The 67,758-nt window shown below is 38.6% G+C and overlaps 2 protein-coding genes across 12 annotated transcripts in view; both read left to right on the top strand.

The window, feature by feature from the left end:
• The window catches only part of fcho2 (FCH and mu domain containing endocytic adaptor 2), a 47,233-nt gene extending 27,450 nt beyond the window's left edge, over positions 1 to 19,783 (top strand). For 2 of the 11 annotated variants that reach the window (XM_055019254.1, XM_055019261.1), the window contains 19 exons: positions 383 to 442; positions 646 to 819; positions 3,210 to 3,234; positions 3,827 to 3,871; positions 4,625 to 4,664; positions 4,872 to 4,951; positions 6,334 to 6,423; positions 7,868 to 8,377; positions 8,797 to 8,912; positions 8,998 to 9,127; positions 9,273 to 9,356; positions 9,678 to 9,737; positions 10,268 to 10,379; positions 12,164 to 12,319; positions 13,124 to 13,256; positions 14,914 to 15,113; positions 16,140 to 16,204; positions 16,801 to 16,965; positions 17,051 to 19,783. In XM_055019254.1, the coding sequence (XP_054875229.1) occupies positions 383 to 442; positions 646 to 819; positions 3,210 to 3,234; positions 3,827 to 3,871; positions 4,625 to 4,664; positions 4,872 to 4,951; positions 6,334 to 6,423; positions 7,868 to 8,377; positions 8,797 to 8,912; positions 8,998 to 9,127; positions 9,273 to 9,356; positions 9,678 to 9,737; positions 10,268 to 10,379; positions 12,164 to 12,319; positions 13,124 to 13,256; positions 14,914 to 15,113; positions 16,140 to 16,204; positions 16,801 to 16,965; positions 17,051 to 17,073 (2,268 nt within the window). In that variant the 3' untranslated portion in view covers positions 17,074 to 19,783. The remainder of the gene's footprint in view (positions 1 to 382; positions 443 to 645; positions 820 to 3,209; positions 3,235 to 3,826; positions 3,872 to 4,624; positions 4,665 to 4,871; positions 4,952 to 6,333; positions 6,424 to 7,867; positions 8,378 to 8,796; positions 8,913 to 8,997; positions 9,128 to 9,272; positions 9,357 to 9,677; positions 9,738 to 10,267; positions 10,380 to 12,163; positions 12,320 to 13,123; positions 13,257 to 14,913; positions 15,114 to 16,139; positions 16,205 to 16,800; positions 16,966 to 17,050) is intronic. The other 9 variants (XM_055019256.1, XM_055019255.1, XM_055019258.1 and 6 more) reach the window with 9 other exon arrangements.
• A 13,292-nt stretch (positions 19,784 to 33,075) lies between these two features.
• tmem174 (transmembrane protein 174) lies at positions 33,076 to 36,736 on the top strand. Its single transcript, XM_023265513.3, has 2 exons — positions 33,076 to 33,814; positions 35,078 to 36,736. Exons 1-2 carry the CDS (start codon positions 33,159 to 33,161, stop codon positions 35,190 to 35,192), a joined length of 771 nt encoding a protein of 256 aa, XP_023121281.2. The 5' UTR covers positions 33,076 to 33,158; the 3' UTR covers positions 35,193 to 36,736.
• The last annotated feature ends 31,022 nt before the right edge of the window (positions 36,737 to 67,758 follow it).

Genomic DNA, 67,758 nt, shown 5'->3' with positions numbered 1-67,758 from the left:
TCAGTTTCCAGTGCTCCTCCTTTATGATGGAATACTGGTATTATATGATTACCCCTGTGTTTTACATTATATTTCAGTGTACATATTTACATTTAAAGTATAATTGCTGTTTGAAAGTTTTCCTGTAGAAATTTAGCACAAGGTGCAAGGCTAATTAAATCAAAGTATATATAAAATAATTTTAATAGTTTCTTGTCTGAAATGTCATAAGAATACAGTCTGAAAATTAAAACAAAAAATATTTTAGCAGAAAATCTGTAAAAATGGTGAAAAAACATATATCTAATTTAGCTGCTGTATACTGGTTTACAAAGGATGTATTTTAACTTTGTGTTAATTTAATGTAGATTTAAATACAATTTTTTCTGCTTGTTTTTTGTAGAATGTTCCTCAAGTTGATGCCGAGGGCTTCTGTATCAGACCAGAAGTAAATGAAAACGATATCCTTTTCATTTGTCTTGATGCTGTTCACACTCCACGGCTCTGTCCAGCTTTTAAGACACCAAGGATTTGTCACTGTTTGCTTTTCCTTTCACACCCATCTGATCTATAGTCCGAGGCCAGGTCTGAATAAAACTGTTCTGTAGATGATCTCTCTCTCTTTCTGCTCTGTGCTTGTTGTCTCCTTAACTTTTCTAATCACATGCCAAAGAGAATTCCTTCTATTCGTCCAGCGACTCAGAAGACGAGGATGAACCCAGGAAGTTCCACGTACAGATCAAGCCTGTTCAGCCAAACAATGGCACGCATCAGAACCGAGCCACCATCGACGAGCTTAAGGCCTCCATTGGAAACATCATCCTGTCTCCTTCGACCTCGGTATGGCTGCATGACATGCTGAAAGCACAGCAAATACAAAAAATACCAAAGACAGACCTGTTGCTGCCTTGTACTGTTGCAGCAGAAGTCTGCTCTGCCTCTGTAACACTAGAGGGCAACAGGAGTATGTCTTACCCCTGTTAGGGTAGGTAGCAACGCCATTTAGACATAGACGTTCGCCATTAGTTGCTCTTTCTTGAAGCTTTTTTTATTTACATTGGGAAGCAATATGCTATGTCTAATTTATTTTTTATGCCACATTGGTTTCTGATGCTTTAAGGTTCCTGTTTGCTCACATTTCGCATGTTTTGTTTTTACTCAGAACTCAGTTTCATGTCAAACAACTCCTGGGTCACTTTTTTTCTTGTTTTTTTTTTTTTTTTTTTTTTTTAAAACCAAAAAAAAAACTTAAGAACTCAGAAACAGTTTCCGAGTTAAGTATGTGATGTTGTTGTACTGCAGACTCACACATGCACTCAGCTGTACTTTCCGGCACTTTAGGGAATGTTTTGCAGCAGCTACACACACACACACACAGACACACACACACACACACACACACACACAGACACACGCACACAGAGCCAGTCTGATCTGTGACCTCAGTCATGGAGCCCTTCATTCAGCTCCTTGTCCCTCACCATCACTCAATCTCTGAATCACTCTCTACTGCTCTATGAAAATAGCCGCTGTCATTAAAATTTAAAACCACTACTGCTTGTGTGCAAACATGCGCCGTGTGTGCACTGAACTGTTGTTGTTGTTAATGTTGTTGTGGAGCGGCTGAGGGGGCATGCTCAGTGTTGCGAAGGGGGTCTAGTGGGTTTCAGCCGCCTCACTCCCCGGCTGCACATTAAACGAATGTCACGCCAGTGCTGGCTCTCTCCTTCAGCCTCTCCCTTCCTCTGCTTTCACCACTGTTCCTCCTCACTATTTGTGTTGTACCTCACTCTTTTTTTTCCCTCATTTCTTTGTTTGCTTTCACTCTTTGGATTTTATTGGAGCCCACTTGCTGTAGACAGGACTCTGTTGTGGTTATTTATGAATACTTTATGGGGTTAGTTGCCTAGATTTTACAAATGTTTTCCTTTTTCCACCCCAGGAATTAATGATAAAGATAAGTTACAAGTTTATAGAGGAAGTTTTTTTTTTTTTTTTAACCCTTTTTAATGTAACAAGATTTAGGGAGATGTTTTCTTTAAGATCTTTGACTTTGTTCATTGCATTTTGGTTTTGGTTGTTGTGGAGACTCAAACCCACAATTACTTTCTCATCCTCAAAGTACAAAAACGAAAAACTGGACTTGATTTGCATTTAAATAACAGCATAGTAATTGAATTACTTTTGCCTTTGTTTTTGTCTGTTCAGATTTACTTTATGCTTCTGTTGCCTAGTTGATAGTTTTAAAATAACGTTAAAACATATGTTGAAGGTGATGACGAACGTTGCATCATCTGGTGTGAATTATTGGGAGATGTTCTTTTTTTCCCCTCAGTGCTCATTTTTCTGTCTTTTTCATTTCTCCTCCTGTTTGGTTCCCCCTCCGCGGTGTTCCCTTTATTGAAACAGCAATGGAAGTCGTGTGTGTGTGTGTGTGTGTGTGTGTGTGTGTGTGGCCAGCAAGAGCCGTAATTGAACCCATTTGCCGCTTAGCGCCTGTGGGACTAAACCCTGGCCTCACAGCTCTACGGTGGTTAAACGCTTTTGCTATGTTCCTTAAACCCATTTTGTTTCTTTTTCTCTCCTCCTCCCTTGACAACTCCCTTCACCTTTTTTTTCTTGTAAGAAATAAGTTCTTTATTGCAACTGATGCTCTTAGTTTCTATTGGTTTGGTGGCCCTTGAGAGTGTATCTTACATATCTTGTGTTGCGCAGCAGGCAGATTTATGTCCAGGAAAAAAAGGCTCAGTGAAGGAAGCTGGTGAAGTGTTAGGGGCACGCTGTCTGTCGTCCCTGACTGATCGTTGTATGGCCTTAGATACACAGTTTTGCGCCGCTGAATTTTTCACCCTAGGTTTAAAGTCTGGTATGTGTGAGTCGAGAGTAGTCCTGTGATTTACCGTCTTTAACACTGAAGTGGAAAATTCCCTCTGCCTCTGGGAATAATTAATAATATAGATTTCAACACTTAAAAGTATTTTTATATGTTTTTGAAATTCTATATATTTTCACATAAGTATAAAAGTATAAATTTGAGCTTCCACGAGTTGTACAATTCCTCAGAGAGGATCAGTGACCCATAAAATAGTGCATTTAAAGTCTCCTGTGTGGAAAATGATCACTTCTGTCTTGTCAGTCTTATGACTTTGGTTAACAAAGTAAACAGAGTTCTGGCAAGTAAGAGTCGTCGAATGCATCTTTGATTAATTAATGTCTGTTTTTGCTTTCAGGGACAGATGCGGAGGAACCAGTCCAGTGAGTATTATTTCTGACCTCTCTGTATCTGTGTGTTGCTGGATCACTGTGAAGAGGGAAGGGGGTCAACTGTACAACTTCTCAACCACGTTTTTCTTGGCTCAGGTTGTTTTTAAAGAGGTTGTCTTTAAAAAGGAAAATCCAGAAAAGTAGCCAAAACTAACATATCCCGAGAAAAAGTAAATATCTGTTCCTTTCTATAAATGTGAGCTTGAGGGATATTTCCCTCCAGTGGTACAAATAAGATTAATTGCTTAATTAGCTGTTTATGTTTTGACATGTCAGAAATTATCTTTTCCCCTCTGCAAACTGGCACAGTTTTAAGTTTTGCTGCGTTTGTATTTTCCCTAAGTGCTCGTGAAAAAGTACCATGCTCCATGAGGTCTTAATGCATGTTTGAAAAACCATAAAAGGACTGACCATTAATCCAAAACTTGTTTTTCTTCTTGGCAAAACCTGCTTTCTTATGCAATGTTTGTATAAAGCTAACTGATAATTATATTCGTTTTAAGCAGCTGAAATGCTGATAGAGTTGAGATCAAATTGCAAAAGGGTGTCGGCATTAAAAGATGTATACTCTACATACACTTAGGGATCAGAGGAGTATCTACATTAAGCTCTAAGGCTAAGGGTTCTGGTAAGTATGTTTTCACTACAATAGGTAGCCTACCACCCTGCCTTTCCCTCCACTTAAAATCTAAAATATCTGCCACAGCCCTCATATCTGTCCCCTTTTTACACAGCTTTTTCAGCCAGCTGACGCCAGCTAACATCACTGACACGCCACTTTCAGTATCTTATTTAGAAGAATTTACTTACATATATGGTTTTAAATTCAGGTCCTCCTAATGTTATCTTCTTACTTTTGGTGCTTCAGTGCTGTTTCAGGTTGCTTGTATGGATCTTTGCAATGGCTAGTAACGCTTTAAACAGGGGTATGAAATAACTAAACAATTCCTTCTCATTGCAAAATTGCTCCATCCCCTGTTTTAAAGTGCTACCACCATATTAAAAACACAGGAGAACCCTGTGTGTTAACCCTTTTGCAGTATTTGGGTAAGATGTTCAGGTTTTAAGCCAGAAATAATACAACAAAAATTTGTATCTAACCTAAATTTACTGCAAATACATTTCTATAACTTCCACTGGCAGATGGTTGTTTTCACTGGTTCAGGCAAAACCTCAGTTTATGTTCCTGGTTTAAGGTGTGACATACTTAAAATGTAACTTTTTCCAAATGTCTTTGAACACTCGAAATTAAAAGCCTTCTGTTGGGTTTTTATTTTTTTATTTCATTAAATTTTTTACTCGCCGTGAATGTGTTTTTGCTGTCATCACTTCATGAAGGTCTGTAGGTCTAAATTGTCTGTTTGTTTTTCTCTCGCTGTAGGTGATGAACTAGCAAAAACCAGAGTGCCAATGTCATATGAGTGAGTAGCACAGTACAACATCCAGACTTTCTTTGTAACTCGTGTCTGCTCAGTGCCAAACAGTTCATGAGTGACATCACTGTCTGTACGCCACAATGAATTTAAAATCGTTTTTCATGTGTTCATGTTTTACTCTGAATCAAATGCTGCTTATTTTTGCTTGTAATGTTATAAAGTTTGACTTTATCCCTATCACAACTCTGGCAGACTGACGAACAATGACCTTCTCTCTCTGGACCCGTTCAGCCCAACAGTCGGATCCTCCTCCTCTGTGACGTCGTCAACAGGTAACCCTTGAAAATCGTCTTGATCCTTGTACAAATGTTTTTCAGGACAAGTTCAGATTTATCTTTATCTTTGCATTGCATCTTACAGTACTGGAATTCCTTTAAATGGAAAACCTTAAGATTTGCATTACCTGTATTTGCAATTGCAACAGCACTTCACTTGTTAAAACAAACTCACATTATTTGGCTAATCAAGGTAGCCAACACTAATTTCAATTAGGCCTAATTTCTTTTTACATATGGCAAGAGTTGTTTCTTATAAATCCAACTTCCTTAAGTAGTCTTCTCAAATACACCCAATGGCTATTTGAGAAATAAACAGGAATGGTATCAAAAATTAGGGTTAGGCTTTAATACAAATCTGAATGATTCTAACTTTAAAGTGCAACAACATTGTAAGTGTTGTGGTTTGTACTCATTTACTGAGTTAAGCCAGTAATCAAGGAATTTTCACACTTTCTTTTACTTCTTCTCATCTCACTGTGCACTAGAATGTAGTCTGCCTTCACTTCTTTTTTTCCCAAGCTTCTCAGTTGGAAACCTCTCCTCTCAGGGTAGTCCCAGATGTAGGAATTGACCCTTGAAGTCAACAGAGCATTCAGCTTTTTCTTTCCCAGTTTGCTTTTTGTTCTTTTAATCATGATCACATTGTTTGCATTGTTCACAGTCTACTATGTAGACTTGTTCATGCATAAATACTATTTGTGTATTTAATTTTTTTGTAGTTCTTTACTACATATGTAATTTTCATGTAAACTCTACAGCTGTACCTCTCAAAGAGGCATCTGTGTGCTGATGTATATAACATTCACAGTGTGTTTCTCATGGCTTTGCATGCACAACACCACTGTTTAAACAGAGTGACATTAGCACTGACCCATTGCCTAGGTTAAGCATAATCCACAGTTAATTGGCACCTAGTTGAGGTCAGCGGGTCAGCTATAAAGCCCATTGGCACGTATGTTGTCAAACAGTGTCTCGTTACTGTCAAAGGTCTTGGCTTAAAAGTCAAAAGAGCATCAAAAAATGCCCTGATTAGGATATGGTGATGGGAATTAAGTCCCCACTTTCAGCCTGTTAAATCTCTCTGTGTACAGTGCAGCAGTATTAGCAGCTCCACAAGCACACATGACACATTAAACAAGTTTAGTCTAAGAGGTATTAACCAGATTACGATGTATTTTATTTATTTTTTGTTGTACATTGCACATTGTATTTATATGTTTATTTTGTGTTTACTAATTTTAATGTATATTTTCATCAGTTTTACACATTTTTGAGTTTGTTTTGTATTCTTTATGTCTTCTTACGATGGCATTTTTTGAGTTTAAATGACTTGATGCATTGTGGGTTTCATTTTTTTTTTTACCTGTTCTTGTCAGACCTTGCCTCTATCTTCTTTTCAATCCCTCCATCTCCATCTTTTCTGATGAATGACTCTGACTCAGACGTCTTTCTGCCAGAGGCATCAGGTAAAATGTGTGTGTCCCTTTCGACAGACAGTAATTTCAATCCAAAGTTTTTTTTTCAAGAATGTGAGAAATTGACCACTGTTTTGCTTGATATATATCTTGATTTATTTTTGTCTTTATGTAAAGAGTGTTTTTTTTAAAATTTCAAATGTAAGTCTTCTACTTAAATTGTCTGGTTGGCACCTTATTGAAAATGTACCAACAGTAATATCGACTAGAACAAAGAATATCAACAAGAAAAACATATGGACCAAAAGTAAAAGTAAACACTGAAAACAAAATTAGAATGAACCTCAATGACAATCATCAGACCATTCATGAAACCAGCTCCATAAGAGGGACTGGTAAGTTGCTGAGCACATTGGGAGTCCGGTGATTTAGGAATTTATTAATAAGATTAACTTCAGCAAGATAAGTAAGTTGATCACGATTTTATAAGATTATGGCAGTGGTTAGATCATCACTTTTTTTGTGACCAACATGTTGCACAACAACTTCACTGTTAAAAGATCATTGAATACATGGACGTCACGAACCATGTTAATTATAATCCTGGATCATTTACCTTTTTTTATAATGTCTGTCATTTTGTCATGTGTTTGTCATGTGTAACAACATGTGCAATAAACACATCACAAAAGACTGCCTGATATGCAGTGAATAAATAAAATCTTTTCATGTACAAGTGCCATGCATTCACACTATTTAGCCAATCAGATGAAGCCCCAGCTGGCCATGAGCTACTCTCAGACTAATTTGTGTCAATTTGGTCACGACTGCAAGGTAGGCTAGTATGATGGCCGAGGAAGAAAAGAAGAATGCGAAAATATCATACGATATCCTAAATCCTTCATATCCTGAAATGTACATTATTTTTCTCTGTTTGGTAGCCTTATCTTTTTCTTTTTTTTTAACCTCTGGCAGTTCACCACTTACCTTTATACCATTTCAAGCCATTCATTGGACTTGAACTACTTGAATTTCAATTAAAAAACTGCAAGAATGGGGGCGTTCTAAAACTTTTGACCGGTAGTGTGTATTTCTCTGCTTGCACTAACTGCTGTCGTAGTAATCAATAAAATTTTTATTTTGGACCACAATGAACTGACTACTTACAGCTAGTATATAGTCTAGTATATTCATTCAAATCTATACTGGAATGGCGTTCTTTAGTAAAATAATATAACTGCTTTTGTGTCTACAATTTGAGCATTTATTTTCATATATAACAATGAGTATAGTTATAAAGATAGCTGCTAATTGAAAAAAATGTACTCTGTCAAATCTTATATTTCAGACTTTTTGAGATGATGTGTTACTGTTAACTGTAGGGATCAATTCTGTTTTTTAATAGATACCTCAAAAATGTAGCTAAGTGTCCTTCTATACTCTGCTTTGCACTTGTTCTGTTTACTGGCTCTGTTAATCACATTGCCTCCTTCAGCTGAGACGGTGCCACAACAGGAACCCTCTCCTCCCTTGGCGGAGAGCCAACAATCCAAAGATGTCTCCTCTTTCTCTTCATCCACGTCCTCTCCCTGGGATTCACCAGAGAACCCTTTCCAAGCACTCAAGCCTGCACCGGCGAGGGCCCAGAGCGCCCCCATCACCCAGCCCACTGAGCCAGTTGACCCCATCAAAAGCCCGGCCACTGCCAGCCCTCCAAAGAGCAGCGACGCCTTCTCCTCCGTGTGCTGGTCACAGAGCCAGTGGATTGCCTTCAGTGATAATTTCGCTCTGCCTCGCCGTCAGGGGCCAGGGCCGTCTGTGAAGGATCTCCAAAGGCCAGTGTCAGGCTCTGCAAGGGCAAGTCGCTTCCTGTCTGATGACTCTGCTGACACCTACTGTAAAGGGGCGAGTAGCAGAGAGGACAGTAACCTCTGTTTCACTGATGTCTTCTCTGGGACTACAGATAGGGCAATGGCTGCAGCTCCATCAAGCAAAACATTTAATGGTAACAATAACACTGATGCTCAAGACATGTCTCGTGCCTGGGGTTTGCAACATTATTTTTGTATTATGTTGTAACTTATGTATGCTTTTATGATTTTGGTGCATTTATTTTTTTATTGAGTTGCCAATTACGTGTATTTGTGAATATTTTCGGTTGGTTTTTCATCATTTTATTTTACGAATGCTTATTTCACTCACTGCCTGGTTTGCAACGTGTTTGACTTTGTTTTCGGAATGTGCTTTACTTGGTTTCTTTCATGACCTTCTGCGTTTAATGTTTTGCTTTTATGGTTATTAAACTGACGCATGAGGGTTTTACATCTAATTGAATGAGGTCTGACACAAGTATACATGCTTGATGGTACCTAATTTCCACACTGTTGAGCTATCACTAACCAGAAAAACCTACATGTTTTTTAGTGCCAGCACCAAACCGACCTACCACCCCTCTGGCAGCCGGAGCCCTGGTGCCCCCACCACGACCCTCCTCCAGGCCCAAACTCCCCACTGGGAAGCTCACGGGAATCAATGAAATTGTAATTAAACTATCCATATATGTACTTTATTTGTGCAACACTGCATCGATTGCTTCTAAAAGTCTATTCTAATATTCTAAATCAGGTACGACCATTCAGCCCACCCAAAACATCCAATGCGAGCCCTCCTCCTACTGCGCCACTCGCCCGGGCAGAGAGCTCCTCCTCCTTGTCCTCGAACGCCTCACTCAGTGCTGGCAACACCCCCACTGTTGGTAGGAACACTTTAAAGAACCTCTTTAAAGAACTATTTTCTTCCTCCTCACCAACCTGTCACATACCTTTGTCTCTGCACCACAACTTGCTGTTCTCTCCACTTTCCTCCCCCTTGCTTCCCTTCCTTCACTCCTCTCCCTACAGGAGCTGAGCACACCTTTACTCTCCCCCTCTCCTCCCCAGAGCCAGAGCTGCTCTCCCTCTCTCCTTTTTTTCTACTAAGCCAAAGTGAGTCTGCCTTTCCCAACTTGTTTCCCCAATAGACACCCCCCCACACCCTGCCACAGTGGCACGTACAGTCATCATCTCTTCATCTCTACTCTGCATACATTTCACTGTTGCCAAGAATGTCATCATTAGGCCCTGTTAGTCATTGTTTATCTCTGTGCAATCATATCAGCCTTGTCAGCTTAGGGCTCACCTGCCATCATCATCACAGGTTTAGGAAGTGGCTTACTACTGTACTCAGCATCATTGCTCCTCACATGTGTGCTCTGTGGGTTTGTGTATCTCCTCCTTTCCTCTTTATGCTGATAATTTGGTGTAAAGAGGATGATGTGTTCATAGCGAAGCTGCCTACCTTTGAGAAGCGGTGTGAAACGCCAGCAGGTACAGTTGAAGTTCATGCTAGAGGACTCTTAGCTGAAACTAACACCAGTCTCTTGAATGGGCTGGATGGATGGACAACTGGCTATATTGCTTTGCAGTGGTTGCTGTTTCCTGTCTTGCGTGTGCTTCATTTCTCACATTTTCAGCCCATTTCTCACAGCAGCAGCACCTAATATGATAAAGATATGTTTGTTAAAGCAGTAAAGAATGACTTGACTGGTATATGTTTACTTTTATTATTTTTAATATGCTCTCTAAAGTTGCTCTGACTGTCTAAAAGTACTTGATTTTAACAAAAGCAGCTGTAACCCAACAACTCAACCGACGGCTCTTACTTCTGTTAAGTGAAAAATAACAGAATATGCTGTTTGCAGTGTATGAGTGGCTGACCTCATGAAATGCAGTTATTATATAATGCATCTTTGCATGATCAAACCTTCCTAATTCTGATGTGAGCTTTGGCCTGTTATCAAAATCTGATCTGCAGCTGAGTCAACAGACCTTTTACTCTGCGCCTTTCTCATTCTCAGGGACGTCTCGCGGTCCCAGCCCTGTGACTCTGGCATCCCAAGATGCTTTGCCCATTGCCGTGGCCTTCACAGAATCGGTTAATGCTTACTTCAAAGGAGCTGATCCCACTAAGTGAGTCTCACATGACCTCCTGCTGCTCAAAGGCCCCGACATGGACATGCACGCATACACATTATTGTCTATATTTGAACTTAAACTACAACACATATGACACTGTGGGTTATACCAATGGGCACTCTGCTCATTTAGCCTATAGTTTTGCATTTTGCAGAGTGTTATCTCCCACTCACTCTTCATGTGTGGAATGTTTTGCATTAGTCTGACACCATTCTTTCAAAGTGGATAACCTACATGGGGCAGATTATAGTCTGGGGCAGAGAAAACATACAGCCTTTTATTGGTTAACTGCTGTTAAATTGCTGCTGTGCAAAAGGCTTATTTTTTCAGGGATTAGCAAATGGAACATTTCATAAGCAATGCAGCGGAGACACGGTGTAAGGTTGAGACCCACTGTGGGCCATTACCACCACAGCCTAGACCAGACCCCTCCTGAGGGTAGACTCTTCTCACCACCGAACTTGTTCAGAAACTGGATCTACGTTGAACTATTGAAGCATACAGATATATATTACAGATTGGCAAAGGTGGAGAGGACCTGAGCACCTAAAGGTAATGGGAATGACTGAACCAGATGTCTGCAACAGCAAAATATGCTCTACATGTTAGATCTTTATGTAAAAAGACAATTAGTGGGCTAAAATAGCCCTATAGTAAGACCCAATTATGTCAAATGTAGTTTTGGTTTTTGAATAATTGTTGTAGAATTTATAGATTTCTCTCTTGTGGTGTATGTCATTATATTGATTAAAACAGATCTTTAGGTTTTGGATTGCAGGTCTTACAAAACAAGCCATTTAAAGATACCTCGATGGCTCTTTGAGGTTGTGATGGACATATTTAATACTGTTGGCCATGATGGCATAATCAAAAAAAGACTGACAGATGAATTTGTGATGGATAATAAACATTAGTTCAAGGTACTCACAGGTCCAGTTAGCGACTGAGGGCTGTCTGTACCATTATACACTTAGAGACTACATTTAACTGACATGAAGATCAGCTGTTTCTGTTTCTTTTGTTTTCTTTACCTCTGGAAAGGATTAAACCTGGCAAATACCAGCTTACATGTAAAAAATAGTTACAACTTTTTCCATTGAAAACAGTTCCTGAAGACTTTTAACCATTTTTGTCTCACAGATGGGCAAAGCTCTGTTTTTTTTCTGCATCTTCTTTAAGGCTTTGTAAGAGTTGGCAAGCAGCTGCTTGTTTCTAGCTTCCTTTGTTTATGACAGCCATGTGTAACACAGCCTATACCACCACCTTTTGATGACACTGCACAGACAAGCCTCGGCCTTTTTTCTTTTGCTATAAGGTAGTAATTGGAAACAAGCCTAATTCACTTTTTAAAATGTTTTTGCAACATTTCAGAAGTTTGCTTCAAAATTGCTACACAGTTTAATGGAAACAGCTAACGTCGCCAAAAGTTTGCGGCTAACAGCATGGCTTGCATATATTCATTGAACGTAGGGTTTTGTTACCTAACCAATGATGCCTTGCTTTCGTTGGGTCAGCTGACCAATCAGAGCAGACTAGGATTTTTAAGCGGGGGGCCTTAATGAGACAGGAGCTAAAATAGAGCATTTTAGATAGATGGTAAGAGGAGGTGCAGCAGCTGTGTACAGTATGAGAAAAATAAAAGGTTTTGAACAATAAAGCCTATAAAACTATTAACGTGGACCTAAACTATACAATTATGAACCTGTAAATGAGAATATTATGGGCTCTTTAAAATATATTAAAATTAATATGGTGAATCTTTTGTCTGCCCTCCACAGGTGCATTGTAAAGATCACAGGAGACATGACGTTGTCGTTCCCGATGGGCATTATCAAGGTGTTCACCACCAACCCCTCTCCAGCCGTCCTCACCTTCAAGCTGAAGAACACCAGCAGGTTGGAGCAGATCCTACCCAACCAACAGCTATTATACAGGTAAGACATTCAGGGAAGTTAGTCACAAAGCACCTAAAATACAACCAGGCTGGTGTGCGTTGCAAATGTACAGATTTAGCAGAGCTGATAACTTGATAACTTGTCAGTCGTGGTTAAGTGAAAGAGGGATTTGGACGCAGTGATACGAGTGAGAATCAAGGAAACGTATTCTGCGTCAGTGAGAGGAAATTCAATTAGTAACCTGACATAAACCTATCATTAAGCTGTCAGGGAAGTATTTTCCACCAGACTTTTTAACAGCCAGGTTCTCAACAGCCCGTGTCTGCTTGAAAAATGCACTAAAATACCAAAGACCAAAACATTCACCTAACAGCTGCTTCATTTAACACTTAGTTCATTTAACACATTATTGTATTTCTCACCTCTTTACTCTCAGTCAAATGTATTTAGTTTGTACTTTACCTCACATGCAGTGCAAGTTTGAGCAAAGCAACAAATTTGTTGGTTCTATTTTAAAACTGCAATTTTCCCAAAAAGTAATGAAGAATGACATCTTTTTCTGTTTTCTTTTTTTAAAGTTTCTCGCTCTGGTTCCTCTCAGTTATCCCAAGACCACATGGCTAGACTAATTGAATCAAATGGAATTCATGATTTAGTAGCTGGTTGGATATAACAGGGTCATTTTTTCCAAGCTATTGGATCTTTACACACAAAGCCAAGAGGAGTGATGAATAATTGAGCCTCTGATTATTCTTTCTTTCTTTGTGTGTGTGTGTGTGTGTGCACGCGCGCGCATGTGTGCGTATGTGTATTCATCTTTCTGACTGCTTGTCTTTTGTTCAGTGATCCTTCCCAAAGTGACTCAAATTCGAAGGACTTCTGGTTCAACATGCAAGCACTGACGTCCTACCTCAGAAAAGCCTCAGATCAGAATCCTTCAGCTTCCTACTATAATGTGGACATCCTAAAATACCAGGTCAGTCAGCCAGCATCATGCCTGGAACTTATTCCAGATTAAATAACCATATTTAAAGAATGTTTTCTAAAAACATACGTCCTGAAGTGCTTGACACTCCAGACATGTCTGAGAAAGAGGCAAAAGAAAGCATGAAGATGTGGTTCGGGGAGTGAGAAGGGCGGTAATGTCAGCAGTGCAGAAAGCATTTTTAATGTGAAGGAAGATACTTTTGATACCCGTGCTCCAAAAGTAAGCAGATATAATGTCACAGTCCTTTTATAGTGTTGCTTGTGTTCAAGTCTGATCCGTCGGCCCTATACTGCATTAGTCTATGGGATTCTTATAGTATTCCAATAGTTTTTGTATATTTATTGACCAGGCAGCCTCACAATCTCTTAGATTCCAGATAACTAGTTCATGATAACTGTCTTGAGGACTGAATTTACTGCTGTAATGTCATGTGATGGTTGGATCACAGTAATAAAACCCAGTCCTAAAATCCTACAGCCTGACAAAAAGCAAAAATACCTGAAGACATCTTTAATCTCAGTTTATTGACATTTAATTGATATTGTGTGTTCTTGCATTAAAAGAAAAAAATACAGTCAAAGCTTTATCTTTCAAGTCCAACCTCTGTATAACTGCAGTATCATGTGTTTAGATGATTGTGCGCATGTCTTGAGGTGAGCAGGACTCGTCATTACTACCTAATGCTTCTGGGAGTGAAAGCAGAAAGAAGAGCCGGTTGGGATCTAATGTTTCAGTGATTATGCAATATTTAATCAGTCTATACTGTATATGCAAGGCAATTAGTTTTAGATTGGAATTTAAAATGGATCATGTTTTTAAAGAGCTCATATAATGCTTTTAGGAATTTTCCTTTTCCTTTAGTTTGTTGTATAGCTGTATTTTTGTGCATGTAAAATGTCTGTATAATGAACCATGAAGCCCACAGCAAAGGGAGTTATTCTCCCCTAAGAATACAGTGTTCTTAACCTACCTGAAATGCCTCATTTGAAGTCCAGGTTTTTTTTTTAGTTACTTGTTTATTTCACCATGTAACACAATTGCATAACACTTGTCTACTGGCTAATGTGGCCCTCAAACAAAGAGTGAGCAACCTGGAGACGCTGTAGCCTCAGAGCAGGCAGGAGTTCAATATCTCGGTCGGGGACTCTCCAGCTGTTTGGCCTCACTACATTATGGATCAATTGGCCCTCCAGCTGGTCCACAAGCCACTAAAAGCCCGTCCTGCCACCACATTATCCGGCACCACATTTTTGGAGTTTTTCTTACGAAAAAATACAGGTTTCAGTTTACATCAGGTGCATTAAGAATTATTTAAAAATACTTAAACATTTATAGATGCTCATAGAGGTGTAAAACAAACAGTCAACAACATTTTGGTTAATGAGAGAAGAATTGTCTTTGTTTTGGCTTCTGGTTTAGACCTTGCAGGAAGCTCTGGAACAACATGAATTTTACTTGCATTTGCCATTTCAGTCTAAACTGTAACAGTACATTAGATCTTCAAAGTTGACTCAGACTGCTGTGTAATGTTTAAAGTATGATCACTACAGTGTGACAGCAGAAATATCCCTCTAACTGCTAAAAACCCAAAGGCAGCTTTGTTCAAATTTAAAGTTAGACACTTATGCTGTCCTGGTGTGTTCAGGTGCTGTCTGATGGGATCCATTCCACTCCTCTCAACCTGGCTGTATATTGGAAGTGTACAGAGAGCACAACAGACCTCCGGGTAGACTACCGCTACAACCCAGAATCCATGGACACCCCTGGTCCACTCACCAACGTACAGATCTTAGTGCCTGTTGACGGAGGAGTCACCAACAAGCAGTCTCTGCCTACCTCCATATGGTGAGATAACCAGACCTACTAGTGTCTCCACAGCACTGTATTAGCGGCTGCACCCATTATCATCTAGCTATAAGGGAAAAACACTCGGACTTATTTGTACTTCTTTAAACCTGTCACAACTGTCTAAATCAGCACTAATCCCAGGATGTAGTGATGGCGGTCTTGAAGGGAAACTTGTTTTGGTGGAATATGCTTAGAAAATGAAACTTTCTCCATAACTGGTTGGCAGATATTGAAGTACATCCCACTTAGATAGCAATTGCTTTCAGTATGTTCTTTGTAGGTCTTACAACTATTCACCAAAACAACCAAGCAGGCCCTGCCATACTGCACAGTCCAAATCTTCGACAAAACATGCCATTTTCAGTGTATAGGTTAGTAGTTCAGAGGCTGTTGTGGCTGTTTCCCATAGCAATAAGAATTTTTAAAATGGTAATCTGCAGGGGGCTGCACAGTGGTGTAGTGGTTAGCACTTTCGCCTTGCAGCAAGAAGGTCCCTGGTTCGCGTCCCGGCTTTCCTGGGATCTTTCTGCATGGAGTTTGCATGTTCTCCCTGTGCATGCGTGGGTTCTCTCCGGGTACTCCGGCTTCCTCCCACAGTCCAAAAATATGCTGAGGTTAATTGATTATTCTAAATTGCCCGTAGGTGTGAATGTGTGAGTGCTTGTTTGTCTTTCTATGTGGCCCTGTGACAGACTGGTGACCTGTCCAGGGTGTCCCCTGCCTTCACCTGAGTCAGCTGGGATAGACTCCAGCCCCCCCCATGATCCTAGTGAGGATTAAGCGGTGTATAGATAATGGATGGATGGGTAATCTGCAGATAGCAGAAGGTGAGGAGATTGCCACATGAAATATGCAGCTAGAGGCAGGCTAATACCCAAAGTCTACATCCAGTGAGTCAGACGAGGTGAGATGTGGTGCTTGTTGCATCAATAGAGGCACAACAAATGTAAAGCATTAAAGAATATTTCTCTCTTATTTATATGAGATAATAGATTAAGGTGTTTTTTCGTTCATTCATTTTAGGAATTCAGAGCAGAATAAGTGTCTCTGGAAGCTGGGCGACATCTCAGAAAGATCTGAAAACGAAGGTAAGAAATGTTTTTACAAATTTGAGTTCCATGAAAGTTTTTGTAAAATTGGCAGTTGACAGATGATTATCCTGATGAGCTATTGGATCTGATATTCAGCACTTTTTTTCTTTTGGCAAAGGAATTGGTATGTTTTTAACTGAATCCTGATTAAAGTAATTAATTAAAAGTTGTGCTGCTTGGCTCTGATGCAGCCACCTCTCTCTAACTCTCTGTCTTTGTAGTCACAACTTTGCAATTTTGAACAATTTTCCATAAACAACACTGATTGGTTACACGTCAGAAGTAATAGCCAGTCAACAGTGAAAAGTTCTCTGTTGATATATTTGTAAATCTGGAAAACGCAAGTTACTTTAAATATCAATCAATCAAAGGTATCTGTAAAGGGAAAGTTTTCTATTGGAATTTCATGTCGTCTAAATACTGAAAACTAAGACTTTCCTTTTTAAAATTTTCATTAGATTTTTGTATATTGGTTCCAAATGTAATTTCTCAGTCTCCTGGTATTGGCACAGAAAAAAACATCAGTCGAACCCTGTTCAAAATCCTGGATCAGTTCCTGGGAAGTGAGTGTATTTGTTTTTGTTTGACTCCAGGCGCTGGGTCTCTGAGGGCCAAGTTTGAGCTGTCAAATGGTCCATCAAACCCCTCCACTCTGGCAGTGCAGTTTATGAATGAGGGCAGCACCCTGTCAGGAGTGGATATGGAGCTGCAGGGGACTGGATACAGACTTTCTCTCAACAAAAAGAGATTTGCCACAGGTATGTCCGCTTTACCCTCCATACATACCTGATACTGATATATTGAATGCAGCAACAACTCACATTGCTTCCTTTGTGTGTTTAGGACGTTATATGGCAGATTGCTGAGGTGACCCACCACTCTGGTTCTCAAGAAAAAAAAATCTCGCTTGACACAAAACTTGGCAACTTTGCAAGACCTCCTGAACTTCTGGATCCATCTGAGCACGGTTGTCACACTTCCACCCATAAAGCGAGAATCTGTCTCACTACAATAAAACAGCACTGAGTATTGAACACTGTTGAAAGAAAAAAATAAAAGAAATCTAAGACGAGCTTTCAGGAAATCTGTAGATATGAAGTCTAATTATGCTTTCTGTTCAATTCATTTTTGTATAGTCTGAAACAATTTATGAATTAGCTATAAATCTATATTGTATTTGAAATCATAAAAAAAGAAAAAAAAGTGCACTAACAATCTTTCAGATGCTTTTTCCTCTTATATTCAATTTCTGAGAGAGCCTTTTAGGAATATAAAACAAAACCCTTTCTTTGTGGATGAGAAGAAAATGTTTCTCTGCATCTCTCTCTGTCCAAACTGTAAATAATAACACTGAATATTCTGCTTGACCAGCTCTGACTCGGCTCTCAAATCAGCTTTGTTTACTGATTTTTCTCTTTTCATCCTCAAGATTTGTCTTTTTTGATTATGTGCAATGAAGGAATGAAGGTAGAATCTGTCTTAAAAAAATGTACTCACACTTGTGGCACAAGCTTGATCTTTAAAACAATATTGAAGTGCTTTTGAGAAAAAAAATGCAAAAAAAAAAAAAAATTCTGACCTCAGTGCCTCCTCTTATACTGTGGAACAACAGGCAACAAAAGCATGTAAATGTTTTACCCAGATTTGGGTTTTTCAGATTAAGCTACATTTCTCTGTGGTAAAAATGCATGGAGTTCTTTGAACAATCACCCCTAAATGGGGTCTGATCTGTGTGATCTTTTTAAAATAGAGCTTTTCGTCCTTGTAAATTCCCCTTTCAGTCATAACTCAAGGCTTTTTTTTACACATTTTTCAGCCTGTCATTTTTAGTCATCTTTCAAACTTGCTCAGCAATTTTGACTGTAAAACATTTTGTCAAATGTTAATTGTTTTTTAAAAACAAACAGATCAAGGGACATTACCCCAAATTTAACTTGCAGCCTTTTTTAAAAACTTGCAGCGTCTTTTTAAATCATTTAATAATGGAGAAATGTGCCTAAATCTAACTTTTCCCTACTCTTTTTTGTATACTACAGCACAGTTAATGAGAATAGCACCAACAATGTGCCAGTTGTTTTTTTGTTTTTTTTAACTCCTTTATTTGGATATTGAAGGGAAAATGTCTCCTCTTTTTAATTCCAACTGTCTTCCAAAAAATGAATTGTTTGCCTTCTGTTTGATCAATGAACCCTTTTATAACTGTTTTGTCCTTTTCTATTCGATACTCATCAGTTGACCCTGATATTGTCACCCTGCAGTAGACGATGTTAGCGAGCAGTAGCACCACAAGGCCAAATTAATGATTGAAATGCCTTATCACAACTACTCGATACTGAGTAATCCAGTGTTGTTGACTGTGGTTAGATATTGTGACACAGTACTGCCATTGCCCTGTGATAGATTACTAACCTGTCCTGCCTCTCACCCAGTGCAGCCTCTTGCAGCTATGAACAGCACAAGCAGGTATATAGCAAATGGATGGATGAGTGGAAAATTGCCACGTTTGACTCTTGGTGCTTCATTCTTGTCTTTAAAAAAAAAATGGAGGGCTGCTGCTTTAGAGGATGTTGTACTTCTTGATGGAGTACTTCGTCTTTTGTTGGAGATTGTTGCATTGACCTCATCCTCGCAGTGGTCCCAAAAGTGGTTGTTGTGTTGCAATGTGACACGTTTGGAGACGTGATAGGTTGCTTGAAAGCTGTGATTGAATTTTGCTGAAACCTTATAGGACAGGAGTTTCGTACACTGTGCATCGTGTGGCCAACTGACCTCTCAGATATGATTTTATAAGTTTGCACATCAGACTTATTTTGAACCATGTCCTTAGTGCTATAACACATGACTCGTAGGTTTTAACTGGTTTACAAGTGATTTAAACTCACATCGATACTTGATTCGTTAAACGTCTCACAAAACTGTTAGAAATAGGTGGTTTCGTTGATTTCATACATTTCTGGCCGTTGTGATTATATGTAGTCATCCGTTTTCAATGTTTATATGACCCCGTTTTTTACCTGGTTTAAGATCTAATTTAGGAGCAGACGCTGATCTTACATGGATTGTGAAAATGTCCAGTTAAGTTTTGTCTGTACAACTTAAATTTTCTATGTGACTGTGGCCTTTAATAAGCCAAATGTTTGAAGGCAGTTGAAATAGGTTTACAAAAAGTCCTAAAACTGTAGCACCAGATCTTTGTACAGTCACAAGTCAACATGTCGCTCTGTGTTCTCTCTGAATTAATTACATCGTTTTGGTCAGATGAGGCACATGCATTTTAAACATGAGTACGCAAATTCTGTAATTATATTCAGTATTAGCAAGCTGGTTCTTGCTGTCCCTTCAAAACTTGCTAAATAAATTTATAAGGCTCCTTTTATGGTCACTTTCCCACTCTTTTTCTTTCTTTATGTGTTGTATTAAACAGAGTTTAAAAAGAGCAACTTTGTGTAAATGATTCTCATACATTTTTACCAATATTTCAGCCACTTTTTGTCTCTATTTTATGATTTCTCATTGTGCCTGTATTAAATGTGTAATATATGAATATATACAAATATATGAAAATGACTACTTTAAGTGTGTCCTGTGTGCTTTCTTTGAACTTTATTTAGGAGATAGTAACCCTAACACTGTGGTTCAGACTGAAATAGACTAATAGCTGGTGAGAATGACTCTCCAGTGATCTCTGCAAACCATTGCACTCCTCAGATTAAAATGTTTTTATTATACTGACTTGTCTGAATTGCACTATTCAAATATTGCCCACACATAGAGGTTTGTGCCTTCTTTATGGTATTGTGCAAATAAAATTAAGAAGGTGTGTCAGCATAGATGCTGAGTTAATCAGGCAGGAGTGTGTTAACCATACTGACTTCATCTGCAAGAATATTCCATTTGTTAGACATTTAGTCAATTAATTATGACTCCTAACTACATGGCCACAAAAATTAATCCAACATAGCCTCAAAGTCCAAAATATACAGATTATCTAACCTCAGTATTGCATAACAGTGCTAAATATTGTTTTACAAATTCTAACAAATGTAAAACAAGCCACACAACTATTACAAAGAAAGGGGAAAAGTCCAGAATCAATTCCCTGAATTAAGACCAGGGAAGCTTTTAAATTCCAAATCCAAAATGTCCCATGTTTAGCTAACAACTTAGACCTTTAGACCTTTCTGTAATCTCTTGAAAAATGGGTTGCTCTCCACTTTGCTATGGAAGTCTTCATCACTGACACTGGCAGTATGTTAGTGTTCAACAAAAAGCTCTTTGAAGCAGTTCTTCTGCAGATCAGGTCTAGTATTGGTGGTGCAGCTCTTGTTTGACTGATAATAGACTATTGTTCTCCTGTCTGATTGATGAACTGAATATTTCTGCACAGTCCCACCTTCCTCTGCTCATTTGCACCAGAGTTTAAAGAAGGCATGAGCTGCCTGATGTGCACATCAACAGTATAGCTGGGACATGTAAATATAATAGACATTTTAATCCAAGGAGTGTCTTGGTTTGGAATTCTTTTCATCTCTCTCTTCTTTGGTTTACTGATTTTTTTTTCCTTACACCAAAGCGCACCCAAACCAACAACATTTAAATAAGACAAAACATGTCTACAGATGGGCTTTTAATAACCATTGGCTTGATTGTCATGAATTCTTTTCATGGAGATTAATGGACTTCAGAAGTGGAGGCTCCTGACTTTCTTGAAGAACTATAGTAAAATGGGCATATACAGTGAAATATCTCGTTATCTAATTGTTGAGTTAGCACAAAACTTTGTATAAACATTCATGATTCCCAGTCAATGAAAAATGAATGATTCCCATCAATATCAGTTGCACTTAATTTTTTGTGCTGTCTATAAAATGATGGCATGCAATCACGCAAAGCTAAGGTAATGAAGTATAATAAGCATTATTCCAGCTAAACTTCATGTTAAAATTTCTGTGTGAGGCTGACGTTTAGCTTAAAGCCCAGCTGCTTCTGTTGCTATAACACCAAGTAGATCCAAAGTACAGGTACCAATTATGCATTCTGCCAGTGCATATTTAAATTAACTTATTTTGGATGTTAGTTAAAGTGAACTAATTTAGATGTCGATCATGGTGAGATTACATATGTTATTTTAGCTTCAACATACTGAAAGTTGAAAACAGTTTAAGGTAGAGCTGCAATGATTCACTAATCATTTGTCAGCTAAAATTAATTGGTAGCTATTTTGTTAGTCCATGTGTTATTTTCTAAGAGTTATTTTTTTAAGAAAAAAAGTCAAAATTCTCTGATTTCAGCTTCTAAAATGTGAATATTTCCTGACTTCCTTCCTCCTCTATGACAGTAAACTAAATTTCTTTGAGTTGTGGACAACACAAGACATGTGACGCCATTGGGAAACATTGAACAACATTTTTCAGAATTTTCTGACACATTATAGACCAAACAGCTAATCAGTTAATCAGGAAAATAATCAGCAGATTAATAACATTGGAAATAACTGTTAGTTACAACCCACCATTCTGTAAAGTCCACCTGTGTAGCTCTGGGCTGGTCAACTCATCATGTGATGTACAGTAAGGCCAGTCGGTGCATCGTGACGAGATGCTCGTGGGCCAATTCTCTCAAAAGCACTGTAATGATTTTTTTTTCCACAGAAAACTATTGTGTATATATTTGTATTTAAACACAGGCAGAGAGATTCTTTGAATTCACTGCACAATATACTTCAAAGAACAAAACAGGACATTTTAGGACCATAGACTGCATTTAAGAGATGGGTTTGGTCCCCTGGTCTGAAAAGTGAAGTCAACACAGAAGGGCCTTGAACCTGCATTCTCTCTAACCACCAGCAGGGGGCGACTGCTCTGGCTGCAAAAAGAAGTCTGACTGTACAGAAGTCTGTGAGAAAATGTCTCTAATTCTCACTTGATTTATTACCTCAGTAAATATTTCCCCATGATGTTCAAATACACACACATATTGTATAACTGTTTACCTCGATTTAGTATGCACTTTATAATTACTACTGTAGTCACTTTACCACTGTCATGGTAACTTTATCCAGACCAAGTTCACAAATGCACAGTGCAATCTATGACCACTGCCACTGTCAGTTCAAGTCTGCTTATTTATTTAGAAATGTTTGGCTTTTTGTATACATTGTGTAGAGTTTGGTTAAGCAGCAAAGTAAGAATTTCATTGTACAGTGTAACTTTCTGGTTTCCTCTTGAATTTTGAATCTTCATTTAGTCAATTATGGTACCATTTAGAGTAAAATATACAACAAAGCAGGGTACTCTGTAAGGTGGGGCTACCTTGTGATTGATGAGTCGCTACTGTATCAGCATGTGTGGTTTCCTTGAGATTTAACTCATTTTAACTGATTTATTACATCCAGTTTTTAAAAAAAAAAACAAAAAAACAGGATGCTGATAACCAAATGCGACATGTCTACCCAGAAAAATTAACCCTGTTCTCATGATAATAAATAAACCTTGTGTGAGTTGGGTGTGCTTTCAGTGAAACTTGTACTAAATGTAAAAGTTGAAATATTTTAACATCACAATCATTTGACCAGATCTGATAGATACACATATAACATTGATGATAAGAGAAGAAAAAATAGTATCAACTATAGAAATGTCCCTTTAAAACTCTCTAAATCCCCCCTAAATATGCAGATTCACTGATGAAATATTGCAGGCCAAAAAGTCAAATTTTACAACGCTACAAAAAACAAACAAATCTGCTGTCATATTTTTTGTGACGATAGACTCTCTATCAACATGCAGGATGATAGAGTGTGAAAACAAAGCTTGAAGACACAACTACACATGTGTTACTAATGTACTGTTTGCACTGCGAGAACCTCATGCAGTGCTTTGCTTGGGAGGATGTATGCATGACTGTGCGTACATGCTCAGCACTACATCAACACCTTGTGCATATTTACACACTCAGTCATCCCGTGTGTCTCTCGGCCTGCAGACCTCCTCCTCGCTGTTTGAAATACACCCTCTGAGCTGCCTTTTCACAGCCACATGTGTGAGCCATCAGTGTTGACTCTACTTTCCCCCGTCTGACTGAAGCAGACGGAGAGGAAAAGATCTTAGGGTCTCTTGTGTACGATGTTATTCTCTGAAAGGCCAAAGTGAGATATGTGAGCTGAAATCATATCCAGAAAGTGTGCTGGTCCATATGTAGACTCTTGTGTGTGGCCAGGCATTTTATACAGCTTGAGAGGATCAGTGGATCAAAGTGTGTGGGCTGCACAGGTAAGAAGACTGATAATGGGAGCTGGAGTGCATAGAAAGAACAGTTTGAATCTTTGCAAGACACTCTTCTTGGTGAAAATTTCAGTAGATGAGAGGATCGCCGCTGTTCTCACCTGTCAATGTAAAACTGTAGCCAGATAGCTTAGCTTAGCACATGACTGGAAACAAGGGGCACCAGCTAACATCAGCCTGGCACTGTTCAAAGGTAAGAAAAGCTGCCCTCTATCAGCACCTCTAAATGTTACTGATAAACACATTTAATCACATTTGTTTCATTTATACAGAAACTAAAATACATAAGCAACACTGCTTGGTTTTGCGTGTTCCTTTAAAATAATACTTTGCCATTTTACAAAATCCAGCAGGAAGAGAGTTTTCCCACAGAATTGGTGAATATTAACTAGAAGTTCTAAAAAAGTTTTTCGGCAAATATAAAATACAATAAATTAAAAATGCATTTCAAATAATGTTAAAAGTAAACCAAGACATAACATTTTAAGTCTAGTTTTGTGAGGATGTTGTGTGTTAAACAACAACAAAGACAACACTCACAAACCAACAATCAAAAAAAGCACTCAAGATGTTATCAAAGCCTCAGATGACTCAACTTTATTTTCTAAGGATTTTATAGAACACGAACAAATGCGGCAAGTTGTTACCCCAATAGTCTGAGATCACACATCAGAAAACATTCCCACAAAGTTACGTGATAACAAAAGAAGAACATTCTCAATGCAATATTCAGAAAGTTTGGGAATGTTTGGGAATAGTGGTGTACGTCATCACCAAACATTTTTAGAACACCTTTAGAGAACATATCTTACTTTTAAGAAGAACATTCTGGGAACTTAAAAAAAACCTTCATGCTAAAAGTATTTGCTGAAAATTTTTAGCGCAATAAAATTCTATCTGGGGAGTTAATTGGAAGGATTATAGCAGCTACCCAGGTAGCTTAGCTTAGCACTTAACACCACTAAAATATCAGCACTACTAAAGCTCGATAATTAGTCTGTTGTGAAAAAAGCAGTAAAAAATAAGGAGATATGTTTATGCATTGCTTCGATAGTTTCTTAAGTGTCACTTTATGGAGCAAAATATACAGACACTGCCAGCAGCAGGTAAGAACCAAACTCAATACACAGGAAAAAAGCTGGACAATAGAACAATAAATACAGACAAGACTACATGAAACGCTCAACACCCGCATCTTTCCTAATTTTTTTATACATGCCTTCAAACTCCAAATCATATCTCGGATAAAACATAAGATTTAATCAATAAATGAACAGAAGTGCCTCTCAGACATGAGCAGCATTCAATTTGGCTAACCCAACATGGAAAAAACAGATCTGATGAAGCAAGTTAAAGTGTCAAGATCAAACAGCATTAATGTTTGACAAAGGCCCAACTTTTTACTCATACTAATAAATGGGTTTACTCAATAAGAAAATTAGGTTTCAACTAAGTACACTGGCTAAATACACAAGTTGATAAACAGTCTCGATAAGGAGAATTCATTACATTGGTTTTATGAATTTAAAAATACGTTAACACAGGTACAAAAAAAAAGAATCTGAACATCATATTGTAGAAGACCACTGTCCTTTACCAACCAGTGGATGAGGATCAGTTGTTTTATATATTTATATATGTACAGCTTACTTCTTTGAAGAAGATGTCATAACGTGAATAATATAAACATATTGCACTACTGTCACTTCGATAAGCAGTCTCTATATTGCACTACCGCCAGTGTATATAGGTTTGTTTTTATATATTTTATCTGACTTTATTTTATTTATACTGAATTTTGATCCCTTTTTTAAATGTATGGCACTAAGAGAAATTGACAATAAAAATGTTGTATTCCATAACAGATTTTAAAAATACAACACATTGTTAAAAATTAAACCAATGGTTCTAAACCTTTTTGTTTTCTGACATCTTGAGTGTAATTGGCTTCATATTTCAGATGTCTATGAGTTAGCAACAACTCCTCCAAACAGAGATTTTCTCAGATCTTCTCACATGGTTCCATTTCAATAAATAAATACATAACAGATAAATAAAATCCTGTGTGTATTTGTGTATCAGAGCTTTTTTTCCTTCCTTTTGCTCCTATTAATCATCTGATGACAAGTCGTATTTACACTACCATTCAAAAGTTTAGGGTCACCCAGACAATTTCATGTTTTCCATCAAACCTCACACTTTTATTCATGTGCTAACATGATTGCACAGGGGCTGAAAGGCTAATCATCAATTAGTCTTTCAATATTAGCTAACACAATGTAGCATTAGAACACAGGAGTGATGGTTGCTGGAAATGTTCCTCTGTACCCCTACGTAGATATTCCATTAAAAATCAGCCGTTTCCAGCTAGAATAGTCATTTATCACATTAACAATGTCTAGACTGTAATTCTGATTAATTTAATGGTTTCTTCATTGAACAAAAATGCTTTTCTTTCAAAAATAAGGACATTTCGAAGTGACCCCAAACTTTTGAACAGCAGTGTTTCTGCTGTCCCAGTACATAAAACTGTATATAAAATAGTTCAAACTACTCCACCAGCAGCAGCTACAACAGTAACATGCTGCATGCACATTCTGATGCTTCACTATTAATAATCTAATGATCTTATATATAATAATATATTAGTCAGAGTGACCAAACCAATACTATAGGTTGAATGTTTCAAATTCATTTCTTTGATAATACATGCGTATTTTTTACTTAAGTAGGATTTATCTTGCAGGATTCATGATTGTAGTAATGTATTTATGTTGCTGTACCTCTAGTTTCACCAAATTGAAGGATCTGAATACTTCCTCCACCACTGCTGGGAGGTTTGTTTCACAAAATGTTGAACTATTTCTTAAAAACATAGGAAATTCCGGGTTCTGGATTGGTGTAGCAGTGTCTGTTATCGATTGAGAGAGCCTTGACTTCAGAATCAGCTCCGTGAAACAGTCGGAGCAAAGGGAGCATTTAGTCTTTGCTGTCCACCATCACAGTTGTGTTTGTCCAAAGGCCCACTGGAGCCATAGAGTTGAGTTATTCTAGAATCCAGAGAGCAAGACCCACATCAGTAACATTTATGGACAATTTATAATTGATGTGCCCATTTGATCTCCCTCTTCACCATGAGGAAAGCCATCTGAATAAACAAGCATGGTGTAAGTTTATTGCATTGATATGAATTCCTCTCCTCTGCCTCTCCCTGCTTGCTCCAAAACCCAGAAGACCTCTTTAGAATAACTCAAGCACCAAACATGTCAGATTCACATCCAAGGGCATCTGTCACATTTTCCACTCAGCAAGCAGAACTCTGTCAACTGTTTCTTCCTGCCAAGAAAATACGAACACGTTAACCTTAACAAATCTGACAGTGTAAGGACTTAGACTAACTCCTTTTGTCTGGTTGACACCAGTAAATCATCAGATTTACAACCAGTCAGTCAACCGGTCTTCAGCTTTTCAGTGTTTAGGGCAGCGTTGCATAGCAGATATTAAACACTCCCTCCAGTATTTTTCTTTATTACCTTGTTAACGTGTCCATAAGGTGTATTCTACATGCTGGAAGACACATCATTGGCAAAATAAGCAGTCAGTGCCATAACTGAGGATTTCCAACTTGGAGCTGCAGTGTAGTGATGGATTCAGACCTCAAGAGTTTCATACAAAACAACCTATGGAACCAATCCCTTTTGGAGGATGGAGATTTCTGTACCATTTTTTTCTTGTAGGGCTAAATTACTCCAATATTACAACTTGCAAATGTGTAGAGTTACATCTGGGATAATTTTCATAGAAAAAACTGTAAATGTAAACAGAATTTTGACACGCAGAGACGACTTTTTTGGGGGTTCAGTTAATGATTGGACAAGGTGCTCTATGTAAGTATTTTAAGTTGTTTAAGCTAGTTTTTGCCCGTCCAATCTTGTCTTTTCATTTTCATCAGTCTGGTCAGGTCACTGTTGTGGTGATACTTGTTGTCATTCAGCTGCCTTGCCAGTACTGTTACTACCAGCAATGAAAACTATGATGAGAAAATACAATATTGTCTTTACTGACAACTTATTTTTAATGATGATAACATAATTAAACTAAACAAAAACTAATATTTCAAGACACAAACTATGACGACCCTTTTCATCAGTGAATAAAAACTCAATGGTAATGTTAGAGGGGGAGATGGACTAATCACCGTTTTAATTCAAAGTGCTCCCGATCAGTGTTTCCTCCACCAGCCTTAACTTCTTTTGTTATGTAAACTGATTGGACCTCTTCAACTACTGTTAATTAAGAAGCTCCTTGTATTGACTTATGTAACTTAAGGCACTAATGTTGTCTGGCAGTTCTTCAAAGGCCTAAACTCATTGTCAAACTGCAGTTAAAAGCAGCAACAAAACTGCAACAAATGTACATGTAGTGGCTTCAATTCAGGCAACATTAGGGACAAACATCCTGCCACTTCACCTGAGTTGCTCTTGAAAGCTTATTAAGAGACCATTAGCTAAATATTTCCTCTACAGTTTTTTGGTTGTAGATTTCTGAGGTAAATTCATTTAAGTAACCAGAGTCCTTGAATACCATTCTTTGAATAGATTTGGAAAGATTTGGTTGCTTCTCCTCAGTTTCCCCTACTTAAAGGTAAAAAAAACACCCTTTAAGGGTAAAAATAAAAGTTTCAGTGTAGCAGTGAAGCCTGTTTGTGATATTTAATTTTTAAATGTCACAGAGAAAAGAAATGACCCTGCTTTTACCTTTTCACACTCCACTCTAATACAGTCGTATTAAATAGCTTTAACAGAGGTTAAAAAAAGAGGTCTTATTTGTTGATTGCATCTGAACACAAACTGAATTTTAACTAAAACTAATATGTTTCCTGGATGTCAGGAGGTGGAAGTAATTAAATCAGCCTTTGTAACTGGATAATTTCACAATGACCAACTGTGTTTCCCTTCTGCGTTTTTGAACATTAAGACGCTGAGTCATGTGAAATGTTCAGCCTGAGGTCTGGAAGAAGACAAGTACTACCTGGCAACAGCACGCAGTGACAGAAATACTACTGTTGTCATTTCACATGCGATTTTGCTTGACCACTGCTAGAAAGGGGAAATGATTCACAGAGAGTAGAATTCACATTCAGTGAGGATATGCTCAGAGTCCCGTCCACTGGCAGCCTCCACTGCCTTACCAGCCCTGGGGAAAGGGAGTGGACCCTTTCGTGCCATGTTCACAGAGGCACGTCACAGGCTATTTGTCATGGTTAGCATGTGTGTCTAAGTGTGTGTTTGGGGGGAGGGGATGACGAACAAATGGTCACATCTTAATTCCTCTGATGGACCTTTGGTCCTTCCTCAGCGGCCCAACAGAATCTGGCATTGCAGTGCTTTGCTTCACCATGACAGTGATAATGATGACAATACTGGACAACACTAGTATCAGAATTGAGGTTAATAGGCCATATACAATATAAATGTCAAGTCAGATCAGTTTTATTTACAATGACCAATATCACAAATTTTCCTCAGCTGGTTCTATAAATGTGATGACAACCACTATCTGGAAACCTTCAGTTCACATAAGAAAAAAAGTCCTTTAACTGGGTAGAATGTGAGGGAAACCTTGAGAACAGGAGCAGAGGAGAGATCTGTCCTCCAGTATAGATTATGCAATATGTCGTGTGCATAGAATACCTTGAACCATTCATGTCATCGTCTATAGGTTTCCTGAACAGCAGTTTTGGAGATCAGTGTGGTGGCTTTGGCCATCACCATCCTAGCAGTGCCTGACTAGTCCTAACTCCCAGCTGATCCAAAAATGAACACAGAGATGGAGTGTGAGTGGAGCTCAGGTATGACCATGGCAAGGTATCAGAGCCCTAGCCCTAACCCGGGGCCTTGAACTGTCCCGTGATGGCACTCACCTCTTATTCAAAGTGGCCACATCCTAAATGTTAAGCCTTAATACAACTACATATGAATTATATAAAATCAACTGCCCATACAGCTGTCCTGAATTGGAACTATAGAGACAGAAACAGTTTTTTGTCCCAGAATGTAATTATTTTTATTTCTGCTGTAAAATGGGACTTTCTGAACATGTGGGTCTATGGAGATTGGCTCATTTTTGGTGCTAGCCTCAAGTGGCCATTTGAGGAACTGTAGTTATGGCACTTTGAGGTTGGCTCTTTTTCTAAGATAGCAGACCAAAATGACAATATTAGATAGGCACTGTAGATTAAAAACCTATATGAAAAATAGGAATCCTGGAGGACACGAAGCAACCAACTAGCTGTTCTCAAAATAGGTAGCACCCGGATCACATAACTTCCACACAAGAGAAAAAACCCAAGGACTCCATTCACATGTGGATAGAATGACCAAGGACACAATTCACACAGAAGCAGAGATATACAAGAGTTAAGGTGAGCTGGTTTTATACACTACCACAGACTGGATATAGGAGATAGACGTAGCCACCATGACGTCAACCAGTGGTTTGTGGACTATCATTTAGAAACCTCAAGTTTGACATTCTGGCCGTCCCAGTTTGTGTTTTTTGAAAATGATAATGAGCGAGGAGTGGATCTGACTGAGAAACTGACAACACTGAACATACCATAGTGACTTGTCAGTCACAAGGTACATAACCTGCTTTATAATCTATTTTACTCCAAGTGGAACCATTATTTACTAAATCAACATTATGCAGTATTGAAGGAGACATGAAACTAGCAACTGAGACCATAAACACATTCACATGTCAAATGATAAGGAGGGTCATTTTCTCATAGACTTCTCTGGAATTGGACTTCTTCCTCTGCAACTAGAAGAGTCGCCCCCTACTGGCTCTTAGATTTAAAAAAAACAGTTTTAAGTCACTTCCACATTGGCTTTCTCATGGTGAAGAAAGGGCTGAATCTGGGATCAATCTGTAGCAGACAGAGAAAATAAGGGGGGATGATGACGGCATTAGGGTTCTCCAAATTTGTTATCCTTGAAACAGGAGTTGCATCACAGCTGGATTCATTGTTTAAAAGAGTCACTCCATATTCCTTATACCTAGATATCGACATGTTGTCACTGTGTTGCTATTTCTGATTAAAAATGACAGCATACTGTATAGGTGCCGGCCAGATTTGCTTTTCAAGGATGATGGCAGAGCTGAAGCGAAATGAAGCATAAGCCCAGGGGATCAATACACCCCAGAGTGAGTCAACAGGAGACACACACACAAAACGTTCCTTCCTTCCAGAGAGGAAATGTTCACTCCATAAATATTTGGAGTTTGCTAATTGAAAGAATCTGTGCAGCTTAAATTCTGGGAGGTTCTTTAAACACTGCGCTCATATGGATTCTTTGTATCTGTCCCCTTGTTCATTAGTGCCAAGTGAAATGAGCTGAGGCTATGGTAAACAGACACACACATTCAAGGACACACATGCACACACAGGTTCGATCTGATCAGCCACTGGCCACATTGTGTGTTTGATAGTCAGTTGTTTCCCTCTGAAGAGCCTTTGTTTTGCTTTGCCGTAAGTGGTGAGTTATCCTGCTCTCCGATTGGCAGGACTGTAACACGCAATACAGTGCGGATGCACTCTAATGTAGGCAAAAGCGAGCTGTCTGCCGGGAGAAGAGCAGACTGCTATGAAATTCAACTGGAAAACATGTTTGCATGTCACTGTGTTTGCATTCAGAATAAAAAATGTATGAACATAGGTGTTTTTTTTACTGTAGCACACACACACATGTCTATCTAGTCTACAGACTGCTGTGCTGCAGGCTATGGAGGCCCCACAGTGAAAAACTAAAGGAGACTATAGAGGAGGAATAAAAAAGGAAAGCCCAACAGAGGTTTTGCTTTGTCATGAGCCCATAAAAGGAGAACAAAACTGATGGAGAGTTAAGCTTACAATGCATGGATGTAAAGTAACTAAAATAACTTGCCCATATGAATAGAATTCCTTTACATACAAGCTGCAGAATGAGTAAAATTACGTATTTAAGCATTGTGTTTCATAATCAGTTGAGTTACATAAAGCCTTTTGCCTTAACAGGATTTCACTGAGAGAGCAGTCAGCCCAGCAGACTCCACTGACACTCTGGGTCAAGTGTAGAAGCTCCTTCAGTGCGTGCTACGTGTGGCTTTCACTTTGTGTGCAGCTCATTTAGCCTCTGACTGTAACACGTATAGCGTGATGTGTTTTTAAGCCCTTTCACTTAACATGCTAGACTGATTGTTCAACCTCCACGGCGTGAGCTGTCGCTGATAAGTTATGCATAACAGCCCAGTAAGGAGACGTGTCTGTGTGAAATGACATGTGACAAGGTGGATTCTGGATCACGTTCTATGCGTGCAGAAATCTCTCTTTCTTCCAGTTTCCCAGCTTCTCAGACAGAACTTAAACGCACCAAGCCGTCTCTCACAATACCTCACATTATGGCTGGTGACGGGCCTGATATGTGGCTAAAGTATCTCCAGTATTGCATTTTTTGTATTAAATTGTTCCAAAATGCACTTCATTCCTTTGAATCCCAAAACCTGCCAGCCGGCGTTAAAGGCATGTTATCTTTTAAGAAAAATCACCAACATGGCACCACTCACGAGAGCCAGAAACAGAAAGAACTGTTGAGCATTCACCTTTACAACAGTCACTGAATAATCATTTATGATGTGCAATTCCTCCAGGAAACACCAAAATTAAATCATTCACACCAGATTCTGCAAAAAAACAAAAACAAAACAAAAAAAAAAAAACTTGCAACCAACAGTCATGCCACAAAATTTAATGGACTATTCGACACATCCAAGATAAGAGACAAGCATGGAAGCAAATTAAAGAGATCTAGAGGTAAATAAAACATCTTGATCAATAAAATAAATTCAACAGTGTTCAAAGACGGGATGCAGAGAAGCAAGTTCTCAACAAGTTGTTGACAACATTCAGCATGGTGAAACTTCTCTCTAGAATTGATGTGCAGAGAATTCTGAAAAACACCTAGTTTGTAGAGGCTGTACACATGTAAGTAAGTAGGTAAGTATCTATAGTATGTGAAACTCAGTTTATACTATGCCTGCTTGCACATGCAAAAATATTCTTCATGTTGTTTCCACTTTCTTCCATTTTTTGTAAAATAAATAACCAAAAAAATCCAACTAGATTTTAAATTTTGTAATTCATGGAATTAGTACTTTATAATGTTGCACAACTTTAAGTTGTTTCTACTTCAAGCCTTTGTTGTGTTGTTTCTACAGAGGCGCAGGACTTTGTATTGGAGTGATAAATGAACCAACAACGAGGAAAAAACAAACAAACTGCTTGGAATTCAGAGGGTAAATAGACTTTTCTGCCATAAACTGCCCAAGTTTATAACTCTGGCCTTGTTTGTGCATGCAGCCATTGTTCAATAGTAATCATGTTGTCCACATGAGGTCATTTTCACATGATAAAATAGATAAGTTGCGGTCTGAACGCCCACACTATGTTTTTATTGACCAATAGGATTCAAGTGCAGGTTAACTTATAACTTTTCTGGTAAGAATCTTCAGTTACTCAGTGTTTATTCAGTTTAACTAGCCGTTCACTGTAAGAGGCACTGTAGTCCGGTTTGAGACACTCGGAGGACTCACACATCAACAAGGAACCCCAAAGTTTATGGAATAACATGGTGCAACAAAGGCCTGCAGCAGAGCCCAACAATGCTAGAACTCCTACAGGAGCCCTCAGCAGGCCACCTAATAACCCCGCTCACATGGTTACACCTGCTCTGCGTCCTCACACTTCAGGCAGGCTGCTGGATAGTGAGAAGATCGGAGCCTCTCTGCTGTTATCTGGAGTCTTCCTCGCTCTCATGGGTGTCACCTTCACTGCAATGGGCTGGCAACACTTCCAAAGTAACCCCAGCTATGAGTGGACCCAATTGCTGGGCCCCATCCTGATCTCGGTTGGCGGCACTTTCATCCTCACCAGCGTCTGCAAGTTTGGGATCGCCTCCTGTTTGCCCTGCAGACGGCAGGAGGAAGAAGAGTTCGTGGTACCTGTGAGGGAGCAACCCCCAGTTGGACATCCCTTCGTGTTTCATGGCATAAATCCACCTGTCATGTTAGGAGGTACCACTACCATGCTGTGCATCCCACCTCCATGTAACTTTACGACCCCGGAAGTACGGCAGGCCAGTGAGTTCCAGCCTGGCAGCTCTGTGAGCAGCATCCAGGCAGCGCTTCCTCCATACGATGCTGTGTGCTGTGTGGACAATGCAGGCTTCACAGCAGAAGAAGGCAGCTCAGCTCACAGCACACAAACAGACCAGAGAAGAAGCCGGTAGGGAACACTGCTTACACGACTCCAGCTTCCGAGAAAGCATTAACAGATGAGGCATTATTGTAGTCCTGCTGGGGGCCTTCATTACTTAAATATGCTGTTATTACGGACATGTGGTTTTAGAAGGCAGGTACAGTTTTTTTTTTTTTTAAACATATGAAGTCATCCACAGGCAATGGATTTTCCTGGGAGTTTGTCTTTTCTTTACACAGCATGCAATATGTTGACACCAGAGCAGATAAAACCAGCACAGACGGAGTTAATCTTAAGTCAGATTTGCGTGTGTTAAAACTCACAGCTTCTCGCAGTGCTCATTAAAACAGACACAGTGCGCCAGAGTTCATTTTGTATTAACCACAGAATCACTTTTCACTTGGCTGTCATTGCACTCGCAGCCAATTATGGTGGAATTAATGTCTGTATGATCGTCAACACTTTGGTGTTGATTCACATGTATGACTGTACTGCCAGCAGTGTGCCACATAAGTATGGGTCATTGTCACTGAAAAACGAACAAAAAAATATAACATTCTCATTTCATTAAACAAAATAAGCCTTGAATCAATGAAATTGGGACAATTAAGACCAAAATAGCTCCCCTTCTTTTCATATAATCGCCCTTCTGGGGTATAATGTCATATCAGAGATATATAACAGTATATATATGCTGTATGGAAAGGAAAAGCAATTCATAAGAAACAGTTTTTAGGTCATCATATTTTCCCACCTGCTCCAAAAGCTGTGAGAAACATTATGAATTACCATTTAAAAAAGTTTCCTTCCACTAATTGCAGCATCCCAGTTATTTGAATTTGAATCAAATATCCTCAGACAGACGTCCTGCTAAACACAAAGCTGCATTCCATTAGCAGAAAGTTACAAGTTTTCACTTTCTTTTATTGTTTTTAGACAATTACTCCCAGCAGGTTTCCAGGAAAGCAGTTCACTTTAATAAAAGCAGACAGCAGGAATAATACAGTTAACCTAGGATGACTATAAACTGCTGCCCTGATCATTTGAGCACATGCTCGGCTCACCAGCTCACTCTTATGTTGTCACAACTTCTGACCTGTTTTAGTGCGTTTCCAGGGGTTAATGCCAAATAGAGGAATGATCAAGGGAGAAATTGCTCAATCTGTGTTTTCTTTTAAAGGGCAATGGGCTTTAAGCAGAACCAATTGTGCCTGTAAACATTTGGATATTAGTTTTTCTTTTTACGTCCAGCCTGCCTGAGATGTCTTGTTTGCCTTTTATTTCTCACAGCTTGCCAAAGACAGAAGGTGAAAGAGAACGAAATGACGAGAGCGGCTCCACCTGTTCACATCCACCTGCATACGAAGACATCTACCCTTCGTTTCACAAACACAATCCAACATAAATATCTCCTGGAACTCATCACTGACATTCTTCCGTTTTCTTTTTAATGGGTTCAGAAGGGATGTCCTCTGCAAAATAAACCTACAGCGTCCGTGGTGTTTTCATTCCACTGCAACACAAGATTAACTCAACTTATAGGTTTAACTTTCCCCACACAGCTGCTATCATGTAGAGCTACCATTATAATTATGTATGAAGTCATAAAATCCATGAAGATGAGGCTCCCTGGAAGAAAAAACTCATTAAAATGGAGATTTATGGACAACCTCGGCTCTATCTGAAGCCTCCAAGGTTTAAGAAATTTATATTCAGCATGAAAACACACACATTTACCCCTGCGCTTGTTGTCTCTCAATAGCAAACCGCTGTACATGCCCATTAAATGCTGGCAGAGGAAATGCAGACAGGCCACCATATACTGCCAGAAACAAACGAGGAGATAATTCACCAGAGATACTTAGGAAAAGTTTTTTTCTTAATGTCGTAGGCTGGAGAAAACTGACATTAAAAGACGGCTGAGAGAAAACAGTTTGGTTTGTGTGGAAAGATAGTTATGTGAACATTTTTTTTTATCACTGCTACTATTAAATAATAACAAAAATGACAACATATTTGACTTTGGATGAGTAGAATCCACTCATATGAAGCAGGGTTTTTTGAGTTTTCTTGACCTGCAGGATCATTCAACCAGATGCAGCCTTTTAGTTTACTGAGGGCTTTTGTTTGCAGGATAAACACAGTGTTACTGCACCACACGGGGGCAGAAACACTGAGGAAATCAATACACCTTCAGTCAGTGCGTCAGGTCAGGTGGTTCTGCTGGATCAGGGCAGCCTACAGTATCCTAATATTTATAATAATAATAATAATAATAATAATAATAATAATAATAATAATAATAATAATAATAATAATAATAATAATAATAATAATAACAATAACAATAATAATAACAATAATATCAATAACAATAATAATAATAATAATAATAATAATAATAATAATAATAATAATAACAATAGTGCAGTCCGGGTTTTTTTTTACACCAAGGGTTAAAACTTTTCTATTTGACGCTGCCTTTAATTGAATTGTATTTAATTAAGAATTGTAAATCGATATTTTTGCAATATTTTTTATTTCTCTGTTTTATAAATTTCATTACTCATCTTCCACTTTACTTTTAAATGTTCTTATATGTCTTTTGCCATTAGTTCTTTTTTCTTTTTCTTTTTTTTTTTTTTAAAAATGTCACATCATTTTGAATCGAAAACGCTGCAAACACACTTGCCGGAAATGACGACTTACTTGTGTTGCACTTAACTGAACACGTTAATGATATAAAATGCATAAAAATTAGAACACACAAATTAATCGGCTTGACAGACCTGTTCATTTTTATTTTATTTATTTTTTTGCCAGACGAAGCACAGAAACAGATCTGAACGCAGACATTACATAACATTGCCAAGAATCGTTATGCTTAATTAAAAAAAAAAAAACAACAAAAAAAGAAGTCAAAATCAAATAAATGAATCCATAAATACATGTTTTTGTTTTACTTATTCAGCTACTTTCTATCTCTTCATTAATTCTGCCTTAACTCGGAAAAAAAAGCTTTAAAGACTCGGTCTTGAGGCACTTTACAAGCCAGTCCCTCTTAAAATGTAGCTCGCAAAAATAAAATTGTAGGTGAAAAAGCAAATATTTACAATACAACTAAATATATGGTTGACATTTGGGAGTGGACTTTTTTTTTTTTATAACGAGATCGTTTGTGTGGTTTTCTTTTAATTGAACTTCACGAAACTGAATCTGAGCAGTAGGACAAACAGTTTAAAGTGAGTTCATCTACTTTTTATATTTTTTTTCCTTTGGAGGAGAGCTGAAATGTCACTGCTCGGCTCGGAAAATATGGATTTGATAACTAGAAACATACTTTTTCTCCTCCAACACTTGCTCAAAGCCCTACATTTACGCTCGGCTTTGCTCCAAAACTTACGCGCACAGCAAACAAGCCTCCAAAAAAACTGAAAATTCATAGCAATTTAGAAAACATCCCAGGACCTCCTTCAGACTTGTGCCTGTACGGATCTGAAACCGCAGCACAATATGACTTTCATTATTTTTACAGCACAGTAAAATGCGGGTGGCCGACAAGGCCCCATTATTTCACCATTTTGGAGAATTGGAGACGATTTATGAAAGTATTACGGAACATGCTGAACGATAACAACTCCGTCATAAAAGAGAGGCGAAAAACGTGGAAATACTGGCCAAGAAAATCCTACCAGAATGAGTCCTGATATGAGTTTTGAAGGTTATGAATAGGTTATAATCGGTAATTTTGCGGTTAATAATAAGGGAAGCTGCTTTATTGTATCCAGCTGGAGCTCTTTAAAAGGAAAACAATCAGTTATTTACAATTATGTACAAAAAAAACCCTGCTTATTGGAAATTATTCTTCCAAAATTATCCCTAACACACAATTATTTCTCTAATAAGGTGGATAAATTTTCCTGCAAATTAGAAATACTCATATTAATGCCTTCAGTTGGAGCTCTCTCTGAGGCAACAGGTGTTTTTCTGCCTTTGTTTTTGGCCTCTGCTGGACTGGACCAGCTCCAGTGTTTTTTGTCACGTGTTTCCCAGGATGAGCATGTATTGTGAGGCCACTAAAGTGGTTTGATTGTGCAGGAGGCCTGAGCTGGAGGCCCTCTCACTTTAAACCACATGTGCTCCCAGCTAAACATTTGTGGACGGATTTGGAAACTACATCTGAGATGGCATTTTCCTTTTGAAATCAAAAATACCAAAGGGTCAGATAATCCCCGGGAAATCATGATTAGAGCGCAGTGATTAGCAGTGACCTTGCTCTGCATGCTGGCAGTGAGTGAACATTGTGTTAGTCCCATATGGAGCACTGCTAATAGGAGGGAGAAGGCTTTGGTTTGTGCAACTCACAAACAGCTGAATATGGTGTTTAGACTGTAACTTGAGCTCATTGTGTGCGGAAATTCTCTTATAACTCTGCTCTCAGCACAGAACTTTGTTTTGACTGACAAAAAGCTACAGGCCAGACACTGTGGAGAGAGAAAAAAAGAAATGTTTAAAGTCAGTTCAGTTTCAGCACTTGTTCAAGCTGTCAGTTAAAACACACTGAAATATCAATTTAAGCTCTCAACACGCCATTTTGGTCCACAGTACACTATCGTTCAAAAGTTTGGGGTCACCCAGGCAATTTCATGTTTTCCATGAAAACTCACACTTTTATCCATGTGCTAACATAACTGCACAAGGGTTTTCTAATCATCAATGAGCCTTTCAACACCATTAGCTAACACAATGTAGCATTAGAACACAGGAGTGATGGTTGCTGGAAATGTTCCTCTGTACCCCTATGCAGATATTCCATTAAAAATCAGCTGTTTCCAACTAGAATAGTCATTTACCACATTAACAATATCTAGACTGTATTAAAGATTAATTTAATGTTATCTTCACTGGGAAAAAACTGCTTTTCTTTCCAAAGTAAGGAAATTTCTAAGTGACCCCAAACTTTTGAACGATAGTGGATGTAGCTGTAAGCAGAATAAAACATCATCTGACTTATTCTAAATCATATCTTCACACTTAAAATATCCAAACCTCTATGGTTTGTACTTTATCTGAGTGCTCTAACAGAGAAATCTTTCAACAAGCAAAGTTTTACATGCAGATTTTAGCCTTACATATTTGCATACTCTTTGGGAACTTTCTGAACTAGAATTTAGAATAAAGTTTAAACAAAGTTTGGCAACACATTGCTAGTTTTTAATTCTAGTGCCCATGTTTTAAAGTTGGGGTTTTTCAAACTGCTAATTAATCAGCTGAAATATTATCTGTGCAATTAGCAGTAGTCAGCATAAAATGTTTCAGCCGTTTTTATATCAGGCAGTAACTGAGTCTTCATTAAAAGCTTATTTCAATCAAACTACACATTTTTGACCACATATCTTCTCTTAAAGGTGTTTTTTTTCATTATTGTAGGCACAGCACACAAAATTCTATCTAATTCTTTGGTCTAATAGTTTCAGACTAACTCTCTCAAAACTTCCTGCATGGTTTCACCCCAGAAAGAAATGAGAAAATATGTTGACATGTATACATGTGGCTCTAACCTATAACTGTCCTGCATGTGTGTGTGTGGGACTGGCTGTGTTCAAGGGAGTTTTTTCCTTAAAATGGCATTAAATTCTACCAGCTTCTGACAGGACATTTCTTGTTATTTTGACTGGAGAGGCAGATCTGGCCAACCTCATTCATATTTTCGTCTCAGAGTCCCTCATGAGTATTTTTAGCAGCTGAAAGTGGCTGTTTTCAAAATAAGTTCCTGACCGTATATCAAAAGATCCCAGTGCCACAGTGGTGGGCTCACTCTGTGCCTGCTTTCATTTCCCTCTGTGTTTGTCTGAGTGTGTGTGTGTGTGTGTGTGTGTGTGTGTGTGTGTGTGTGTGTGTGTGTGTGTGTGTGTGTGTGTTGCTACGTAAGAGCCTGTGCAACTACAGGGCATGGAGACTGGGGGGACAAATGGATCCCATGTTTGCAGGAAAACACGCTGGAGGCGCAGGAAAACTTTGTTGTTTATGAAGAACACGTGAAACCAATCAAATCTGAATTATCTTCCTGTTGTTCCAGCTTTTGTCGTTTGCAGTTTTTAGTTCGCTCGCCAGCAGTGTCACCACCCAGCGAGCAGGTCTGTGTCTGCGCATGAAAGGTAGGCAGATTAAAGACACACATACACCCACAGAGACACAAGGACCGACACATGCACACTCAGTATTCTTCACTGTTTTGAGTGATTTGACTGGTGTGTCGCATACTTTTATGATGCTGCTTCTGGTGGTGATGGTGTTGAAAAATGTAAATTAACAGTTAATTTTACCCCTAAGATGCAGCAAGATGTTTTCCTGCTTCACACACACACAAGTTTGCATGGGGATGAGCATCTAAACCTCAAGGGGATCTGATAAATAGTCAGCCCACAGGAAATGATTTGCAGATCTCCTCTGCATAATAAGCCATTTACATACTCAGACTTGTATAGAGTCGTGCTCGGAAACACACAGTTCCACTTCTCCCTAACTCACACCATATGCACACACACACTCACAGGTACGTGCAGTTACTTGGAGACACACTTACATATGCAAACAGCAGCTAAAGTGCACACACACACACACACACACACACACACACACTTTTTTTGCTTTTTAGATTCAGACTAAAATGACTGCTCCCTGTTTTCCAAAGCTACTGTGGCGAAACTATCAGACATTCAAGTCATTTTTCTTTTTTATTGCCAGATACTGTACATGTAACACATGATGAAGCCATCTCCCCCTCTGTGTCTCACCCCTTTTCCCCTCCCTCTCTCTTTCTCTAATAACTTTCCCATCACTTTTTTTTTTTTTTTTTTTTTTTTTTACGATCAAACTCCCTCCCCGGCTCACCTCAGAGAGCAGGTGTTCATCTCATTCACAGAGAGCACAGCGAGGTCAGCTCCATGCGCTGCCTTATTGGAAACTGCCATGTATGTTCCGAGGGCAACCACAGTGGATGTGACTGTACCCTGAGCGCAATTACATGTGTCGTCTGTAAGGGTCAGTGCTCAGTTCCACCGCAGGAGGACATGTCATGTGGAAAACGAGTTCTCTGATCACATTTATGAACTGCATTTCATTTTGTACGTGATAAGATTTTGGCTTTAATAGTCCTTGTGAGAATTTTATATTACTTCCCACAAGTGTGAGGCTTATTATAAAGTCAGATGTGGGATGGTTTATAGTGGATGTCACTGAAAAATGAACACAAGAGTTCCTGTGTGTTAAAACACACAATGAACTTTCAGGATATTAGTGCAACACAGCTTTATTCGTTTGTCGCCAAATCTCAGTTTTACAGTTTATAGTCTGAACACTTTTCCCTCTTGAAGCCTTGCTAACGTCTTATAATAATACAATAATTATGGCATGATTTTTTTTCTTCATCTTAGAACAAGTAGTGGTAGTGTGGAGAAAATAATTGTCATTTTTTAAAAACTTTTTCTGGGGTTTTTTCAGCTGCATCTCAGAGGTTTCATGAAGTGTTTCATTATTTATCACAGGATGAAGCTCCAGAAGAAAATAGTTTTGTAAAAAGGACCCTGAGTTGAGATGATTTCTTTACGATGACAAGAATAATTTGTCATTTTTGGCCATTTTTCTGAATAATTTGTAGACCTCTTAAGTGTCACAAAGCATTTCACTTAAAACAACAAATTTTTAAAAATTTAATAATAAAGCCAAAAGGAATTTTTGGGAAACTTTTCACCAACTTTGGAACTTCCTTTCATCTAAATATTTTTTATTTTGGTTTATGTTGGTATGATTCTGTTGTTGTTGTTGTCTGTTGCCTCATTTTTTCAGCATTTGGTTACAATCTGCTCTTGAAACATGTTATACAGTATAAATAAGCACACAACTCACATGTTTGCTCACATGCACTGGGTGATGGCACTACATCACCACAACACCACAGGCAGCGGTGAAAAATCAGGGGAATGAACTATGTAGATGAATTACAAGGTAAAAAAAAGTGCAGTGAATTGTGTTCATTTATATGGAAGTCCTGCTGTTCTGTGAATGCGATGGATGCCATCAAATGTGATAACAGTCTCAAGGATTCTATTACGTGTGCAATTAAATCTGAACATTCAGACTGGCTCTGGGAGGGATGTTTCCGGTAACACAACGTTGACGAAGCTCTTTTTATTAACATCTGACAAACAGACACACAAACCATTTTCACAAATGGAACTAATATTTTCTACAAGTTGACCCAAACCTCCCACATCCTTCCCCTTGGCAACAAGCTGTAGTGTAAAAAATAGGAACATACTTAACATTTATTTTGCATTGCAGCATATTAATTACATCACCATAATGTTATATTACTACCATATGGTTATTTTTTTTGTTTGTTTCTCAAATCAAATGTCACATTCCTACAATTTTGCAGCATTTTATAATTACTGTGAATAATGTGTATATTACATATGGAGTACAAATATTAAACATAAGATTTAGTGTAATGTATTTGCTGGAGGAGGGAGTCACATGACCAGCTGGAGGTTCAGGTGTACTGAGTGTCCTCACTTCATTCACTGTTTGTGTGTCAACTGAGCTCTTTGTTCTTTGTTCCCGAGTGTGTTGATTATTTCCTTCATTATTTTTCTTCTGTTATTTCTTTATTATCTATTTATTATTTCTTCTTCTTTATTTTTTCCATTATGCTTTTCTTTTCATGGTGTATTAAATTGGTTTGATAGTCATGCACTGATGTCTGTATTCAAGATATTGTGATAGAATTTCATTTGTACACTACCATTCATCATCAGTTAGCCTTTCAACACCATTAGCTAACACAATGTAGCATTAGAACACAGGAGTGATGGTTGCTGGAAATGTTCCTCTGTACCCCTATGTGGATATTCTATTAAAAATCAGCTGTTTCCAGCTGGAATAGTCATTTAGCACATTAACAATGTCTAGACTGTATTTTTGATTAATTTAATGTTATCTTCACTGAAAAAAAAAGTTTTTCTTTCAAAAATAAGGACATTGCTAAATGACCCCAAACTTTTGAATGGTAGTGTATACTTCTTTAAATTGTAGAAAATGAAACCATTCATCCAAAATAAAACTAAATGATTGATTAAGCTTATGTGTTCGTATCAATTAAGTCAAGTCTACTGCATTCCAGTGACAGCAGTACTATGTATATCGCAGTTATTCATAGTTATGACTTCATTTCAACTTCTGGTTGTTGCACTACTGGATTTCTTTCACACATATAATATTGTATGCAGTCTAAGGAGGAGCGATGTACATTTTTTTTTTGTTTTTTAATTCATCCCTAATATTTATTCATTTTATTCAGACCTGCATATATTTCATATGGTAATAACATAATGCAATTTAAAAAAACAGCATTAATGATTTTGGAGAAAATTATGTGAGAAATTCCATTTGTCATCTTCTATATTGTTAAGCAAAAGTGGATTAGGGGTGAAAAAAAGATGCCATAATGGAGCTTTACATGTATAAATCAGACTGCTGTATTGAATGTAAAATGATTTAAAATTTTAAAACCTGTTGACACTATTTAAAAACAACAGCACTGATCCTCCCAACCTCACTGTTACATGAAACTCTGTCATGTTTTGGTCTTTTTCTCATTAATTACAGCCGTCTGACACACTCAGAGTATTTTGGAGCAAAGTCCTGTCTCACAACTATTCGATACAGCTGTGAAAGAAACAGCAGCACAAAGCAAATAGTTAGAAATTATTAACGGTTAATTTATTTACTGTTTGAATCAGTCAGTGATTTACTCAAAATCCCCAGTTGGTGAAAAGAGCTTTCCTGGTCGTATGAAGTGAAAATGAAAGGACAGAGAGACACTTATTTGCTAAGCGATGCCCCATAAAGATCACTCTCCCAGCTCCCAGGTTTCCATCCCTCCGCTGTCAGTAAATACAACAGTAAGTATAACATTTCACACTAACAGAAATTAGGAGCAAGGAGAAAAGTAAACATGGGAGAATTTGGGAGCTGGGTATTTTGGAAAAGAAATCCTGTGTTTGTATTAATATTTCACCTCTGGGAAAACTTCTGTCACTGACAATTTAAAGGGCACACAGCCAAGATTATGTCAATTTGCTGTTACGCTGGTATTTATGACTTTATTGAATTAGGGCAGAAAGTCTGCGGTGGGTCGAAATGTTCAAGGCAGGAGGAGAGAAGCAGAGAGGGGGAAGAAAAAAGAAAGAAAGAAAGCGGGCAGTTTGCAGTGAGGACGGAAAATCATGACTTATTTTTGTTTCAAATGTGTTTCCGTCCACATATGGTCCTTGTTTTGGCCTATATACTGAGAATCTCAGAGGTGACCCATGACCCGGCTTCTCAGACTGACATGATTTTAGCTGTCTCACTCTGAGTTCGAGTCGACCTCGTGTCCCCCGAAGTTCAGGGGTCACCTCCAGGGAGCAGCAAATTAACCCAATGTGTCAAAGCTGGCATGACACCATGTTCAGCCGAGCTCTGCCGTTGAAATACTCTCCTCCTTTCCACTTGCCTGCATTTGATCTTAAGCTGTCTCTTGTCCTGTCTTTATTTTTTTTGTGGGTTATTTTAAATTCTACCTCTCTTCAAAGTTTATGGTGTGTGACTAATTTTCCCTCTTTTAACCTCCTTCATCCATTCCTGCTGAAATTCCCACCCCTCTACACGGCAATCACTGCTCCCCAATTCTCCTCTTTTTCTTCTCTGACATCTTCTTCCTTTCTTATGGGTAGAGGACCTCTCTGTCTGATCTTCCCCCCTCTCTCTCTCTGTCTCTCTCTGTCTCTCTCTGTCTCTCTCTCAGCCCCAAATCCTTCTCTCTCTGTGTCTCTCCCTGCGGTTAAAGACGTTTCAGTTCAGCTGTCACAAATTATGTTCGCCTGCCCAGCTGTCAAAACAGGGGGGTGTCCCTTTCATTCCACCTCACATACTACGAAAGGAGATGGGAGGGAGGAGGGCTTTAACGCTCGTGTTTGGACACAAGCAATTATCTCTAATTATTGTTTTTCTTTTCAGTTTCCCTGTCCCGATGGAGGTCCGACGAGATGAACATGCAATAATCCGCTCCAGTCGTCCAGGATCAGCGGGCCTTCGGAGTCCGGGCTCGGTCCTGGGACTCTGTGGCTTTCATCTCAATGTGAGTCAGGAGTTGATTCAAACATGGAGTGATGGGAGAATTAACCCCTGGGACCCAGCTTTCAATGGGCTCAGCTAAGAGATTATATGTGTTGATGGCAGGCCTTTATATGCACTGGGCTTTCAAAGCTTCAGCTGTTAAATCAAGGCACCACAGTCAGGATCTTCACCTTTCCATCTTCTCCCTCCCGGCACCTCATGTTTCATGTTTGTAGCCTGAAACCGTGCGTGAGACGGAGTAACATTTCCTCTGAAGTGCCAGTGACATGGCCCACAACTTCACAAATTATACTGTACATGTCCTGAGCCCAAGGACTCTCGTCAGACTGCCACTGGGACTTTACAATGGATGTGCAGCTTCACATTCCCATGACCGTCACTGAGCCTCTGGGACTCAGGCTCCTTTTCAGTTGCATGTGAAGATACAGTATGTGCTTAAAAGTAAACACACATAAACATGAGGAGAGGAGCAGAAGCATGCAGCTGATGTCAAATGAATAGGATCACCCTTCAGATTGTAATTAATTTGAGTTTGACGCTGACATCTTTGGTGGTCCTTGCAGGCTTCTAAAAGGATAGGGAGGGGAGAAAAACAAGAAAAATGCTGTCTGTCTTCGCAGACTTGTACAACATGTTGCATGCATCTTTTGGTTTCGACGTGCATGCCAAACCCAAAGGATGTTTTGGCAAAACAAAAAGCCACAAGTCTCAAATATGACTGACATGAGGAATATCAAGCCAAGGAAGAAAACAAGAAAGGGAGACAGCATATGAGTTAAAGTAACTGATGACTGTAGATAACACAGAACAGGACGCTCATTTTAAAATAGCAAGTCTGGACTTCGGTTTCATCTGACGAATGTGGTTTTTTGGCTGATCCTCCTTTTAGCGTGACCCCTGTTAAATATTATCCAGCACAATCCTTTAAACCTCCCCTGCTGAGACTGCTCATATGTATCTTAAAGAGCGTGAAATTTCGCAGTGAAAAAAGTAATTTCAGATTTTTCACGGTGAGATAAACTTTGCAGTTAAACGCAGCCATTTTGACGGTAGTGACCTTTCAGAAAATATAGAGCCAGAGAACCTAAAATAGAAAAATCTGCTGCAGCTTATTAGCCATGTTGTACATGTAAGTTTATTCAGCCCTCCTCTGTCACATTATTAACCTCCAAAGCAAAGTCCCTGCCACTTTCTGGTGTGACTGAGGCTTAAATCTGCACTGTGGTAGTCCAGTTTCTGTGACCAGCCTGTCTGACTGCACAATATGGATGAAAACAATCATCACAGTAACATATGTTTCATTTTAAGCAACTATTTCTGATATAAGTAGTCAGTATATGCACCTCAATATCAGAAATGTTTCCAGAATCATGCATAAAATGTCATTCATTCATCATTCATTCAAAATCGTTCAGCAGGATTACACAATGCACAAATAATGAAATACCCATGATGCACTGCACTTTACTATCTCAGATAAAACACAAGAAAGAAAGAATGGATCATATGCGATTTAACCCAAAGTTTATCATCATGACAAACCCAAACTTCAGGCAGTATTTGGTCATATTATATTATATTATAAATCTCTAAATGTGATGTACAACACCAGACCACCAAGGTAAGTATAGATGGTATATTCACACATGTATGAGCGAACCTGGCTTTTACTGTGGAATAATTTTGCCTGTAAAACTAATCTGTGTCACTGAAAACCACAGAAGCGAGCTCAGCCTCATTGAGTTATGAGCTTTCCATGTGCTTGATGGACTGAGACCTAAATCCTTCCCTTGGGTGTTTCCATACGGAGCCAAAATGACATTCATGGAGCAAGTGGCTGATAGACATTAATGGGGAAACAGATTATCTGATGAAAATAAAACACTTAAAAATACAATAAAATCAAATTTGGAGTCTTAAATAACTTCCTAACCTACTTTGGCCTCGAAAGTAGTGGAAAAAATATGACATTGGATCACTTATTAAAATTTACATGCAAACAGTTTCCTATTTACACATCTAGCAGGAAAAGAGCAACATCAGCACTGATTTTGAGTTGTATTTGTCAAAATATAATAAATAGAAGTCCAGTTGACTCTTTCTGTAACTGTTTTTGGTTTTCAGTAAGTTCTGAGGAAAAGATGTGACTCTCCTAAGCTGACTATAGCTACTGATGTTTGGCGCATAATGGGTTCGTCTAAACTTTAGAGCAGGGGTGTCAAACATGCAGTCCGTGGGCCAAAACCGGCCCACCAAAGGGTCCAATCCAGCCTGTGGGATGACTTTGTAAAGTGTAAACTGCCAATTGTAAATTTGTAAAACTATGAATTTAAAATAATTTCAAGACCATGACAAGTTGTTTTGATTATAAAATACAATACTATATTGTTCATTGTTCTTGTGTCATTTTGTGTCTCATTTTTGTAATATTTTGCCTTGTTTTTGTAATTTTTTTGTCGTTTTTTTGTCTGACTTTTGTCGTTTTGATCATAAAGTAAAATACTACATCATTCAGTTCCAGATACCTGTGATTAAATGTTTTGTGCCTTTGTAGACACTGTGATTTGTAGGTTGTAATGTGTAAATGATAAACTGAGGCATAATGTTGTTGAAAGTGAATTTATTTTTCTAAGAAATTGCAGGTTGTTCATAATGTTTTGGAAAAAGATAATTCCTTAAATGTGAACATTTTTAGAAGATACTTTTTTGCACTAAAACAAAGGAAAATTTCGGAGTTGTGGTTATTTATAGATCACTCTGCTGTGATTTTACTGGTCCAGCCTACTTCAGATCAAATGTGGCCCCTGAACTAAAATGAGTTTGACACCCCTGCTTTAGAGAGATAAAATTTTATACAGCGAGGTGACAATTCTCTGCACTGATTATAGCTTCTTAAAGCATGCAACAAAAGTAAACAGAGCATTCTTATCTCCTCTGGGCCAATCATGACACCCCTCAACCTCTGAGGTCATAACAACCCATGTGATTGTGAGCTTTACGCCTTCCTCCCCCCTCCCTCCCCTCAACTCCCCTCCCCATCTTCACATTGTTCCAGAGGTGGCACCTCTTGGCTGGTGTCACATCCACCCCCCCTGCCTCCCCCTCCTCTAATTCCTCGCTCCTACGGTCTGATCCACTCTTTTTTTGTGTGCCCAGTCTATAGCGGAGACATTACATGGCAAATCTCCATTGTCCAGCCCTGGGCTCCCTGTGTAATCTCTCTTGTCAAAGGGAATATTCAGCGATTAGCCCCCTGCAAATTACAAGCAGTGATCAGTGTGTCTGTTCAGCCCTCATTAACTGCTAACAGGGCTTCATCAGAACCACCCACACTACCAGGACCTTCAACCTCTCACCCCTGACACCTGGAACTTTCACAAGTCGGCTCCCAGAGCGTAGACTTGGTTCTGAATCGGACAAACTCCTCTTTTTGTGTCTTCCTGAGCTATCTGGGTGATTAGAGAGTTGCAGTGGTAGTTTGAAAGGAGATAAAAGATCCTTCGACGAAAAGGTCCGCATCATTCAAGCAACTGGCATCAAAGTAGCATCATGGAGTAATGAGCAGGTTGTCACTGCTTGCCTGACATCTTACTCGCCACACTGGGAGCCTCTTGTCTTTAAAACTGCTGTGATAGTAGGAGGAGAACACGGGATGAAGTATGATTCAGTGACATGACAAACACACCCGCTGCCGTGTCATCTCAGGACCACCCATCTGTTTCATATGTTGAACAAACAGAGGAGTCTCTGGTCATATCAAGCAGATGGGGGTCGGCGGTGAAGAGGGCACATCAGAGCGGGGTCCTCTACGATGCTGGTCAACTGGTCATTTCTCCCAGCCCATTAGCCACCTGGGATCAGTATGTTTTGTCAGCTTTCCTTGAGTTTTAGGTTTCATTTGCCGTGCTTTGAAATCAAACACACCCGCCCTTCACACGCCCAGAAACAAAGCTTTCTCTGACAATCACACATAAACACTTACATGTCTGTGTATGCACATTAAAGTGTGATTCAACCAGACAGTAGTTCATACATGCACACACATAAACGCATGTAAAAATGCAGATGATGCACACTTACATATGTTAAAAAAACAGATATTCGAGACAAACATTTGGTCTACTTATCACTTTTTCAAGTATGTTAGCTGATGTGAAGGTCAAGTGGCAGTATGGTGCTAGGGAGAGCAGATTTAAAGCCAATGAAGCTTCAGATGTTGTCCTGAAATTCTGTGTACATATTCATGGTGCTTAGAGGATGAATTCTACTTCAGCTGCACTAATTGTCTCATCTTTCCTCCAGCACCAACATCAGGTCAAATTTTTCCTTCTTCTGGTGAAATATGTATCAATCTACCAGATGAATTGGCGCACATTTTGGTACAGATTCAAGGTTTTCAGAGGATGACTGACCTAACTTGAAGTTTTGAAATGTTACATGCTTCCCCTGCCTGCTGGTTATGATGTGCAAATGATCTTGTGTCTCTCAGGTGTCTCAGGTTAGGTCTGATGAAGAGAAAACCAGCAAAAAGTGGACAGGAACTTCAGTTCTCATTCTCATTTCACCTCCCAGCCACTGCAGCAGCAGTTTGTATCTGTTGCTAAGTGAGACTGACTTCTATTTTGTTGTTTCTGTGTTTTTCTGATGGATCCAGCAGCCTTATGTTTGGGTATTTACGTCTGTTACATTTAGTACTGATGTTAAATTAGGTTAGAGGACACCAAATCTCACAAACCTTTGAGGTTTAGTCCCTTCTGTTTGTAAATTTCAGGCAGTGCATAGGGGGAATGAAGATTATACATGCTCATCAATGGTCTTTTTCATTTGTCATACAAATGTATCCCTGCAGGGTCATCTAAATATGCTAAATTTTGGTCTTCTTTATATTTTTGTGGATGTGATTTGGTGGATAACAAGTGCAGTGCTCTTGCTTTTTAAAATATATTTCTTTAAACCAATCCTAATCATATTGGACAGAGTTTAGTTTAAAAAAAGAGGCAACAACAGTCCCCCCTGGCCTGTTAATCTTCTCTTGGTAAGGGTTTAAGTGGGTTTATGGTCACTTTTCTTTTTGTTTAGGAATATATTTCAAGATCTGCACCAACTACTTGACTCGCGACTGTGTTGGACATCCTTTGTAGAGAGCTTCTCTGGGAGCTGTAACAGAGGAATCACCATGAAATGTGGCCCAGACATTTATGTCCCCCACAGGATCCATTGTAATTACTTTGGTCAGCCTCTGGCTTTATTGTGGTGCCATATTCACAATGTTCCACTGAATGACCACACGCAAAAGTAATGGCATTTCCCTCAGCTTGCAATCACCGCTTATTAGCATATTAGCATTGTTATTGTGATCGTGTTAAAAGTAATGTGCTTCTATTAGCATTTAGCTTAAAGCTTCGGAGAGAACTTGTATCATAGCCGCAGACTCTTACATTTGTTAACAATAAACTTTGCATTGTCGAAACTTCATCTTTACAAAAAAAGCAGCCTATGATGGGACTGCAAATATTGTAGCTTGCTTCTGAAACAGTTACCTGATGTAGAATTGTATTTTTACTAAAATCATAGCAAAAAGATTGCAACGTTATACACAACATGTTGGGTTTAGCTTAGTGTAATGTGAGCTCTGAATAACAGAATATGCTGCACATGGGACATTGTTATACAGGGTCTCAAAATCTGAGGAAACACAAGCCAAAGCACAGTTGAAAAATCAAGAGTTCATGAGGTTAGCATTCATTGTGATGGGCTCTGATCATTTCATAAATTCACATACTCCAAAACCACATGTGAAGATCTTTTGTGTGTTTGCCAGTAGATTAAAGACTGTGGACAGATTTAAGTGATAAGTACAGAAATCTTTTAGGATGAAAGAGGAGCTCGTTGCCACTCTCAGTTCCAAAGTCTGCATCAGCTGCAACATCTTAAAATTCACCTTTCAACCTGTTGTAGCGATCACTGCTGAGAATTCAAGTACAATAAGACATGGAAAACGCAAAGGAAACTGATACTCTTCAGAGTTCTCTTGTGTCCAGACTCCACAAGGAAATGAAGCATTATATTTCCAAATGCTGAATACCAATTTCTGAAAAAAAAATGCAGATCATTTTCAGATGTATATTTTTAAAACAGAGTCAACCAAATGCTGCAGTTTCCATTGCACTTTCTGTTGAGTTTTGTGTTATTTCTGTGTTAAACCTTTTAGTTGTTTTGCAAAATACCATTTTGGCACAAAAGTAAAGGAATATTCACACATATTATTCAAACTAAAGGAGCCTGTGTTTTATTGCACTGTACTATATTGTTCTATCGTTGATGAGCTGAAGTGGAGACAGTGAAATTTAATCAAGATAGTATGGTCTTCTTGTAAATCTGCCACTGACAAAGCCAACATTTTATCTTTCATGACTGAAGATATTTATTAGACTGTCAACAAGCCTGGGGCCCACTGTCCCTGCTGCTTTATAGTTTAAACATTTAAGAAGCAGTTTTCTGCATGCCCCTCTAATTACGGCTTTCTTTGTAATGATGCGTTCAAAGTTACAGCAGAGACGAAACTGTAAATTGAGAAAATTACTCTTCACAAACATGATACGCACTAATAAATATGCCTTGATTTATTTCAAACTGATTGAAATTTAGACTTGTTGTAGTAGCATTTGATTCACTACGTGCATCTGTGCATGGTGGGTGTTGTTTTACTTTTACTGTAATCCTGTAAACAATCATTGATGTTGTGGGTTTAATTTAAGTCAAAGCTTAAGTATGTGATTTTAATCCAGTACACTTTTTCACATGAGCAGTTTATGTGTGACTCTGTGTGTAGCAGCTCACCTGTTTGAGGAAGAAAAGTAAAAAGTGCCGGTAGATCTTGACTAATTCTGTTTGCATTATCAGGGATAATGGATAAATATGAGTAATTCATGAAGTTATTACGATTTTTTCCATTCACATATGTGTGCAACTCTTTCTCTTTGGAGACACTCTTATGGATCCTACTGCTGTCTGGTGCTGCATGTCGTTAACATAAACTCAGAAGAAAGACCCCTACAAACAGCTGGAAGCAACAAACTGAACTTCAACTCCTGATAATGTTTAGTTAAATCACAGATTGAATTTATTTTTGGTACGTCACATTAATCGGACATATTTTGTCTTCATGAAAATAAGTTTTCATAGACTCCATTCATAATCGATGTGAAATTGTAAAGCAATGTGAGTGCGATTTTTGCTCTCTGTGATGTTTTTGGACCTGTTTTGGTGCTGAAATGGTGACAAAAAGCTTCCCCAAATCTGTTTAACACAACTTGAAGTACATCACTTGTGAACGTTGTCTGTTAATGTGACCACATGTTGTTTAGATTTGTGCCATGTAGAAAGTGATACTGAAGCCTCAAAAGATTGTTGTTGTGACTTTTACAATAAAGTGACCAGGGTACTCATTCAGATAAGAAGCCAACGTGTTTTTGTCAGAATAATGGAGAAGACTGTATGTCTGTAAGAGCCTTTCCAGTGTGTCCTGTGCACTTTTGCATTTGTGCAGAAGACAAGGGGAAAGGAAAGTGAAGGGAAGACAGGGAGAAAGTGGGAAGTAGAAGTCACATGATAATTATCTAAGTATCAGCAATGCTTCTCAAGAACCACAGATCTACTCATAAAAATCACTCAGTGTCCACTTTTTTTTAAGTACACCTGTACAATCTAATGCAATTGGCTCTTCCTCTATGAATTCAACTTTGATGACGCCTATAATGTTCACTTTTCAGGACAGAAAAATGTTACAGAAAATAGTCCAATAGATATAACAACAATATAAACTTCACGGCAGAGTTTTCATATTGAATTAGAATAGATTACACAGATGTAGATGTAATAAAGTGGGATAAAGTATATTGACATTTTAATAGTCAGACTCTGGTAAAACAAATACCAACTTGGTATTTTCTTGACAGACCAGACAGGAACATGAGCCTCTTGGAACCAGATGCTTCTGAACAATTGAAATCACTCTCCAAACATTATACTAAACATCTGATTAATTTCATATAGCTTTGTGTTGTTTTGTATGTCTGTGATTATTGTTGCAGTAACCTTCTCCCCATATGGTGAGCAGAATTAATGTGCATGCTGTCTGCAGACTGAACAAAAGCGATGGTGACGTCTTCATGGGGAGATGTGCAGCCCTGTCGTGTTGCTTGACAACACATGTGTCTTGTTTCTGTTGGTTGATTCGATCCTGGATCGTCTAGTTTGTTGGGAGTTTTTTTGAGTTTTGGCAGCTCATGCTGTTGTCGGGATGAAGGTGTTTCTACTTTACATCGGCACAACTTGCCAACATGTTGTTACACCATCCAATTTACTCTCTACATATAAAAATCTTTCTATATTTAATTAATTCAGGTTTCATAATGATGACCATTCATTTCAATTATCGTCAGCGTTCCATTGCCGAATTCAAAAACCCCATGCCATGCTACACACTTGTTGATGCCTTTCATTTGCATCAGATGTTGATAAAGTTGTGAAACACTCCACAGTGTCATCTTTTGGCTCTGGAACATCTTCTTTTTTATCACAGTCACAGTAAATAATGAGGGATCTCACTTTTTGCCCTGCTAATCCTCTGGAGTTCATTTGTGAGCATGTCTCACAGAAACATGTTGCCTATAAAACATTTGAAAAAATGGCTTCTGCAGTAGAGGAATTTATAACCACCCATTCGTTTCACAATGACACTCGAAAACACTTGGCCAAACAACAGTTGCGTCTTGATTTCCTCAAAATTGTTTTGTGTTTATGGAGCATCAGTACTTTTCATCATTAATATAGATCATACTCTCATATATATACAAAGACAAATCATGAATATGGGTGTTCAGGCACCTATTGTGACATAAAATTGACATGGATTTCACTTGCTACAAACACAGAGCCCATAAAACTTATACTTAACCTGTCAACAGAAGTTTACAGGCAACAGACGCAGCAAATCTGTCAGTAAAAGTTTCCTGAGTAAACCTACCCAGGATACCATTGTATACAAAATAAATGGATGTTTAATGGCACATATCATGTTAAAAATTACAATCAAGCTAGGAAATACTCAATTTATTCAATTTATCAGATGGTTAAGCTGAAGACAAAATGTTCCCTGTGCAGCGACTCACTGCCATCAAGAGCTCCGTTCTCTATAAGAGAAAATAGAGATCTGTACCAGTATTCATCTACATGTGTGGCTGGGCTAAAAGATGATTGCAGCATGTTGGCTTCTCTGCTCATGAGAACTTTGTTGAGAACCAAAGTCTCACTGTCTGTTCTACACAGAGGACCACACTTGAAGCCCTCGCCCAACCCAAATCTCTGCTCTGTTCCATATCGATCATTTCCATAAAATGTTATTATGAAGCTAATTGTGCTCCTGTACTTCACATCAGGTTTCCAGTGTATGAAAGTCAATAAAATGTGGTATTTGTGGGCTTAAGGATAAATCCACTTCAACATAAATGATCTAACATCCCCCTCACTTATTAACTAGACTGTATGGCGTTCCCAATTGAAATTTCAGCATGATTTGTGTGAGCATTGCAAAACCTTCTGGCTGAGAAATGATCGATTTTACCCCCATAGCAAGGGTGTGTGAGAGTCTCTTTAAGCCAAATGTGTGCAGAGTAATGGTTATGGCGCGGCACAAGTAGTTAATGCTCACTCAACCGAGCCTGATAAAAGTAGGTAAAAGTGTCGATCGCTAGAAGTGTGATTTGAAAGGCAGCATGCAGGCGTAAGTGGATAAAAAGATAAAAGTTAGCATCACTAAGAACCATTATCTGTTTGATTAATGGTGAAAGTCCTTCACAAACTCAGGGAAGAATTTTACAACAATCCTTTGGTGAGGAAAAGTTAGCGTAGCGGCATAGGAAGCCAGCTGTGCAGTGTGCCGCTCTGATGGAGATATTGCTCAGTAAACAGTTCCAGCCTCCTCCTGGAGCTCGAGACTGTTGCAGTAAAATGGCACAGAGAATGTGAGCTGTGCTCGCCCCAGCTGAGAGCCACCGCTATCAGATGTAGGGCGCAAACCGCAGAGTGTGGGACCATGTGGGGCAGACCACCCATGAGTGTGCCTCCCCCATTTTCCCTGGCTGCAGCTGGAAGAGACACAATGCTGGAGCATGGGAACCGAGCGCCAGCCATCAGTCGCGGAGCTGGTCCCTAAAAACTGGGGATATTTTTGGTTTAGCACATGAGGACAATCTCACTTGACTTTCAGGTTCTTTAGACTTCTGTCTAATGCTGCTCTGAGCCTTTATTTGTTTAAAGAAAGTCCTCTGAGGGTTTCTGATGTACTATTGAAACTGATGCAGCCTGGAAGTGAGATAGGAGATGTGATTTCAGAGTTTTGTTAGTGTTGAGACAAGAATCAGTGTCCACATTAATGGGGAGACTTGAGTTTTAATCCTGCAGTCAAAACATTTCACATTAAAGATCTAATCAAAAAGGTTAGAAACATTTAATCTATGCTAGGAGCGTCGAATTTGCTCGAACCAACTTACTCAGTTTAGTTCAAATGTACTTTCATGTCATTCACCAGTCATCTCAATCAAAACTGTTTGTAGTGGACATCAAAACCTCTGTCGTCCTCACCTAGTGTCACGTTCTACTCTGTAAAAAGAAGACTTTTGTTAAAATTGTTGAAACCCAAAGCTGAAGCATTCAGCCGGGATGTTTAGGTTAAGTAACCCCCTGGGTTAATAAACTAAACAAAGGTAAACCATGCAAAATGGCCGCAATGAAAGCCAGGCTAAGTAAACGAAGCAGAGTTTACAAGATACAAGGGGTTGGGGCTGCATGCGTGAAACTTTAATGTGAAACAGGTGATGAATGTGTTTTTACTCTAATAAAGAGGCTCCGAGGGAGAATCCTGGTGAAGAAAAGATTATTGGAAATCACATTATAAACCCATGTGAAGGGATGTTTGATGCACTTATCAGCATGTCCTGTCCTGTGCTGATATTACAACAGCCTGTAGATGTTATCGGCGCCATATCATTTGATAAAATATTAAAGCTTTGGTGTAATTCTGGGCTCAGCTTTGTGGATCATATTATGTTAGGTCACTAAATTGTTCTCTAAGTCGTCTCTCGGCATTTAAAGCATGAAGTTTAACTGTCTAAACATGAATCCTGGCAGCCACCTTCAATAAAAGCCCGCAGCTCGTGGTTTTCACCATTCTTGATTTATATCTTATCTGAGAGATTATCCGTGGAGTCTTCTGAGAGTTTGTCTTCACTTTAGGTGAGTTATTGCATTCGGGTTTTTGCCCTTTTCAGTTTCAGTCGGGGGAACAAACACAGCGCGTGGAGCAACTCCAGAGAAAATATGAACCCCAAGAACAACAAAAAGGTTCTTTTTAACTTCTTCAAACCACATCTCCCTATAAAAGCTGAACAAACATACCCTGCCACTTGCGAGCGGCTGCTGTCCAGCGAGCTTCACAGAAAAAGGGCTCGCTTTCAAAAGGGGGGGCTTGTGGGCCTAATGAAAACTTCACCTTAACTGAAATAATAAAAAGCACACCACCCAAACACTGGCGATTTGTTCCTTTCTGCAGTGTTTTCTCTGGGTCTCAGCTCGTCACTCTGGAAGCTTTGAGAAGTCAATGCACATTTAAAGGTTTTCGTTTCAGCCTCTGTTTTGTGGTCGGCCGATTCTTTTGGAGGAATATTGTGATGTAGATTTCAAAGATGTCACATGTGCTATGAGCTACAGTAAACCACATTGTTTTTCGATGTCTGCAACAAAAACCCAATGGCTGTGAGGGGACTCAAGACCCGTGACCAAACAGGGACATCTAACCCCGTGAGCGCCTCCTGGGCAAGACAAAGCGAGTTTAACGGTGGTATGAAACGGAGTGGCCTGTGAATGGTTACTGTTCAATTTGTATTTGGTTCCCTGCTGGTCGCAGAGCTGAGATCAGAGCCAAAAGTGAAAACACATGGCGAGGGTCAGCAGGATCAGAGGACCGCCACACACAAGGCAGAAAGAAGGAAAAAGGCAATGGGAACTTGTGTGAAGAAATGGATTGAATAAACAGAGTCTGCAATCGCCTGCACCCTATTATCCTATAATTTACACTGCATGGGAGCTTGGAAGCGTAGGCTGTTAAAGACGACCATTGCTTTCCACTGAAAAGTGGCATTCCATGGCTCACGCCAATCAAAAAGCCCGGCATTATAGCTCAAGACAAGTTTTGAATTCTTTCAGACCTAATGTGTTTGTTTTAAATATCCCAGGGAAATTATTACATCAGCAGCAAGCAATGTCTTCAGAAATAGGCAGCCCTTTGAAGTTTCCAGCAGCAAAACATACATTTAATTACATAATAACTTTGAAAATTGTATTTGTACAATCAATAGTGAGGATTAAATGTGGAAGTACAAGATTGGGGCTAAAAAAAATTGGCAGTACCATGACAAAACAAACTTCAGAGAGAGAAAAGGCCAAGAAAATAACTGGAGATGAGGAATTAGTCTGTTGGATTGGCGCAGAACTCAGCATCAGCTTTCCCCTCTCAGTCCTGATGAATGTCGGCTCACTTCTTCCACCTCACTTTAATTACTGCTCTGTGCACTCCGTCCCCTCCTATGCAGCACAGTGTGAGCACCAGTGAGCTGAACAGTGGTAAAAACATTTCCCGATTCTCTTGAAAGACCCAGCTGTCAATTATTTATGCACATCAAAGCCTTTTCACTCCGAATGTGACCGAGGGTGCGATCGCTCATCTGCTAACCAACAGCCAGCCAAGAAGAGCATATTATCACGGTGTCTCTACGAGGCACCGAGCTGAATAGCAATGGATGTGACATCAGTGTCTGCAAAGAAAACAGCTGATCTACTTTGATTAACTGTTGTGATTTAATTACGAGGCAAAACATTGCAGTTAAGCATTTTGGTTCCCATCTGACCTGAATGAAAAGACAAAGAACGTTAGAGATCCAAACAGAACATCATTAAAAAATAAAGGAAGAGAAGAAGTTCATTCTGTCACTTACTTTTAATGCATTCAGGAAAATGTATGGGAGATCACAACAGTTCTCTTCCATTTCTTTTTCATATTTCCACCCACTTCTCACTGTGGATTTGGGACTGAGGGCTAATTGGAGTCAGTGTTGACCCATTTGAGAATGGAGCAGATTATTATGGCCTCTCATCTGTTTGGTTTGATGGGCATTGGCGGAGGTTATCCAGCCTTTGAATCTCTTTGCTTATTTATCCAACAGCTGGGCAAATACCCACAGCCCTTCTGCATTAGGGTTCATTTTTAAACATTTAGAAAAGACAGGATCCAGTGTTTATGCCTCCATCTTCCTTCACATCTGCACTTAATATTATTTTGCAGACTTTACGCAGAACAAGGGCTCAATCCTTTGTTATGACAGGAAGATATTTTGAACTTTTTGAGGATTAATACTGTTTGCTTTCCTGCTCACTCCCTTCAAAACAGCTGCAGGGTTCCAATAGGTTAAAGCTGAAATCCGTAACTGAATTTGGCAAGCCGAGTGGATGGGATATTGTTTTCAATTCATCTGCCACTTGCATTACTCAGCTGGGATACATTGTCTCTTTTATCAATCCCTTTCCTCTCATTTTCCCTCCGTCACAGTTTTATTTTCCAGTTCATGTTCAGTGGAAATATGCATTGTTCCCACTGTGAGCAGATTTAGTCTCCATCCATAACTATAATGAAATCTACTTAGTCTTTTACTCATAATACGGTCAATTTGTCATTACAGGCTGCATTTTATGGAGTTATATTTTAGATTGTCATCTCTCTGGGAAACAACTCAATTGAAGGAACTCAATGAACATGCAAGAAACTGACCAGTAAAAAAAAGAGCTGCTTCTCTGATCAATTGAGCTACTAAATGCAGGTTCACTACTGCCTGCTAAGAGTCACTGAGCAGGGCACTGAAATGTGCAGGAAATAATGAATGTGTGCAAGTAACACAGTTCAGCTGCCAGTAAACTGACACAAGTACTTCATACATAATAAATTTACATCTTTTAGCTGCTGGTGGAATATTCATTTGTATAAAACCTTTTCTTCAATGTAAAATGCATTTTCTTTATGCAACAACCCAGCTCAAGTTTGACAAATGAGGAGGGAAACTAAAAACAGGTTTAACATACCCACATAAAACCCAAAACAAAACCTAACGAGGAGTAACCTAGAAGATAGAAAGGACCAACATGACTGACAACCCTTCATATAGTGGAGCCAAACCAGGGGAGCTGAATTTCCATGGTGATCCCGTTAGTCATGGCTAGCGCTTGCTATGTCAACTTGTTTTTACGCCATTAAAAAGAATATCCACACAGTAACAATTTCATTTATGATTGTCTATTACCAATAACTCAAGAGAACGTCATTTGGTATTAACCTAAAACTACACATGGTTAGACAAAAAGGATGAACTTAACATGATCAAATCAAACCAAGCCAGCAGCCTGTCAGGTGAAGCAGAGCAGCATTTTCAGAGGAAATCAGCTTTCATAGACTTCCAAACAGGTATAGCGCTCAGTGAGGTAGGAGGAGCTAAAGATTAGGTTCTGACAAGGAAACCAGAAGGCAGGTCAAATAACCGATACTGACATACAGCTCTCTGTCACAGAAAGCCATGAAAAAGCAACAAATCATTAACTGATCAGTGAGTAACAGATGTCTCAGTAACCACCAAATGGATTATTTCCCAATAAAAACTGCCCTACTTGATATTTTTTGTATTAACCCTCTGAAATCACAACTCCCCAGAGGGTTTGAAAGGCATATTGTCTTTTAAAAATCACCAAAATGACACCATTTATGAGCTGGAGACAGTAAAAAGAATCATACGATTTTCAGTTTTCCGACAGTCCTTGGACTACTGATCCTTGACGTGCTGTTCCTTTCAGGAAAATGATTCAAGTCTAAGCTTAAATCTATGATATTTTATCAAAATCACTCAATTCTACATGTCTCATTTACAAAAAATCTGGAATTTTTCAGCTGAACTGGGCTGAACTGCAGGCTGTTAATTACAAATATAAGAAGTAAAAAATATCTAGTATATATTTTTTCCAATTTTGGTCAGAATTATTGGCTCTTGGAAACAGGTTGTACATGCTGATTCTGTGTTTTTTGTTGTTTTGTTGTTGTAGTAGTTTTTTGTGAAGTAAATACTAAAAGAAATTCAAGCTTGTTATTTTCTGGTTTTTGGTATTAGAACTGTTCACAAATGACATTTTTGAATTCTCTCTGCTTCTAGCCATGGCTGTGTTGTTTCTATAGAGGTGTACACCTGAATATTGCGGTAAAGAATAAACCCACAGTTCGTAACAATGTGATGAAAGCAAAAACTCCCAACTGCTTGGGATTCCAAAGGTTCAGGATTAGGCTTCATTGACGATGTATAATAGCAATGAATAACTTTTCCTCAGCTTGTTTGAGTGTCCCTGCTCTAATGAGTGGCATCTCTAGCACCAGCAAGCAAAATAAATGAAATTCAGTGAAAAAACCCACTATATACCTTTTGTCCAGTATCAGTTGGCAGACACAGTTAGCTGCAATTCAGCAGACAGGTATTTCTCTCAGGAGTTAGGAAATCAAGTGGCAATTAATGCCAGTGAAGTCTTAGTTTTCTGCTAACTATTTTACTTTAATAAATAAAAGTTATCAAAAGTAAATCTCCCAAACTTTTAATTAAACTCTTTGTGTGCATGCTACATCCATAGTCTTAGGATTTTTACATTTATGTGAATAGAATGAAAAAGACTTTCAAGCACATCACACAGCATATTATTCCAACTTTGGCTCTTCAAAACTCCAATTCACTAAAAGCAAAAGTGGTGTTTTCATCCCTACTCAAAACCAGATCAAATAAATTAACCATTCTGTTTTTTTGTATGTTAGCAGATGCAGTGGTGGTTTGGGTCTTTTAGTGCATTAGACTGAATTTTAAACAGCATTTGAGGTTTCTATTGCACTTAGATTCTTATTGTACCCTCAGGCACTGGATGCTCTGATGGTTGTGAATGACATGTCTGCTCTCAGTTGATATCTCAGCGAAGCACCGTGCAGAAACGCCAACAGAGGCCCGAGTGATTGGGGACAGACAGAACTGTGTCAGATAGCAGATGTACAAATCTTGATATAACCTAATGTGGTTCTGAATTCAAAGTTGGTTGGCTTTTCTGGGTCAGCAGTCTTGATGGAGCATTTCAACACAGATTTAAATCCCATATTGGTCTGTGGCAGCGGTGGGCTTTGACTCTTTCAGCAGGGACCAATCAAACAGATTCTTGAGGCTGTTTTCTGTTTGATATGATTGATTCAAAACATTGTCTTGCTATAAAATTGAACTTAACAATTATCAGTTTTACTGAACTTTTATTCTTTGGTTTAATGAAAGGGACTGGCTCTCATTTTGAGGTTGCGCACACTTAAGATAAAAATTTTGAATTATTCTGTGGGGAAAGAAAGAATTTTGAGGGGAAGAATAGATAAACCAGTTGAAACTCTTGGCTGGAGGAATAATGGAAGCTGCAGCTATAACTCTGCTCCGTATATGTCTTCTTAGAGTTAGAACAAGACTGATTTAAGTTCGTGTTTTGGTAAATCCACAGACTGGAGCAATGCAATGCAATGCTGGTATGTTAATTTCTTTAATTAGACCAGACCGCGGAGAAATCAACACAAATCACACAATTAGAAAAAAATACAACACATTACTCAACTGTCAAGCTACATTTAATTAAAGCTACACTGATTTTGTTAATGTCTGATTCTTAATGATTCTTTTAACTTTCTTTAAAGTGTACCGGCTTAGCAAGGCTCCATCTCTTGACTCACATTTAATGGTACAAATCACAACACTGCAGGCACTGATTCTGTAATTTCATTTGGCTGACTTATTCTCAATTTAAACAAGATAATAAAACATTTTAAGTCTAATGCGAGGTCTAAGATTGTACAGATGCCCTGTTCTACTCATTTCTCTTTATGCGTGCTGAAGAAACTAACACTCAGACGCTCCCTTACCTTCTACCGTAGATGATTAATTACTATGAATCCAAAAATTCTCACTCAGAATGTTATTACTGACATCAATTTGTAAAGCAACAGAAAATATTTGCATCACCAGAATAAATGAACAAATGATGAGAATATCATTTACATTTACCAGAGGGGATAAAGTGAATAATTTTAGCATTCCTCCCCACGTTGTTTTGACTTTACATCTATGAAGCTTCATTCTCAACACAGTCTCCAGGAGCAGTGGAAAAGTTCTTATAAACACAAGTGACCATAAACACAACTCCTAATGACTGCTGAGCCATGTCTGCTTGATGTAGAAATGCCAAACATTAAATCTGATACTGTTTCGAGTTGGCTTTGCACACGTACAATTTAATATTTAGAAGTTGATTTCAGTATATGTTGGTACAAGTGCAAGTTTGAATGCATCATATTTTACTTTTAATCAATAATTTCTATATTGCTGTACTACCTTTATGTACCTGTGATGATTGGAATATCCTTTTTGTCATCCCATGGAAAGACCAAAACCAACAATGCATTGGACTGTCACTCAGGTCAGAGCCCACTGGTTGCCACTGAAGATGTTCTTCTCAGAAACAGAAAATGTAACTCACTGCATGGCTTTTTCTAGCTTTTTGGGGGTCTCTATGTAAAGTCTTTTTTGCAAAACGCTTCCTCTCCACTTCCAGCACTCAAACACTTGTCTCCAGCACACCAAATCTGCGTCATATTCCATAAACATAACAAAAAGCCATTTTATTTTAAGGAACTTCATTGTTAAAATCAGAATCAAAACCAACATCCAAATTATTCATGGGACATTCAACTGTGTCACCCAAAAATTCCATCCTAGTACAACATTCTCATTTCCGTTTTTTGTTTTTTTGTTTTTTTTTTAAATGAACGTACATTCTCCCTAAATAGTAAGACATAGTCGGAAATACTTTCAGTTTGTTGAAGCCACAAGTTGTGTGCAGAGACAATAGCTGCATCAATCATCATCGGTGGAAAATCACCAACAGGACTTTCCTGTCTTGTGTGGAACTGTGACTCTTAATGTTAAATTTTCAATTGTTGTTTATTTTCTGTTTTCACTCCCCTTTTTGGTAGGCTTAAGCAGCAAAACTACATGGTTAAATTTATGAAAATATTCCACGTTGGTTGACACTATGACAGCAATGATTTCAGAACAACGTCAGAAACTTGGTTAACTTTGGGCACCAAGACGACTTGGTTAGGTTTGCCTAAACAGGATGGTTTAGATCCAAAAGCAAACTTTTCACAATATGCTTGAAGTTTTCTTTCATCTTCTAGGTTGTCTAATATACAATATGTCTGGTTGGCAGAAAAGGAGCGACAGTAAAGCAGTAAAATAAATGGCAAAGATATGTTGACTGAAAATGGATTTGGGATACATCACAAAGAAACATAGTCTTGCAGAAATACTTCTCTTTCAAGGATGCCTTTTAGTTGCGTAGGAACATAATTTCTAAGAGAGAGGACCCTTTCTTTAAAAAAGCATAATGAACCAGGGTATGTTTGGAGGTCAGAAGGATTCAATCATTGCACACTGTGTCAAGAGCGTCAATTTATAATCATGGAGTAAAAAATGTGTTCAGAAATGGCTTTGTGGGCTGGTTCTTGAATACAGCTAGCAGCAGGACAATATGCTAGTATACGGGATTAACAATGAAGGAACATGAAACACTTTGCAGCACTGTGACTAACTGATGTCTTTGTCATCTTTTTTGCACAACAAAAGAGCTTTGTGGCTTTGCATGCACAGACTTGTAAGTAGGATCATTTCATTATTGGTTCGGGTCTTTTTAAGGGATTTGTAGACAATAACAGGATATAGAACATCCACAAATGTATCCATTAACTAAAAGGGTATTCTAACTTCACTGGGAAAATGTCAGTCTTTCAGTTGGTTCACTGGGTATTTTAACACCATTTAAAGCTGATTCAGAGCGCATGTTGTAAATTCACAGTGAAAGAAATGTGCTGCTCATTTCCCTGTTGACAAATGTCATTTTAATATGTGACGTAAGCTGAGAGTGTGTGTGAGTCACTTTTACGATTGTCATCACAGAGAAAAAATAAAGACGACAATGTTGCCCCCCCAGCCCTGTACAGCCGGATCATCTAGTTAAATACTTGACTGATGGTGTCACATATTGGCCAGTGGATCTGTATGTGTGCGGTTTTATATGTGTGTTTATGTGTGTGTTTTTGCAAGAGCAGACACAGAGAGAGCAGGACAGACACGCAGTGAATGAAGTGTACTGTAAACTTGCCACAAGTGATTTAGAAAGTCATATTTTTCTTGCCGTTGACCAGCAACATGTGGTGTTCATAGACAGCACATGAGGCGGGACATAATGGATGCTTTCAGGCCAGCTTTGTCAAGAGTGGTTCTTTCTTTCCTTTTAAAAAGTTAAAAACACACACACGCACGAAACATTTCCTTAACCATAATTCAGACGGACCACCAGCTAAGTCAAATGAGAGTGTGGACTATGCTCGGTATTTAACTTGCACCAATGTTCCTCTCACATTATGAGTTATAGCATCTGTCAAAAAAGTGAAGCAGAGGAGCAGAGAAAGCTTCTCCACCCATCATAATGAGCATCATCCCCACTTTTTCTAACCATAATTGGATGGGACTAACGTCAGATGCACATCTGCTGGAGAGAGATTGATCACATTTAGCATATTGCTGAACTATGTGTAAAGAGCAAAAATGATTCATTTCCTTTTCTAACAGCAAAATACTTTAAGCATTGGGTGATGGTTTGTGTACATGTTGTAGGACTGAGCAGCCGCTTTGTGAAGTTTTGATTCATTGGCTGCTTGTCCCTTCTGATCCAGCTGAGAGCGTCCCTCTCCTCTCTCTCACTGCGGTGTGTTGTGCTTCCATACGCTGCTGCAAAGCTGCAATCGATTACTTTTGAGCGTGTTTTCTACTATCAACTTGTTGCACTTGATTACATTTGATGAGTTTGTATTTGTAGCGACTTGTGAGGCAAATACCAGGCAGCTGATAAACATTACTGCTGGTTAGCTCTGTATTCCACAACATTCATTTCCTACTTGTTTTCATATGACACTCAACCATTAAACATCATAAAATACATAGCTGAAAACAGTCCCAGCTTCAGCACAATTTGCTCATTACTTGATGAGGAAACACATACAAGTCTGTGTGTGTTTTGTGTGACTCACTGTCTTGGAGGCGGTCCTGGCCTACCTGAAAGTGCAGTTGGTTAATCTGGGAGGTTGTTCTACTAATGCATCTAACCTGGACTATAAAAGCTGCCCATTTGCCCTCTCTTTTACATTCACCTGGCATCAGCCTTCTTTCGTGTTTCCTTCATTGCTTGCATTGCTGACACTGCTACCTTCCACACTTCATTGTTATGTTAGTGATTATAGCTATTTATGTTAGTGAATAACAACTTAGTTTCTTATCACATTCTGTAAGACTGATTGTGCCGGCGTATGGAGAAGAGTGGATTAATCACCAATTAGTCAAAATGGCTTGGCCAAACAGTTTTACAAATTAATTATTTTCTACATTGTAGATTAATACTAAAGACATCAAATCTATAAAAGAATACATGTGTATTTATGCTGTAAACAAAAAAGTGTTAATATTCAGTATCAATCTACAATGTAGAAAATAATACAAATAAATAAAAACCATTGAATGAGAAGGTGTGTCCAAACTTTTGACTGGTAGTGTAAATGGAATATTCTTGTCCCTTTGTGGCTGTGGATTAAGTTACCCTCAATAATGAAGCAAGGACACAAGGAAACACTCACTACTGGACACATACCACCAACCATGGCAGCAGCAAATCAAAGATAAAGTTGGAACTGCTAAAATAGTCACTGCAGAGGCGGGTGTTGGTGTTTATACTTATCTCTCCAGTAATGTGACTCTTCACAAAATCACTCGACCTCTTTTTCATCTGATAATTCCTAGACAATTTAAATAAGGAGATGGAACTGTTCTGCAAATTCTGGCATCCAGAGAAGATGCATTTGCATGTTGATTGATTGAGCCAGAGGAAAACCGTTACTAATGCGCTCTAATTTTTAAAATTTTCTAGTGTCAGGCAGAGGGGTTATGCAAAGTACAGCTACAGTCCATCACCAAGACATGATTTCTGACCTGCCCCCCCCAAAAATGCTTAACACATAAATATAACTCCACACTTGTGTACTACAGAATGCATAGTCTTGTTTGGGTTTTTTGGGGGTTTTTTTTCTTACAGGTTTTTGGCATTTATTTTTTGACATGCACAGTGGGTTTAGAGACAATTCTCAAACCCTTAACAACAAATCCCTTAGGTGATTATAGTTAAACATGGTGGGCAGTATAACTGAAACATTATTTTTCTTATACTGATATATAGAAAGATGACATATTAAAGGCGAAAGGCTAAAAGTGGTGTTTTGGGCTAAATGCTCACATGCTGGAATGTTCTTCATGAAACTCCCAACAACTGATGTTAAGCAGGTTTAATGTTTATGATGTTGATTTAGCATATCAGCAAGCTAACAGTTGCTAATTACGAGTAAATACAAACTACAGGGTGGGCCATAAGTTTCCATACATAGGAAAATGTATAATGTCTATTTTTATACAAGCATAACTTCAACTGTGCTAATGCAAGTTCATCAACAGTGGAAAATACGTATTAATATGTGTTTTCGAAACAATAGCAATCATATAGAGCACATTATATAAATAGAAACAGTTGTCCAACATAAAATGTTTATTTTTCCTATGTATGGAAACTTATGGCTCACCCTGTACAATTGAGGCTGATGGGAGGCTGTCATTTGTATATTTAGCAAGTTTTTTTTTTTATTATTTCGAAAGTATTTAGTCATATACAAATTATTGGGGGAAAAGGGGATCTATTAATCATTGGAGACATTTTACTCAAACCTAAAAATGTCAAATTGAGGGTGGTGCAAGAGGAAAAGTCACTATGTAGTCTTAGGGATTCATCCTATAGGGACCATGAATGTCTTCGGATTCTATCCAATAGTCACTGAGACTTTCTGATCTGGACAAAAATGAGGAAATGACTGAATCATGCAGATTTATCGATTTACTGTTGGGCAATAGGAGGGTTACTGATGGTTTGAGGATTATGTAAAAAACATCGATGACATACAATAGACTTTACAGTCACCAGATCTCATTAATTTAACATATAGGACATTTTGGAGCAACATGTTAGACAGCACTTAGTGTTAATGTTGTTAAAATGCTAAATGAAGGAACATCATTTGGAATAATTGTGTTCATCCCCCCAGTAGAGCTCTAAGTGCAGGCACTGGAATCGCTCTAAAGGCTTTAAGAGGCCCAACACCTTACTTTGACACTTCATTAGTATATTAACATCTAATTCCAAGTAATATTACAATAAACAAAGAATAAAAAACTAAAAATAATAAGAATATGTTTTCTTTTAATTTTCTTGAGAAAAAAAATCTTTATGATATTGATTTATTTTCCACCTCTCATATCTAACATATATTGTTCATTCAACAAGTCATTTTTGTATTTACAGTATGTCTTTGGTGTCAGTGAATTCTCACTTTTTATTCACTCAAACAAACAATCATCTTTCTGCTTGAGTTCTTAAAAAGAACTAGACCTCTTAAATAATAGATGCTGTAGTTAACCTTGTAA

The sequence above is a fragment of the Amphiprion ocellaris genome, chromosome 17, assembly GCF_022539595.1.
Source record: "Amphiprion ocellaris isolate individual 3 ecotype Okinawa chromosome 17, ASM2253959v1, whole genome shotgun sequence".
Lineage (NCBI taxonomy): Eukaryota > Metazoa > Chordata > Actinopteri > Pomacentridae > Amphiprion > Amphiprion ocellaris.
This window is presented reverse-complemented; position numbering and strand designations above follow the sequence as displayed.

Bases quoted from the DNA above. Each gene is read 5' to 3' on its own strand.
- tmem174 (XM_023265513.3), top strand. From the start codon at position 33,159: ATGGTGCAACAAAGGCCTGCAGCAGAGCCCAACAATGCTAGAACTCCT. The intron at 33,815-35,077 runs GTAGGGAACACT...TATTTCTCACAG, and splicing joins ACAGACCAGAGAAGAAGCCG to CTTGCCAAAGACAGAAGGTG.